Raw genomic sequence first — 72,089 nt, 5'->3', positions numbered from 1 at the left:
GTTGTGACTCAATGGCTAATGAATCCGACTAGGAACTATGAGGTTGTGGGTTCGATCCCTGGCCTTGCTCAGTGGGTTAAGGATCCTGCATTGCCATGAGCTGTGGTGTAGGTTGCAGAGGCGGCCCGGATCCCGTGTTGCTGTGGCTCTGGCGTAGGAGGCTGGCGGCTACAGCTCCGATTAGACGCCTAGCCTGGGAACCTCAATATGCCGCGGGGGCGGCCCTAGAAAAAACAACCAAAAAACCCAAAGTTTGCTTTTGAAAGTTTTCCTAGTTGCCCTCATGTTCAATGTTTTCATGATTTTCCCCAAATGCTTTGTGACTTTATCTGCCATGTAAGGCAGAGAAATTAAAATCTAGCTCGACTTCCCATCAGTCCTTTACTTTCAGATGGTCAACTGACTTCTGCTTGGACAGTTCCAGAGCAAGAACTCAGGACTCCATCAGATTATTGGACAGTTCCCATTTGTAGAATTTTATTTTCTCAATTAATTTGACAACGTTGTTATAGCTAAAAATATGCAAAATTGGAGGTACCCTTGTGGTTCAGTGGTAACAACCCCGACTGGATGTGGGTTTAATCCCTGGCCTTGCTCAGTGGCTTAAGGATCCAGTGGTGTTGCTCTGAGCTGTAGTGTAGGTCACAGACTTGGCTTGGATTCCATGTTGCTGTGGCTCTGGTGTAGGCTGGTAGCTATAGTTCCGATTTCGACCCTTAGCCTGGGAACCTTGATATACTGCAGGGGTGTCTCTAAAAAGACAAAAAAAAAAAAAGGCAAAGTCCATTGCATATTCAACAGCCATTCCCCTTTTCTTCCCTGCTAACAAACTCCAATCTGTTCAGGTAGTTTGTGGACATCCTTTGTACAGAATTTAGACTCTTACCCCAAAATGTATCATGACTGATGCAATCCAGTTATCACTGTATCATTTCCCTTGGCCAGACTCGATGTCCAGTTCTGAAACAACAGGAGAAATCAGGGAACTGGTGACTAAAGATTTTTCTTCCCATATTAAAAAAAAAAAATTATCCTATTAATGTTGCTTAAAGAAATGCAATTTCTTTTAATAATGGAGAAAGTAGGCAGAATCAACTAACAGCTTTAGTGATACTGGTCAGATACAATATACACTGATGCTATACAATTAGCTATACAATTAATTGACTATAGCAGCCAGTTTTAGAACTAGGAACTCAGCTAAGAACCAAGAAATTAGAGTCAGTCCCTGGGAACATGACACAAACCAGCCTAGCTGCATTCAAGGGAGAATTTCTGTACCTAAAAGCACAACGGTCCTAGAGAAAGTGGAGACGGTTAAGAGGTCCAGGAAATTAATGCAGAGACAATATGAAAGGGACAGGTAGGGGAATAAGGGAGACCACCACGTAGACAATTCTCCTGGATGACTCACGAGGAGGCTGAAAGACTGAAGCCATGGGCTTTCTGAAATCCAAAGGTGGAATTCTAATTTGAGAATTATAAATATAACAAGATAAATATAACAAGATCAACACACCAGGGAAGCTGAGGGCGCAAATATACTAGACAGAACCTAAGGGAAGGAGTTGAGATACAGAACTCTTCAGGAGCATGATTTTTGGAGCTCAGGTCCTATACCCTTGAACTTGGGTATAGAGGCAGAACTCTTTGAAGTCTACTTTTCTATACCAGAAAGTACTGGCATGGAAACATCATCCCGTCACTCACCTTTATTCATCTTTTCCTCTCAATTATTCTTACTCTTAGTTAAGATTTTTGGCTGTGCTTGCAGCATGCAGTAGTTCCCAGGCTAGAAACTGAACCCAAAACACAGCAATAACCAGAACCACAACAGTGACAACCCTGAGTCTTTAACTGCTAGGCCACCAGGGAACTATCAGTGACATTTCTTTCTTGATATTTGACTTCATTATTTATTTTGGCTTTGCTGCTGCCTTCTAGGTTCAAGGCTTCACTTGACTCTCAGCACTATACCTCTCATCCTTTTCACCTCTTTGAGGTGTTTTTTGCTTATTTGGCACCTTGCAATTGAATCCCCAGCCTGGCTGTAGTTCTGTGTCATTGGCCCCTTGGCCTGACTTGCCTGAGCACCAGTCTGGGTGGGATTTGATAAAGGCAGATTGCTGTCATCGAGTGCTGTGGTCCTAGCTTTGTGACTTTCCCCGGATTGTGGATGGTATATCAAGATCCAGTTTCAAGGATAGGGAAGATTAAAGCTCCTTGCTTTAGTGGTAGAAAACAATCAGGCGAAGACCAGTTGTTGCCAACCAGTGTTACAATGCATGGCCTTCTGAAGACCCTGGTGACATGCTGAGGAGGAGATGCTTTGTGGAGATGCCCACAAATGAGTTGGACGTTTTTAGCAATAGAGTAGAATGTTTTCTTTCTATGAGTGTATGAGTTGAGACAATACCAGAGGCTGGATACTCCACTTGGCATTCAGTCATATCATTCTGTCTTGTTCTACTTGTCAAACAAGTTTGAAACTGTCACCAGCATCCTGACCAATTCACCCTGTCTTGTTTCTTGGCCCCAGACATCTGGAGAGTTGAGGCCCTGCCATCAGATCTCAAATTTTCATTCCCTCCAAGTCCCAGCAATGGCATGTCCCTGCTTGAAACAAAGAAAGATATTGAATGTATGATGATCCCATCTCTGAACTCCCAATTCTCAGTCACATTTCATTGTCTCCTTCAAAAATGATTAGGTGCTCTGCTCGAGATGGCCCTTGGGCTCTGACCTGGACTTTTCACTATGTCATCTGGCTTAACTCGCTCAGTTTCTCCACATCCCCTTTGACATGAGTAAGTTATTCCTGTTCTCTCCCCTAGTATTCTCAAATCCGTTTTCATTCTTTCTCTCACTCGTCCTCTGCCCTCCTTTGTATGCACTTCCATTCTCTAAAATGCCTTATAGATTCTATATGCCAATTTTTGCCTAGTGGTGGCAGGAAAGAGACAGATAAGTTATTGCAAGCAGTCCTTCCAAGATTCATAATTACATTTCAACAACAAAAAATATTGATTGCTAGGCGTTCTCACAGGTCCTGATGATAAAGTGATCAAAAAGACAATTCCTGTCCCCAGGAGAGTCATAGTCCTGTGCAAAAAAAAAATAAAAAATAAAAAAAAAACCAACCAACCAAACAAACAAAAAACACAGAGAGATGCATAGACAAATAATGACAATACAGTGGGGTAAATACTATGGAAGAGTTATGCATAAAAACTGTGAGAATATTAATGATGGGTCAATATATTTTGTCTGTAGAGTAAGAGAAAGGGGTAGACTAAATCCAATAATTGAATGCTTTTTCTCTGCAATATACTCAAGAAATGCATTGACAACTGTAGAATGCTAGAAATAAGAGAATTCTTTGTTTTATCTGTGAAAAATAATAGACCTCAAGAAGCTGAGTGACTTGCCCAGAGACACTAAACAATGCTCAGATTTTATGTACCAGGAAAATGAACAGTAGATGCTACTATAGACAAAACCTCACAATCCAGCAGTTTGGTACAAAAAAAAAGGGTCTCCTCCTCCTTTATTTGAAACTGATGTGGTCTAGGTGGACTTTGCCCACCTTATGGATATGTCATTTGCAACACATGGCCTCTGAAATTGTCCTAATAGGAGAAGAGGGAGGTAAAGGAGACACACTGACACTTAATTGCCTTGCCCTTGTCATTTTCTCTCCCAATTCATCGACCTGTGCAATCCTTATTTGCCCCAACCTGAGAAATGTATTAGAATGCATGAGATTTACTGGGTCCAACTATCTTTGCCACGGGTGAACTATTATCAACGAGTATTCTTCAATGCATGCTGCTGGTGATTGTGGTGGAACACAAAGAGAATTGGGTGGATGGATGGACAGACAGATGAATAAATGTGAAATATCTTCTACCTCAGGGAATACCATCGTCATTATTTCAGTTGATGATCTTGGAGAGGCTGGTGTTTGTTTTCCACCCTACTTTTTATGCGTGGAGATCGACGCTCTTCAGTTGAAGGGCATGTTCACCCTTTTGTCCACTGGAATTCAAAAGAATTTTGATAGTGCAGCATGGGACATTCTTGTGTTAATCATTTTGCGACCAGTGCCGCAGAATAAAATGCCTGGCATAGTAAATAATAGCATTAGGGCTGTCTTTGAAAGAAAAGGTCAATATTATACCTGCTTGCTGATAGGAGCGATTAATATACTCTTGCTATTATTAATAATAGTAATTAGACTCTATTGCTTTAGCTGATCCGTAGGTCCCATTTATAGGAACAGCCTAATGTTCTTCCTGAACATGACTTGGCATATTTCAGCACATCATTGCAAGCATCGAGAATCAGTGCCAGAATCTTATCATTTTATTAGCTTTTTTGGCACTCAGATTTTGTATTTGTATCGGGCTTACGTTTTCACCACTGGAACAGTTAGCAGGGATTTTTACATGAAAAGCAGACCTTTTCATAACAGCATTTTCTATTGGGGAGTATAACTACAGATCTTTGTATTTTTTGCATCATTTAGCACAGTCACTGTTCAAATTAAGAGGACAGGCATCCTTGTCAAGACAATTAACACTTGCAGCAGAAAACTCTTCTTAGCCGTGGGGGGAAAAAAAAACAAAACTGAAATTGAGGTTGTCATACAAGGAAACCTTTTCGTAGTGGAAGCAGAGACAGGAGAGATGAAAATGGAACACGGGCTGTTGGGTGACCAGATGATCAATGTCCTTTTCTGTTGTCGTTGATTTCTCTATCAAGATCACCTTTGAGCGCTATGCAAAGGGTTGCAGAGATATAAAATGTGCCAGAAGGGACAATCCTTGTTTAAAGGCAAAACACATGCAAGATAACTTAGGGGTTCCTTCATTCAAATAAATCCCCTCCATATTCTTTCCTCTGCTTTGGATTTTCATGAATATTTCCAATTTTGAATTAAGTCACTGAGGGCCTCTATTAAAACAAACCAGTATTACCTAGCAGGGGTAAACCACTTCCTCTTTATCATCAATGTCTTACTGTGAATAATTAAAATAAGATGTCTTCCCTGAGTGAAGCCCTATGAAATGATAGTGGTCATGTCTGAAAACTTAAAATTGGTGGCTTGCCAGAGGATACAACGCCAACCGAGTTATTTCTTTTTCTTTTTCTTTTTTGTCTTTTGAGGACCGCACCCATGGCATATGGACGTTCCCAGGCTAGAGGTCTAATTAGAACTATAGCTGCTGCCACAGCAACGCCAGATCTGAGCCGTGTCTGCAACCTACACCACGGCTCACAGCAATGCTGGGTCCTTAATCCACTGAGCAAGACTTCCTTAGGGTTACCAGTCAGGTTCATTAACCACTGAGCCACAGTGGGAACTCCCCCAGCCGAGTTAGTCATCCATTTGTTTCTTATAGTGACAGTGCGTGATCAGGTATGCAGAGGAGAGGGTCCTTTTCGTTAAATAGATGAAGAAATGGGTGTTCTGATGGGTGAATGAATGCGAGGGCACACTGGATGAAAGAGTGAGCAAGTAGTGAGGAGGGGGAGGAGGATGTGGACACAGCCGAGGGGAGGCTCAGTTCTTACTGGACTGGTAGGGGGCATATTGAATAGCCAAGGTGATGGGAGGGTTTGGAGGGTCTAACAATAGTCACATTATTAGCTTTTCTTGAGCGTCTCTTCCCTGCTAAGCATAAAACCAGACATCTTCCTCACGCTATTCCATTCTAACGGCACATTAATCCTGCAAGGTGGAGTATACTCCACATTTACAGATGAGGAAACAGGGGTTTAAAAACGTAAAACTCTTGCTGGAGGGGACTTAGGGTAAAGTGGCGAAATCTGTTCCTAAACTCCACATTCTCTCTCAGCCACACGCTACTGCTCACAAGAAAGCAAACAAAGAAAAGGTCACGGCTGGGCCTTGAAAACAAATTTCCCTTTCTTCACATCTGTCTCAGGCTTGGCTTCTCTGCCCTTCACCTTTCCGTTCACTCTATAATCCTGCAAAGAACAAAAATTGGATCACGCCCTGACCAAAGAGAGGGTTTAAAAATTTCTACCTGGATATTCTCTTGCAGCATTCAAAGTTTCTCATCTCCCTTCAGAGTCACTATGTGGAGCATTTTGCATGTGTATTTCAGTTGCTTTTCGATCGTTGAAGTAAAATAATGAGCTTGGTTCTTTTTTTTTTTTTATAATAACAAGGCAGGTTTTCCTCCCTTCTTGAGAAATATGGATGTCATATCGTTCCCTCCTATGTCAAAAATTACTCCCAATTACCTTAGGTGCAAAGCAACCAATCAAAAGTTTCTGACCAGATATTTTTCCCAAGCGAGAAGTCATTAAGGGCCGAGAGTGAGTGATATCATAGAAAGCAGGCAGCTCAACTTTCCTTGAGCATTTGCTACCACAGTGGCTGTAAACCAGAATTACTCTCTCCTTGATTGAAAGGTGGCCACCTCTTGGGTGAAATATGGCAGCTGCTTAACAGCATACATTAATAAAACATGACCATCTAAGAAGCCGCGAGTAATGATGAGCTGATCATTTAATTGACAAGGCAGGCAGAGGCTCAGCAGGCTCAGGGGTATTTTTTGAGCTTTCATCGCTCTGTTGAGCGACCTTGAGCCGGCTGCTTAATTTCTCCATTACTCAGTCTCCTCATCTGTAAAATGGGGATAATAACACTTACCTGGCTCACAGAGGCATTGTCAGAATTAATTAGCTCCCGCAAAGTCCTCAGAGATTCCTGGATGAGTGATGCCACACAATTACAAATGATTAGTGTCCTTATTATTCTGACACTTGCCCACAAGCCCCACCGATCAAATACGGTGCTAAGTGAACTGAGCAGAGCCATGTATTCTGCAACTGCACTCGGTGGCGGTTTGCCCTGAAGATAAAGTCTGTCACATACAATGTCTCCCCAGAGCCAGCTTAAGCTGGTAGCAGTATTAATGTAGGTGATCTGCCTGCCAGGAGGCACAGGGGCAGTTTAACTCGAGCTAATTATGGCCAGCAATAACGCCAGAGCTGGAGCTCACCTCTGGTTATGAGGAGATGTTCAAAGAAACTATTTCTAAACCAGATAATCAGGCAGAATCTTCTGCACCGTTGGTATGGGTAGCCTTCTGAAAGATGTCAGGGCGCCTCAAATCTCAGAGGAAGACTTGTAATACTTTCTAGAAGGGAACAGCACCAGAGAGAATTGTTAAACTTGCAAACTGCCCATTATGACACTGATCATTTATTTATCGTGGCCATTTTTTGGCTGTTGCCCAAATGTTAGATGTTTGTTCTTGGGATAGGAATGAAGGAATGGAGGGAGTTGGCAAGCAAGACAGGTAGGACGGAGCTTCGAACCTTAGAGGAAACTTCGAAGTAAGAGGGAGAGCAAAAGAGACATGCACAAACAAAATGCAGAGAGTGGAGGAAGTGGAACTCTGAGACAATGCTGAGTTTAGGTGCTTTGATGAGGTGGTGTTGATATTTTGAATCATATTATAAGTGACAAACCTGTATGATATGTCAGTGTAAATGACCTCAATTCCATGACTACCATCTTAGTGCAAATTACTATCATTTCTCCCCCAGACTATTCGGAAAAACTTTGGCTGGTGTCTCTGTCTCAACCCTTGCCTTCCTATAGTGTATTCAAACTAACCAGGTTACTTAGAGCAAGTTACTCTTGTGCTTAAGTATTTCAAGACTCCCTTCCCCATTGTTCTTAGGATCAAATTTAAGCTCCTGTCATTTCTTCTTGATTTTTATTGCCCACCTCTCAACGAATCTTGTTCCAAAATCCAGCTGTTTTCTAAGTTCCATCCATGTTAATTTCCTTTCAGTTCCCTGAAACCCAAGGGCCTTTGCCTGTGTCCTTCTTGCCTGGACTATTTTTCCCAAGGTGACTTCCACCAGCTGGACCTCAGTCATCAAAATGTTTCAGTGTAAATATCACATATTCAGAAAGCCCATCAAAAGCATCATTTCCCCTACTTTGCCAATATGCTCTTCATTGTTGCTCCTCTTCATTATATTTAAAAAAATCTTTAGGTATCCATTCATTCATTCATGCCCTCATTCATTCATTTACTTGTGGACAGGTCTGTCCCCTACAGAAGGTACCACTCAGAGGGAAATAACTTGTCCTTGCCCCTTATTACCAGTGCTCACCACAATACCTGGCACAAATATATGGTTTCATAATGCTGTTGAATCATCACTACCATTTTTAAGCACCTTTTGCATGTCATGCGCTATACTTTATATACAAATCTCATTTTTCCATGCAACAACCTTGAGAGGTTGGTATCACTTAGCTAAAGTTTTTATACAATTAAATTGAGGTTTAGGGACACTGAGACTTGCTAAAGATCACAGCTTGGATTTGGTGAAAACTGGATTTGAACACAAGTCTCCCTGGTTCTGAAGTCAGGACTGGTCTCATTGTTCCTTGGTCTGGGGGACTGGATGAGCAACCTGCATGAAGAAGTCAGTCATAAATCCTCTCTCAATGGCATTGAACATGAATTGGCCCAAAAGGCATTTTGAAGAAATTGAATCTAAAACAAAATCCCGAATTGTGAGGATATTCGTTAAGTATTGAGAACTCAGTGAGGACTTTCTAGGGCAGAATTAGTAAAAACCTTGAAAGGCATCAGCCCAAACAATCTTTTCCTGTCTTCCTTAAAAAATGTTCCCACTTATTTTCCGATAGCTTCTTACCTAGGGGTACCTCAGTCTTTGGCTTCTGATTACTGTGTTTTGGAGAGAAATTTAGGGAGTGTGAAAATCATTTCACTTTAGCTTCACTTCAGTTAATTTAAGGGCCTTGCACTTTCAAGAATCTAAGTAAATAAATAAATAAATAAAATGCAAGCCCTACTGAACTAAAGTGTAAAAAGATTGTGGCTTTTCTTTTCTCAAGCTTTGACATTTAACATGTGGTATTTTGCTCGTGGGTTGAAGCACTTTCATAATTAATACAAACAAACAAGGTAGCTTTTAAAAATGAGACAAACAGTCAAATAGAAGTGTGGTTCTTTCTCTGCCAAAATTAAATACAGATCATGTGTGCAGAGAGGAGCAAGATTTTCAGGTGAAATATGAATACTTTTCCCAAAAGATAGGTTTTAGTGGGGTCTTTTTTTTTTCAAAATTGTCTTGCTGAAGGTTTCTAGTTGCCTATGATGCTAGTAAAAATATGATAAAATAAAGCAGTATATGCATTTAAGTCATCAAATCTCAACCAGAGTAATCAAAGCAACCATAAAGACACATGAAAATGAAATTTCAAATGTTGTGGCAGAGCTGTGGTCTGCTGGTCAATGAATAACTCAACTAAAAACAGAAGTGCCAATTAAAATAGAATTATAGGGAGTTCTCATTTTGGCTCAGCGGTAACAAACATGACCAGTATCCATGAGGGTGCAGGTTTGATCCCTGGCCCAGCTCAGTGGGTTAGGAATCTGGCAATACCGGGAGCTCTGGTGTGGGTCGCAGACAAGGCTCAGATCCAGTGCTGCTGTGGCTATGGCATAGGCTAGGAGCCACAGATCCAATTTGATCCCTAGCCTGAGAACCTCCATATACTGCAGGTGCAGCCCTAAAAACACACACAAAAACAAAGAAATAAAAATAAAAAATAAAAAGAATTTTATATCTATATCCCAGATAGGATGTATTCAGTACCAAGAGATGTACTGAGTATTAAACAATAAAACAAGTCTTTCTTGACCCTTAGGGACACTGATGATGACAGAGCAATTGATACATCATTTTAAAGTAGTCAGAGTTAGGATAGATGTGGTCACAGGACTGTATGTGAAGGCAGAAAGCAGAGCCCTAAATCCAGCAGGGCAAGATTGCGACAGACTTGCTAGAGGAGGTGACACCTGCACTGAATCTTAAAGGAATGTCTTAATTTTCAAAAGTATCATGGCAAGGTAAGGGTACCTGAAGCTTCCTCTTGCTTGTCAGCAAATTCCTTTCTATTGCAACTGGCTCTCTCCTCAGACAGAGAACATTACAACTTCACGCAATTTCCAAATTCATATTTCTTTATTTTTCAAATTTATTTTTATATTTATCTATCTATTTATTTATTTTTGTCTGATTTTTAATTTTTTTGCTTTTTTAGAGCTGCACCTGTGGCATATGGAGGTTCCCAGGCTTGGGGTCAAATCGGAGCTGCAACTGCCAGCCTACATCACAGCCACAGCAACGTGAGATGTGAGCAGTGCCTGCAACCTACACCATGGCTCATGGCAACACCAGATCCTTAGCCAACTGAGTGAGGCCAGGGATCAAAGCTGCGTCCTCACTGATACTAGTCAGGTTTGTTACCGCTGATCCACAATGGGAACTCCTCATATTTCTTTAGACAGGACATTGTTTCTTTCTTTCCAGCAGCCATTTGAAAAATTCTACTGAAAGATCATGATTTTCCTCAGCTGAATTTCCTTCCTAAACCCAGGCCAATAATTCTGGCCAAGGAAGTGGTGTTCTCTGATTAATCCAGGATGGCTTATCAGATGTACCTAGAACACTGGATATCTAAAATGGAAGATTTTCTTTTTCTTTTTTTCTCTCTCTTTCTTTTTTGTTTTCTTTGGTCTTTTGTCCTTTTAGGGCCACACCTGTGGCACATGGAGGTTCCCAGGCTAGGGGTCTAATCGGAGCTTTAGCTGCCGGTCTACCCCACAGCCACAGCCATACCAGATTCAAGCCGTGTCTTCGATCTACACCAGAGCTCACAGCAACGCAGGATCCTTAACCCAAGGCCAGGAATTGAACACGCAACCTCATGGTTCCTAATCGGATTTATTTCTGCTGCACCACAACGGGAACTCCGGAAGGTTTTCTTTAAAACCTATGACAATATGCTCATGAGAAAGGCCTTAAAAGAATAGAAAGAAAGCTTTCTTTCTTCCTTTCTTTCTTCCTTTCTTTCTTTCTTTTTGCTTTTGAGGGCCACTCCTGTGACATATGTAAATTCCCAGGTTAGAGTTCAAATCTACACCACAGCCATAGTAACTTTGGGTGTATCTTTCAAAAATTGGCCTGTCACATCTAAGTTGATGAATAAGCAAACAATTGTCACAATATTCCATTATTACGTAATAACATCAGTAGGATACATCTCTCTTTTATTTATTTTTTGTTTTTTATTTTTATTTTTGTCGTTTTAGTCTCGCACCTGCGACATATGGAGGTTCCCAGGCTAGGGGTCGAATCAGACTGTCTCCAGCAGCTTGCACCACAGCCACAGCAATGCTAGATCCGAGCTGCGTCTTCAACTTACACCATAGTTCATGGTTAACACCAGACCCTTAATCCACTGAGTGAGGCTGAGTAATGAGCCTCTATTCTCATGGATGCGAGCTGAGTTTGTGACCCACTGAACCCTGACAGGAACCCCCGGAGAAAGAAGATTTTACCAGATGAGAAATAATTGATTGTTGACTGGATGAAGTAGGTGATATTTCTGGAGATTATCTTCCAGCATACCAGTGACTAAAGTAATTAAGCCGCTGTAGCTATATTTTAGGTCTCATTTGCTTATGGAGAGACTATCAGGCAAGAAGAAGCAAACATTTGCCAAGTTATTTTCTGTGCTAAACCCTTTACTGGATGCTTTACTTTCACCGTCTCATAAAAATTCTTACTACAACCTTCCAAGATAAGGATTAATTTAAGTACAAGCAACAGAGAGGTTAAATAACTGTTAGAAGATCACATAGATTAAGAAGTCACAGAGATTTAATTTGTTTTTAATTAGCCATCCCATGTTCCCTACACGACACCACGTGGGATCTTTGGAAAATAATATTTGTAGCATAATGCATAATCTTCCAAATGACCAGAGGTGTGCAAATAGGAGCATTGTTTTGTTTCCTTTTTTGCTGACTATGATAAGACAGCCTTCTCTTTTTTCCAGATTTGAATGTGCTGTGTCAGGAGAAAATACATAATGAGTGCTCTGGATTTTCTGTCTTTTGAGCTGATTCTGTAAGATGTGTCACATGTCTCTTCCTTAGAGAGAGTAATTAATGGGGTGTATTGTTATTTCCATATGATATCATCTCTGGAAGAATTTCTCTCTGGACACACAGCACAGGGGTGTGGGGGGGGGAAGGGGAGAAGAGACACTTGTCAATTTCTGCATTCGTAGTGAATATTTTCTCATTAGTATGGCACAAGAAAACAAAGAATTAAATGGGAAATACCTCCCTTCATTTTTACAGGTTGGCTGACTATTCTTTTGGTAGGGTCACCATTACTGGCTCTCCAGTGGTGGAATGGCAGAAAATAGAGGTGGGATATTCTTGGGTCATTCAGTGATAAATCAATAACTGCTTCTTACATTAGCTTGTTGCTTATTTTATCAACCTTGCATAGGGTTCCCCAGAATTTTTTTCTCTCTCAGGTAAATACTAGGTTGTAGTTATAGAAGCAAAAGTGATGTATAATTAAGAGAAGGAAAAAAAAAAGGTGTACCTCATTACTCTTTTGTGTAATAGTAATAAAAGTTTTGTAGGGAGTATTGTATACAGTAAAACAATCATTTGTCAAAGGGTAAACTTACTGAACACCAATGTTCTGTTTTTAAAAGATCCCTTGTGTGCCATGAACTACACAGTGTTCATATAAAGTTGTACTCCAGGGTTAGATATTCTTGCTTCCTCAATTACTAGAGTTTTCTGAAGTCTCTCAAGGAGGGAGGATTAAGCATTTATTGTCAGGAAGCATGAGGTTGCCCTTTGTCCCATGCTGTGACACATTCATTAGCCAAGATTCTAAATTTTCAATTACTGAATCCGTCAAGTTATAAGTAGCCAAAAAGAGAAAAAAAAGCAACAGCCAGAATATATGCACTGCAGTTTTAAAGCCTCTCTTCTTGCCCCGTCATTCTAGCCTGGAGACGACAATATGCTGTGTGTTCCCTTAATAAATGAGGCCTGGAGTTATATCTGACTCATAAGTTGCTCTAATTGATTATTTACTATTTGATATCACAAAAAATATGAAAGTTTGCTATATCTTAACCTTTAATCTTTAATGGAGAGTTGATATGGCTTGTAGTAGATGAGAAGTATGAAATAAATTAGTGGAAATTCCTCAGGGTAAATTGATGAGGATGGAAGATTTTTAGGTGGCATGAAGCACATAAGAGGAAGGTAAATGACAATTTTGGTGACATGGTCATTTAGAATTTCTAATTTAAAACACTAGCATAAATTATATAAAGTTTAAACAAATTAAATTAAATTGCAAAATTATGTAGAGTTTTAAAAATATGGACTGCTGGCTTCAGTTCTAACATGTAAAGTAATTAAAGTTACCACCCTCACCCTGACATTAAGAAAAGCTGGATAACCTGAAAATCAGTGACTTTTTCTTGGGCCAATCAGAGAATTGAGGTCTTAGGGCAAATCAGCATTCCGAAATCTCTGGAGGTAAGTGCATCTAGAGAGATACAGCCTAGGTCTGCCTGCCTAGATCTGCCTCCCTGAGGCAGAAGTCCTGGAGCTATAATCTGGCAGTAACACTTAAGCGATAATTTTGATGAACTGCTTGTGGCAGAGTGTGGACAAGCAAGATATTGAGAAATACCCAGTGTCCAAAGTCTTGGGAGGAGGGCACGGTTCTCTGAGTTTTACCTCCAGGAACTCCATGAGGTTCATGTAAAGATCCAGAAAAAAATACCTTTATGGCCCTGGCAAAATGTAGTGAAGAGTAATCACTGTAAAATATACCCAGAGCCTTCACTGTAACAAAGGCCTACTCTTCCAGGGGGAATGAAGTTTGCCAGAATCTAATCCCAGCTGAGGGAATGGAATTCCTCCCTTTCCAGCCTCTTTCAGCCTTCTTGTCTCACCTAAAGGGGAAAATACAGTCTATAGGTTCAGGAAATAGTTTGAAAACACTGTAGCATGGAAGGGAATAGAAAACCTTGTAGAAAATTTTGCATAGGAGGAAACATGAAGGTTAAAAAAAAAAGGCTGAATAAAAAGGCTCATTAAAGGGCTGAAAATTAATCAGAAGATTATAGATAACTGCTCCCCTTTCACTTTACCACTGGGGTAAATGGGGCTCTGGGCCAATAGCCATGGTTTTTATCTGGAAAAGCTGTGCATAGAGGTGCTCCCTGAGGAATAACATATAGGAAAGACCAAAACAAGGCATTAGAGAAATTCGAAGTCTCTAGCATTTAGATCTACAATGAACATTAGATTCAGTCCAACTCCTAGCCAGATTAACTTAAATCTGCAAACCAAAGGCCAATTCCTCAAGTTCTTTTAGTCAGCAAAACATGTCTGGTTTTCAAGGAAAAAATTACAAAGTATGTCAAAAGACAAAAACAATTAAACAACAAAAAGTCTGAAGAAGCAAAGCATGAGAATCAGGTTCATATATAACACAGATTTTGGAATTATCAAACAGAGTATCTAAAATGACTATAATCAACACGTTAAGGGCTGTACTAGAAAAAAAAAGAGTGAATGTGAAAGAACAGATGAATAATGTAAGTAGAAAGATGGAAAGACTAAGAAAGAATCAAAAATAGTGTAACATAAATGAAGAGGACTTCTTGATATGTTTATCAGTAGACTTGACATGGCCAAGAAATGATCTGTGAACTTGAAGATAGGTCAACAGAAAATTCCCAAAGCGAAATGCAGTTCTTTTTGCTCAAAGCATTTTAAAAAGGGAACAGACATTCAAGGACTGTCAGACAATACTGAAATGTGTAACATACATATCCTTGGAATAGAAGAAGAAAAGAAAATTGAGCAGAGTAATTACTTGAACTAATAAAAAGCAGGACTTTCTAAAATTAATGAAAGACAGCAAACCACAAATCCAGGAAGATAAAAGAACGCACACACCCATCAAAAAAAAAAAAAAAGAAGGAAAGAAAGAAAAGAAAGAAATAAACACAAAACAGGATAAAATACTATATTTATGCCGCAAACAATTTAAAATGAGAAATCTTGAAAGAAATCAAAGGAAGGGAAAAAAAACACCTCACCTATAAAAGGACAGGATAATAATCACTGCAGATTCCTCATTAAAAACAATGCAAGAAAGAAGATTGCAGAGTGAAATATTTAAAATATTGCAAGAACCTCCCACCCCATACCACCAATCTAGTATTCTATATTCAGCAAAACTATTTTTAAAAGACAAAGGAGAAATGCTTTCTCAGACTAATAAAAATTGAGGGGATTTATCTCCCTGAAAAAATGTTAAAAGTTCTTTAGGTAGAAATAAAATAATATGTTATGAATTGAATGTTTGTGCCTCCCTCCCAAAAAAGAAATTTATATGTTGAAGCTATAAACACTCAGTGTGGCTGTATTAGGAGACAGGTCATTTAAGGAAGTAATTAAGGTTAAATGAGGTCATCAATATGGAACTCTGACCTGATAAAATTAGAGTTGTATATGAAGAGACACCCAAGGGCATTCCCTCTCCCTCTCCTCTCTCTCTCTCTCTCACACATACATACAAACACACTTACACATTGCTTAGAGAAATGGCTGTCTTAAGGAGATGGGAGGAAATACACAGCACAATAGTCCGCCCCTTATCTGCAGTGTCACTTTCTGAAGTTTCCATTACCTGTTGTCAACAGAGTTTCAAAAATATTAAATAAGAAATTCTGTACAGTAGGAAAAAAATTGTATTGGGGAAATAACTATCAAAAAATAATAATAATAATAAAAGGGAAAAAAAAGAAATTCTAGAAATAAACAATTCATTAGTTTTAAATTGCTTGCAACTCTGAGTAGCATGATGAAATTTTGTGCCATTCTGTCCATGTCAATGACACATCATCGGAAGGTCAACAGCAACCCAATGCTATGTCACAAGGCCTATGTCATTTACCCCACTTCGTCTCATCATGTAGATTTTTTTTTTTATCTTCCATCATCACAAGAAAAAAGATGAGTAGAGTACAATAAGATATTTTTGGGGGGACGCATTCACATAACTTTTAGTACAGTATATTGCTATAATTGGTTTTTGTTTTTTTAGGTACTCAACAGATTTTGTGTGTGTGTGTGTGTGTCTTTTAGAGCCACACCCCCAGCATATGGAGGTTCCCAGGCTGGAAGTCCAATAGGAGCTATAGTTGACTGCCTACACCACAGCCACAGCAATGTAGGGTCCAAGCTGCATCTGCAAACTACACCATAGCTCACAGATCCTTAACCCACTGAGCAAGGCCAAGGATTGAACTAATGTCCTCATGGATACTAGTTGGATTCATTAGCCTCTGAGCCATGACAGGAACTCCTCAACAGGTATTCTTTGTTCAATTTAAAATATTTTTATTTTACTGTTAGTTGTTGTTAATCTCTTACTGTATCTAATTTATATGTTAAATTTTATCTTAGGCATGTGTGTATAGGAAAAAACATAGCATATACAGGGTTCAGTACTATTTGAAGTTATAGTCAGCCACTGGCTTTTTTGGAATGTGTCCTTCTGGATAAGAGAAGACTACTGCATATGTCTGAGTTTCTTACAGTGCCAGATGGTAAGGAATTTCCCCCCCAAAAAGAAAAACACACCACAATAATGGGGTATATGTCAAAGGGTCCTCAGAGGCCACTTCCAATGGCCAAATTTGGAACTCTTTGAGCAACAAAGTAATTAAGGCAATGTGACAATAGATTTTACATGTCACCTTGGCTAGGTCATGGTAACCAGCTCACATTTGAAATCATTTCAAATAATATTTGAAATTTTCCTACAGCTATTATTTTTTAGATGAAACTAACACTGAAATTAAAGACTTGATTAAAGCTGATTACTCTCCATAATGTGGCTGGGCCTCATCCAACCAGTTGAAGACCTTAATGGAAAAAAGACTGACTTCTCTCAAGAAAAGAGAAATTCTTCCAGCAGACTGCCTTTGAACTCTAACTGTAAATCTTCTGAGTCTCCAGCCTGCCAGCCTACCGTGCAAATTTTGGACTTTCCAACCTCCACAATTGCATGAATTCCTTAAATCCCCCCCTCCTGGGTCTCTCTGTCTCTTTGTCTCTCTCTCTCTCTGTATGTATATATGCACGTCTCTGGAAAACTCTGATTAATAAGGGTAGTATTGGATTATAATCACACATATAAAAATCTCTCATACAGAAGAATTCCAAATAAGTGATATAGATAATACCCTTTTAAGTAGTTGGAGTTTGACCACTTCACTTCCTTAGTGTTAGATGTCCTTGGTGACCTGCTTCTAACACAGAAAGAGAGAAAAATGTAATTTACAGTAGAGAAATCTAACAAACACTACCTTGACCAAGAGATGAAAATTAACCTCAACACAAGGCACATTGATAACAGGCATTGTTAGTGTGGTTTGATTAAATAATACCTCATTTCTGTGGTCCTCCTTCCCCAACCCCAGTCTAACCCCAGGGCGAACTTAAGATAAACCCCTGTACTCCTCAAAATGCTCAAGGCCACTAAGAACAAGGAAAGCCTGAGAAGCTGTTACAGCCAAGAGGAACCTAAGGAAGCATGAGTATTAAATGGAATGTGGGGTCCTGGATAAGATCCTAGAACAGAAACAGTTCCTTTAGGTAAAAAGTAAGAAAATCTGTATGAAGGATCTGTATGGATTGAATAAAAATGTGTCAATATTGATTCATTAATTCTGACAAATCTATCATACTAATGTAAAGTGCCAATGACAGGAGAAACTGGTTGTGGGCTATACGGCACCCTCTGTACTACCTTCCCGACTTTTCGGTAAATCTAAATTTATTGGGTTTAGTAGATGCAAACTATTACATTTAGAATGGATAAGCAATGAGGTCCTGCTGTATAGCACAGGGAAATATATCTAATAACTTGGGATAGAATGATGGAAGATAATATGAGAAAAAGAATGGGGAAAAAAACAAAAGAATTCGTATTGTGGTTCATCAGGTGAAGAACCTCACTAGTATCCATGAGGATGCAGGTTTGATCCCTGGCCTTGCTCAGTGAGTTAAAAGACCTGGCGTTGCCCCCAGCTGCCCAGCACAGGTCACAGATGCAGCTCAGATCCCGTATTGCTGCGGCTGTGGTGTAGGCCAGCAGCTGCCCCTCTGATTCGACCCCTAGCTTGGGAACTTCCATATGCCACAAGTGCAGCCCTAAAAAGAAAAAAAAAAAAAAAAAAAAAATATATATATGTATATATGTATGACTGGGTCATTTTGGTATAGGAGACAATGACAGAACATTGTAAATGAACTATACTTTAATAAAAAATTTAAAAATTTATTCTAGAATGTTAAAAGTTTATTAGAAATATGTATATATATACAATAAAAGAGTAATATTTGAGTAAATGATGTAACCATCATGGCAAAACGTCAATTGCTTTTTTCTTTTGAGGGAAGAACTGAACTTAACAGGAAATTTAGTAAAGGCAGGCTCTCTCAGGTAAAGGACCCACATTTTCAGGATATAGGAGCTTTAATTGTCTGTCTTGGCAACTAATATTCACTCATGAAATTCAAACTTGAAATAAGTACCTGATTTTTGCTTTACATTTCAAATATAAAGGCTAATAAAAGTATTCAATTGTCATTTCTATTTTGCTTTCTTTCTTTCTTCTTTCTTTTTTTTTTTTTTTTGCTTTTTAGAGTAGCACCCATGGCATATGGAAGTGGCATATGGAAATTCCCAGTTTAGGGGTCGACTCGGAGCTACAGTTGCTGGCCTACCCCACAGCCACAGCAAGGGGGGATCCATCCATGTCTGTGACCTACCCCACAGCTCACAGCAACGCTGGATCCCAGACCACTGAGCAAGGCCAGGGATGGAACCCATGTCCTCATGGATACTAATAGGATTTGTTTCTGCTGTGCCACAAGGGGAACTCCTATTGTCATTTCTTAAAAGGCATACTGAATATACCCATTCATACACTTCCCATGCTTAGTGTTGTTGGAAAATCCATCTTTACCCATAAAGCATTTGAATTTCATAAGCATCTTTTTCATATGTTACTGATCTGTATTCTGTCAGGCTCACTACTACTGGACAGTTTGAGTGTAAATTGCTCTCTCCTTTGCTGGGACTCTGGTTTATTCAAGTGGCCAAAGGACAGAAATAGCTATAGTTTGGGCAGTACCCATTCTCTTTTCCTATAGGGAATACTCACTGTTGAGCAATGAGCATTTTCAAATGCAAACGACCCACCAAATTAGGGCAGTCCTCCTTAGAGCCACTACTAGGCTACCACCTGCGTGTGTTCCTATTCAAAGCTGGTCTACTCAGCCCATATGCGTCTCCTCCAGTGTTTTATTTGACAATCTGTTTCAGCTTCGCAAGGGAGCTAGCAAATTTTGTATTGCTCATTTTGTCAAAGTCATCATTGATGACAATTCCGGCATCAAGAGGCTCATTTTATTCTGCAGATGTTTTTATCAAATAGAAGATAAATCATAGTTCCCCATCTTGTTTTTGTGTTGTACTTCTGGGGATAATGGAGGGCACAAATAAAAACCCTTTCATTAATAAAGAAAGAAAGGAAAGACTCAAGAGGATCACTAAGCATGATTTTCAGATATGCAGTACATACCCTGGTAAGGGATTATATTTAGCACCAGTGTAACAGGATTGGGGTAGGGGGTGGTAGTGTTAGGAGAGGTACTCTTATTTTTTTTTTTTTCTCTTTTTGTCTTTTGTTGTTGTTGTTGTTGTTGTTGCTATTTCTTGGGCCGCTCCCGCAGCATATGGAGGTTCCCTGGCTAGGGGTCCAATCGGAGCTGTAGCCACCGGCCTACGCCAGAGCCACAGCAACGCGGGATCCGAGCCGCGTCTGCAACCTACACCACAGCTCACGGCAATGCCGGATCGTTAACCCACTGAGCAAGGGCAGGGACCGAACCCGCAACCTCATGGTTCCTAGTCGGATTCGTTAATCACTGCGCCAGGACGGGAACTCCAGGAGAGGTACTCTTAATTTTAAGAGATTCATTTCCACTCATTCCTTTGAGAAGAGTGAGCCAGATTCATCTAGAATTTCAATGTGGAGTAATGCTCAACAGAGCATCTTCTAGAAAGAGGTACCTAAAATATTCCTGAAAAAACAAATCCTTAATGTCTTAGGTAAGCCTTTGCAAGAGACTGTCTTGATGTAGCTAGGCTCTCTGTGGTTTTTGACATAAGCATCAAGTCTCTGGATTTGGCCTGTTGAAGTCTAGACTCAAAGTTAAAATTGGGGGGAGGGGATGTGTATGTGTATTTGTCTTCATCTTCTGCCATAAGGTGTAGTTAGCTGATGAAAGTAAAGCAAGACTCAAGTGGAAAGGAATATTTAATATAGGCTCAGTGCGTGCAGGGCGCTAGTATTCTGTTAGGATTTTGTGTGGTTATAATGGTCGAGTAGTCTTTACCAGACTCTCCACTGACACTAGTACAATGTGGAGTTTGATGGGATTGAAACCAAGGACGGGTGTGATAGTTATCAGTGGAGAATGAGCAGATGTTAAGGCGCTCATGGCCCTCCAAAATGCAGGTAACAGAATTGCGAGTGGCATTTAAGGACAGATATGGTTTAAAAAGTTCTCTAGAGGAGTTCCCGTCGTGGCGCAGTGGTTAACGAATCCGACTAGGAACCATGAGGTTGCGGGTTCGGTCCCTGCCCTTGCTCAGTGGGTGGGTTAAGGATCCGGCATTGCCGTGATCTGTGGTGTAGGTTGCAGACGCGGCTCTGATCCAGCGTTGCTGTGGCTCTGGTGTAGGCCGGTGGCTGCAGCTCCGATTCGACCCCTAGCCTGGGAATCGCCATATGCCGCGGGAGCGGCCCAAGAAATAGCAAAAAAAAAAAAAAAAAAAAAGGAGGGGGGGAAGTTCTCTAGAGAATGTTAGGAATAAGAAAGAGAAAATGTTAGACAAGTAGCTGACAATAGCCGGGAAAACACTTAATATAATTCCTTTTCTTCTATCTTCGTCATTCCCAATGATGCACTAGGCATAATGTTAAGCACTTTATATGCATTATTACTCATTGTCTTCACAACTATGTCTTGGGATATTATTTCATTCTATTCCAATTTTAGAAAAGGAGGCTCACAAATGTTACTTGCCCAAGACTACACAGTTAGGACTCTCTAAATCATGTTAGACAGTGACTAAGGGCATATGATTTGTATTCAAGTGGTCCTTGGTTTGGGTGTGGAAACTAACATTTCTGACCATTAGAACCTCAATGGACCAGATTCCTTTTAATCGGATGAGTGTGTACTTACTTAACATCATCAATTTATTTATTCACATATTCCTTTCTCACCTATTTATGGAAGATCTACAATCTGTCAAACACTGCCTTTAGTTCTGGACGACAAAAAGAAATATATTATCATCTCCAAAATAAGACGATATAAGATTAGTGTAGCAACCTCTTGTTCTTCTTGGAGTATCCATGAACAAATTATTTCTTTTCTACATCAGAACTTCTTTCAGACTCTAACCAATCCCTCCAGGAAATCCTTGCATCAGCATTGTAATTTACTATTTAAGAGAGATTCCTTATTTCCCAATTTTTCTCCCATCTAGTCTGAATAAAACAAGCTGATCAATATATAAAATATCCATAAAACCAGGCCACTGCAGTGCCTATTTTGGTGGATTTTTTTTCTCCTTTTTATCTTACTTCTACATGATTTAACATTAAAGTTTAGGCAAGAACAACCATCACAAAAGAACAGGAAAAGCAAATAAGATTTTAACAAGCTTTCAGTAGACTGACAAAAGGAGATGGGAAACTAGAAACATGAAAATAATAAGCAGTAACTGCCAAGAAATACAGCCTCCAAATGGATCCTGAATAAGAAATTTACCTATTTATTTGCATCTTTCCTTCAGTTTTACTTTAGCTAGTTTTTTCCCTCTTGTTTGGAAAACCATTTGGATTTATTGCATCTCAATGTATTCTATTTTTTTTTTTTTTATTTTTTGATATTCGATCTCCTTATTTTAAGATCTCTTTATGTTCAGGTTTTTCAGACAGTGTTTATTCTTTCCCTCCCCAATAAATAGTAGAAATCATGGAATGAACAAAGTTATTGTTAGTGCACAAATAGCTTAAGACAGAGCGTAAGGTCCCTAGTGATCAAGGAACTATATAATGCTGACTAGTTCCAGCAGCGACAGCAAAAATTTTCATAAGCCAGATGCTTAAGCTTTCAGCTCAACCCCGTCAATTTATCCTCACCATGTGAGCGTCCCCCCATTACTTTTCCAAAAAACCTATTGTCTTTCTGACCCTCAGAGAAATTCTGCGGTTTCTGAGATCTTTCCCCAGCTTTTCTTCTTTCTAAAACTTCATCTTACTCAAAATGATGAGGGCACATGGCAGAGGACAAACATGCATTGTGATTTTTTTTTTTTTTTACCATCCATAAGTAAATTCAGATGCAGAATTTAATTAATTAATTTATTTAATTATTTATTTTTTAAGGGCTGGATCCACGGCATATAGAAGTTCCCAGGCTAGGGGTCAAATAAGAGCTATAGCCGCTGGCCCACGCCACAGTCACAGCAACACAGGATCCCAGACACATCTGTGACCTACACCACAGATCATGGAAATGCTGGATCCTTAACCCACTGAGAGAGGCCAGGGCTTGAACCCGAATCCTCACGGATCCTAGTCAAATTTGTTTCTGCTGTACCACAGCAGGAACTCCTAATTTAATTTAATTTAATTTAATTTAATTAATTTTTTTTCTTTTTACAGCTACACCTTCAGCATATAAAAATTCCCAGGCTGGAGGTCAAATTGGAGGTGCAGCTGCAGGCCTGCACCACAGCCATGGCAACATGGGATGGAAGCCAACATCCTCATGGACAATGTGTTGTGTTCTTAATCTGCTGAGCCACCACAGGAACTCTGAGATGTAGAATTTCAAAACAGGGTCTTAAGGATCTTTAGGGTAAGATGCTGCTACTTCAAGTATGAGTGCTTAGACTTTTCTTCAAAGCCTGGGAGATGGATAAGGCAGCCTTCATTTCTAAAGAACAAGAGTAAATGGCTTAATTAGCTAGCATTTTGGATATATCATGACTGGTAATACCTGAACAAGAAAAAAAACTATTTTGTTTTTAATTTACTGATGTCCTTAATCCATGAGACTCTCTTTAGATAGTGTTTCTAAAGAGAAACATGAGGCAAGTTGTTAAATTTGCTTCAAGTTTTTTTTTTTTTTTAACCTTATCTGTATAATTCCAAAATCTGTTATAGGGACACACTGCATTTCTTAGAACTTCCCTCTCATAGACACGAGGAAATTAAATCTCAGAAAAAATTTGTATTGGAGTTCCTGTCATGGCTCAACGGAAATGAATCTGACTAGCATCCATGAGGATGCAGGTTCCATCCCTGGCCTCATTCAGTGGGTTAAGGATCTGGTATTGCCATGAGCTGTGGTGTAGGTCGCAGATGCTGCTTGGATCCCACGTTGCTGTGGCTGTGGTGTAGGCTGGCAGCTACAGTTCTGATTTGACCCCTAGCCTGGAATCTCCATATGCTGTGGGTGTGGCCCTAAAACGCAAAAAAAAAAAAAAATAGAATTCGTGTTGATAACATATCTGCATAAATGCAAGATGGAGAACAAACTACTGCTGGAGAAGTAAAACAACAACAACAGAAAAATAATGTCTTTTCCAACTAGTGGTTGTAGATTGTTAGCTCAATCTTCATTGGGTGTCTGAAGCAGATTCCTGCCTCCCAGAATGAACATGCCCCATTCTTGTAGGAAGAGACTCAGAGAATCTAGAATACAGAAGCTAAAGGTTCTGCAGTGCTGAGAGCCAATCAGACCACAGTAATGCACACAGGTAGATTAGTTTCCTAGGCTGTCATAACAAAGTATTGCAAACTAGGAGCCTTATAACAACATATGTTAATTACCTCATGGGTGTAGGTAGAGGCTAGAGGTCTGAAGTCAAGGTGTGGGCAGGGCCATACTCTCTCTAGTGAAGGACCCTTCCTTGCCTCCTCTGGCTTCTGTTGGCTGCCATCAATCACTAGCATCCTTGGCTTGGAGATACATTACTTCAGTCTTTGCCTCTGTCATCACATTATTTCTCCCCTATGTGCTTGTGTCTCCATACAAATTTCTCTCTTCTTATAAGGATGCTAATCATAGCGCATTTAGGGCCCACCCTAATACAGTATGACCTTATCTTAACCTGATTTCATTTGCAAAAACTCTCTTTCTAAATAAGGCCCCTTTCAATGGTTCCACATGGATATGATTTTTGGGGTAACACTATCCAACTCAAAAATACTAGATTATAACATCATTTCAGGTGAAATGTCTCTAAGAGGCATCTCAAATTTAACACATCCTTGGAATTCTTTTATGGTGCAGCAGGTTAAGGATCTGACATTGTCATTGCAGCAGCTTAGGTTGGACTCTGGTGCAGCTTCCGTCCCAGGCCTGGGAGCTTCCACATGCTGCAAGCATGGCCAGAAACAAAACAAAACAAAACATATCCAATCTGAACTCCTGAAATCATCTTCCAAAATATATGTTCCATCCAGTGTCTCTTCCATCTTAGTTCAACAACAGAATCACTCCAGTTGTTAAGGACTAGACACTAGGAATTATTCCTGTTTAATGTCCTTCTTTCACAGCTCACATCCAATATGCCAGAAAATTCTCTTGTTGATTTCTGGAAATTGCATGTAGAGTCTGGCCACTGCTTACTCCCTCCACTGCAAACGATGTTTATGAGCTGCCATCATTTCTCACCTGTATCATTTCAATAGCCTTCCAACTGGCCTCCTCAGTTCTACCTTTCTTCCCTTACAGTCTAATTTTGAGATACCCGCTGGAGGAATCTTTTGGAAACATAGGCCAGATTATATCATTCCTCTGCTACAATCCCTCCAGTGGCTCCCCATCTCATTCAGAGTAAACATCAAAAACCTAACAAGACCCAACATAAGCCCGTCCCCCAACTTATCATACCTCATCTTTTACCCACTCTTTCTGCTCCATTCGCACTGTCCCCCTTGCAATTTGTCAAACATGCCAATTAACTCCTACCTCAGGGTCTTTACATGGTTATCCCTTCATCCAAAGACAACCTGGAAGTCACTCAAGTGTCTACTTTCCTGGAGAGCTCAAGGTAAGTTGGCCATAATCTTGTTCAAAATGATGTAAAATGAATTCATGTGTCATTCCTAATTCTCTAAACTAGAGCAAAGAAAACTCTTCTAGGAAAAAATAAAGAAACACCTCTTTTAATAATTTGAATGCTTATAACCATAAAAATTAATAAAAATACAGTGTTTTAAAAGTACTTTTATGCATGTACTGGACACTTCGTTAGACTGACATTTTATACTGTAATGGTGTTTATAAACTCTAGTGAGTCTTAGATCCATTAGGATATTGAAAAGATAACCTTTGAGCTATGGCAGGAAGAAACAGTGTGCAATTATGTGATGATAGAAAAAATTTCTTCCTTGTTCTTCTCCAATTTAAGCATATCAACTCTGAGTGCCTAATCCTGGTCCCATAGTCCCATCAGTAGTTTATAGAGAAAGAATAGATTTATAGGAAGTCCCACAGCTCCTCCCAACTTTTTCCAATCCACACTCCTGGATCTGTCATCTAGATTTATTTTCTCACAAAATACAATTTAATAAGAAAAGATTTTTCATAGACTAACAATATTACCCGAGGAAACACTAAGATGGATTCAGACAACTAGTTAACCTCAGACTCAAAAGAATAACATTGTTTATTTAGTAAAACAAATAAACAAGGTGTCAAACAAAAGACACAAGGATTTAAAGAAGAAATTATAAAACAGAGGTCAGAGATAAAAAGCAAGTAAGAGCTTAGAGAGGATATAGGAGAGAACAAAGACAACAAAATAGAGAGAAAAGGCACATTAAAAAAACAACAATAAGGTATAAAGTCAACAGAAAATACTGTCGAGAATATTGCAAAAGCGTCTGATAAAATTGCATAAAAGAGAATAAAATAACATTTAAAATTGATTATAAAAATATACTCAGTGTGGAAGACAGAAAAAGGAAATTGAATATTTGTAAAAAAAAAAATGGTGTTTCTGAAGATGAGAATAGAACTTGTGGAACACAAAATGTTAAAATATACAGTGAAAGTGAAACTATTGGGAAAGCTTGAATTTGCTGATGAAAAAACAAAACAAAACAAAAACAAACAAAAACCACCTGTCCCTAATGCATAAACACCAACATAAACAAAGGAAATAACTGACCTGCAAGAATGAAGAGAAAGTGTCCTGTTTTCAGTCATAGGGATCCAGGTCGTTTGGATACTTTTGCTAAAAATAACAAAAAATTCTAGATAAAATATATAAAAAAAAATTCTTCAAAGTATTGTTTAGCTGAAAACATAGCAAGGAATTACTAAGTTAAAAAAATTTATGGAGTTCCTGTTGTGGTGTAGCGGATAAAAAGCCAGCTAGGAACCATGAGGTTGTGGGTTTGATCCCTGGCCTTGCTCAGTGGGTAGAAGATCTGGTGTTGCTGTGAGCTGTGGTGTAGGTCGAACACATGGAGGTCGCAGACCTGGCTTGGATCTGGCATTGCTGTGGCTGTGGCGTAGGCCAGTATCTGTAGCTCCAAGCGGACCCCTAGCCTAGGAACCTCCATATGCTGCATGTGTGGCCCTAAAAACAAAACAAAACAAAACAAATTGTGGGAATATAGGAACCCAGAGATATAAACAGTGTCCTGCCCTCAAATAAAGGAGCGTTTACTCTGAGGACATTTGTTACTGCCAGCGAACTTGAGTCTGTGGTTTAGCGAGCAAGGCCCATCCAATGTTGAACTGGAGATATCTCCACATTGACCTGGGAAGATACAAGTAAACTGGAAGTTATTCTGTCCTCAGAGGACAGTGAAAGTTGTCTCAAGGCTGAAGAGAAAAAGATGGGAAAAGATAACAAGAGCAAAAACTCTGAGAGCTATGATTATTGCAATGCGGTTACTCAGATTTGTAGTTCGGATTCATGTTACCTGGCACTTCACATAAACTGCAAGCTTTGATTTGGGGTGGTCACGGATTTATAGAATGTGGTAGAAAGCTGCTTCATCCTAGATCATAGAGAACCCATGACCCCAAATATTTTTCGAAGACAGTGAACAATGCACAACCAAAAACTTCCAAACACAAAAGGAAATCACAAAATGATCAATAAAACTAATAATTAAAATGGACTCATAAAGACTTTAAGGACCAAAACTGATATGGTTTATATGGACACTATATGTACCATATGGTTTCCAAGAAGAAGTGGCTCCGACTAAGGAAAACAATGAAGGAAATTCCCAGGAGAACAATTATGTAAGAGGTCCAGTGGACTTAAAATTTAGGGTAGAAGAGAAGGACAAATTGCTCTTAGAGGGACTTATTAAGGAATAAAAGAATGATTTCATGAGCTGTTAGGAGTTCCCTTGGACCCTAAGTGCTTAACAAAAAAATAATGTACTAATAGGAAATAAAAGGCATTTGGAGCTTCTAAAAAGAACAAGTCATATATAAGGAAGAAATGTTACCTAGGGTCAGTGAACAATACATATGTGCTATCAATGACTTAATTTTTAACTCTTAGATCAAACCATGTGGAAAACTAAATCAAGGTCCAAAAACAAAGAAAAAAAAAAAAGACGGCATAAACATGAGCAATTGAAAAAAGATAATTTGCTTTAGACTTACAAAATTCTATCTTTTAAGTGGATAGTTCAGTGCTTCTCACAGATCCATTTAGAATACCTAGGTAGAGGCTAAACACTTTAAAAATTTTCAGCATTTAGAACCAAACTGTAGGGCAAAGCTAGACAGTATAATTATGACTGCTGGATTCAATGAATGTGTTGCAAACTTGAACAATGTAAAAGTAGTCATATTGCTGAGAGAACTTGGCTGAATAGAAAAGAAATAAAGGTGGTATAACTGAAAATTTCCTCATCATTCAAATTGAATGCTAAAAGACACTTATTTAATGTTGATAAATACATATTTTTATACTTCATGGACCCAGTTTGAACTGAAATGAAGGATTCAAAGCAGTTATCTAATGAGAGTGAGAATATGGATAAGTCAGTTGAGTGAGAGAAATTCCTGTTTTATACCTTCTGTTTTTTTAAATGTGATTTTTACATTATTTGCATGCATTATTTATATAACAATCAACTCTAAAGTACAATTTTGCTGGTGGGACTGTCTACTCATTAGTTTTACCCAGTCTGTTTGTTAGGTCGGGGAGAAACTCAAACTTCAAAGCATCCTCCACCCATTTCAGTATTGATGACATCAAGATGGAATGTGTGGATTCTAGAGTCAGACAGACATTGCTTCAAACTCAATATAAATTACCGACACTTTCCTAGTTTGTAAAATTCAGCTCAGTATAATTGTGCAAATAATATGAGAATATATTTTTCTATGGCACTTAGCACAATGATTGGCCCTGAATGTCTCCTTAAATGTGACAAATAACATCAAGGTATTGGGGTACCATTACTTTGCAAACTCACTCTTGTTCAAGCATCCACTCCCCCTGAGAGACAACGTGTGTGTGTGGACATGCATACATGGGTATAGTTGTGTTTTTCAGATACTATATTTGGTTACTTATGAAGAGTATTAAAGTCGAGTACCCAATATTTATCCTGTAAAAATAACAACATAACAAAGACAGTTTGGAGGGTTTGGAATTTTATTGTAAGGAGCTATGACTTGTAAAATAATTTTTTATAATTAAGCTAATTTCCTTAAAGGCCACAGATACTTACCAAGCTGTAGATTTTCCTTTACTTCCTACAATACTATACTCTTACTCTTTCTTCATTCCAGCTTTTTGCTGGTGAGATTTCTGAGGCTCAACGGATGGGATGTGAAAATGCTTAGTATGTTGGAAAAAAACTTGAGTTAGAATTAGGGAACTATATTTTGAGATCCAGCCATGCTCAAAACAGCTTCGGGGCTTTTCACCTAGTGTCCTGCTCTCTCTTTCTGCCTAAGTATCTTGATGTAGCAAGTGGAGTTAATGAATCCTGGTTTACATAGTATTCTCATATGAGTGCACTGAAGCTTTACAGTATAGGGAAAGAAGTATCAAATGTATCATGTATCATTTCCATGGCTCCTGGTTTAAAACATTTAGGTCTTTTTTGTGAGTGACTTATTTTGTGCTGACAAAATTTAGTGTGTTCTGAATCACCTCTTCTTTGTGTATGAATCCTTTCTGTTAATATCAATAAAAACAGTAAACTGGCATTTCCCCCCCTATTTTCATTGAGCATATAGTAGATATTTAATAAAAAAATAATATTAATTAATAACTTACAGGCAGAATTCTAGAGGTGGCAATGGGAAAAGAAACTGGAATCTAAGGTAGTTTATTTTTCCTTTTCAAGATATCAAAAGAATGACAAAACTTACACTATGGAAAAATTTGGTTGAAAAAATACCTTCTCTTTTGTTCACTAGCAAGTTCTGACAAGGACCACCATGTGGGTATATGAAAAATTTAAAAGAAAACCTGATGGAATCTTTTGGGATAAACTGCTAACAGGTTAAAAAGTTCAAACTCTCTGCTCTGACATGCAAAACCGTTTATGATTTGACCACCATCTCCAGCAGATCTTATCCTGCAATTTGCACACTAGGAATATTTAACATCTTTGAGTTCTTCCAGGACAGATAATGCCTAAACTAATTTTATGTAATTTTTATATCATTTGCATTTATTGTTGTCTTTGTGTATGATACAGAATCTCCCAATTCAAATGTATTTTTTTTAAATCCAGGCACAACTATTCATCTGTCAAAACCTAGCTCAGCACTCACCTTACCCAAGAACCTTTCCTTCCCACCACTGACCATCCTGGAACTCTCACATCTCCTTCCTGACACCATCCAGTTTCAGATCTTGAAACCTGTTCTTTTTGTTTCACTTAGTCCCCTTCACTGTTTGGTCGGTGGTGCTTTTGCACCTCTGGTTTTCTTTCTACACTGAAGACAGGGGCTAGGCACTGATTTGTATTCATCTGTATAATTCCAACATTGAACCGAAGGTTTGATGAACAATATTCAATGAACTTATGTGTGGGCTCCAACATTAATCATTGTGATAGTTTTATTAGTATGAATTTGAAACCTAGCAGGATCCGTGGAGCCCTCCTGGGTAAAAAAGTCTTTCCATGTCCCTCCCATGTCTTGGTTGTAAGAAAAAGGCTTCAGCCTCCTAGACCTCCTCTGAGTCCCAAAGGGCAGATTCAAATAGTTACTAATCAGGGAAATGAGGAAATGCAGATGCAAATGAAAAGCAGTCAAGAAAACAATAGCACAGCAACAAAGTAGAGTCCTGGTTCCTCCTCAAAGAATATACATAGCAATATATCTTTGAGTTCTTCTACAGGTACTAATGGCCCCGTCCAGATGGAGAATGGTATCTGTGTACAGAGACCCCAGACTGGTTGGACCCAGAAGGCTGATGATTGTCATTCCTGGCACACCACATTCTTACCTCAATGCAAACCAATCAGAGGGAAGTCACACTCCGTTAAGTCCTTACCACAAATTTCCCTTTAAAAGCTTTTACCGGGAGTTCCCTTCCTGGCTCAGTGGTTAATGAACCCAGATAGCATCCATGAGGAGGCAGGTTCGATCCCTGGCCTCGCTGAGTGGGTTAAGGATCCTGTGTTGCCAGGACCTGTGGTATAGGTTTCGGACATGGCTTGAATCCCGTATTGATGTGGCTGTGGTGTAGGCCGGCAGCTGTAGCTTGGATTCAATCCCTAGCCTGGGAACTTCCCATATGCCTCGGGTACAGCCCTAAAAAGCAAATAATAATAATAATACTACTAATAAAATAAAAATAAAAGTGTTTTCCCCTGAACTATCAGGCAGTTCAAGTATCTTGAGTACAAGTCACCCATTCACCTTGCTTGGCCCTTATGATAAATCTTTCTCTGCCCCAAATCTCTCAAATTAAGGTTTGTTTGGCTTCACTATACATTGGCGACAGGAACTTGCTTCTGATGACAACAAATATTACTAGTTAACCCAGCATTTTTGCTGGTTTTCTAGCAGCTCTACTCAGATCTAACCTGTGTACTACATTGTTCACTCCTTTGAACTGATTTGAGCATTTTTTTATTGTATCTTTCTGGTTTGAACTTCCTGTATTTTGGCAGAGGGCTGTTCTGAAAATCTTGCATGATCCAAATAGTTTTAATTTTAAGGATAAGCAAAAATGAAAAAAGATAAGAAAGGAGGAGGAAAGAATGTGTATAATTATTTCAATGCTTTCTCCAATAATATTAAATGGAAATATATGATATTAATGCCCAGTAATCGAAATGTGGGCTTTTAGATCCAGTTTGTCATCTATATAGAATTTAGGAAAAATTGAATGAATTCTCTTTAAACTTCATTCTTTATTACTTTCATTATAGACATTTCCTAGACTTCCTGATACTTTGTATTTTGTAGGTGTCAGTAGAAAAGTAAAAATTGTGAAACGTGTTCTGTATTTCTCTGCAGGTGTTGTACTATTTTGCACACAGTAGGAGCAAATACACATTCAGAACAGCAAGTAGTAAAACAAAAGAGGAAAATCGAAGAAATGTTGCGTCATCACACAGGAAATATATGATGAGACTTAAAATCACAGCCCCGGAGTTCCCGTTGTGATCTGTCTAGGAACCATGAGGTTAGGGGTTCGATTCCTGGTCTTGCTCTGTGGGTTAAGGATCCAGCGTTGCCTTGAGCTGTGGTGTAGGCCACAGACGCAGCTCGAATCTGATGTTGCTGTGGCTGTGTTGTAGGCCAGCAGCTGCAGCTCCAATTTGACCCCTAGCCTGGGAACCTCTATATATTGTGCATGAGGCCCTAAAAAAACAAACAAACAAACAAACAAACAAAACATAGCCCCATTTTGGCTTTAAAAATCTGAATATTTCAGGAAACAGTGTTTAAATCTTAGTAATTTCACTTCTCCACTTCAGATTACTAGATTTCTCCTTTAGCCACTCATCATTCCAGAGGAAAAATGTGTGAGAATGTAGCCCTCTATTTATAAAGATCAATTCACCTACTATGTCTTGATGAGAGTTTGACAAGCTTTAAATAGTCTCAGGCAAGCTTCCATTACATTTTATAATCTAAAGAGAATAAAGTATTAGGTTGAGTCCTGAGGATGTTTTAAGAAATAATTATCCAAGTGGAGGCACTAAAATAGCACCAGAAAGGTAAGCCCATCCTCAGCCTGTTCCAAACCATCTCCCTACCTTCTCCAAAGGAAAACATAGGGAATAAGAAAGTTAGTGCCTTAGCATAATTGTTCGAATCTTGTGAATCTGCTTCCACACCCTTGGAGTCTAGAGGTCAGTCTAATTTCTTGATTAGCTGAATGTATATTAAATTGGATCTCTTTGAATTTGGGGAGTTGTCCATCAATAATTATTATCTTGTTAATTGTATGTAAATGTCTCTGTCCCTTAACCTGGCAATGCTTTATTTCTCACTCCTTTCATTTAGGGTTTACCCATCCATATTCCAAATTTCTTGACTTTTTTTTTAATTAAGTGCTCATTTATTGGTATTCAAGTATTCACTCTTATGTCACAAGCCATCTTAATATTATTTTATTACACCGCTAACCACGTATCTGTCTGCATTACACTTCTTTGACACCATTGCCAGATATATTCTATTGATTGCAAGCCCATTTCCCTTACAACTGCCTTGCACTGATCTTCTGTGAAAAGTCTCTTGATCTACAGCAAAGTCATTTCCCCTGCAAAACAGCAAATAAGCAGGGTGCTGCAATATGTCCCTTTAAGCAATAATTAGTTGCTTTGCAACTCTTTGGCCTGATGCTTCCTAATTTGTTATGCACAAGGCTCTGTTCAAAAGAATAACATATTCCATTTCTGTTTACAGAACTAACGCTTGATGCAAAAAGAGATAGAAAATAAGATTGGCCCTTTATTGGCGATAATTACACCAACAATACTGAGCAAGATGTGGAAGGGTTAGATAAAAGCAAATGAACTTACTTTTTAAATTGAGTTTACTAGATATAATCATATAGCAAAGTACAAATCTTTTAGCTGTTCAATTACAACTACCTGATTTTTTCCAATAATTTAGGAGTCCATTTTTATGTTTTTTTGCATAAGTATTTCAACCAATTTCCATAAATTTGCATTTTTGTTCAGAAAGCGCTAATGCCAATTATGTAAAATAAATGTAATTAATTAGTGCATTCCACAGCAACTGCATTCCAGCCTAGTTTGCAGTCAGAGACCCCAGAATGGCTGACTATAGGGAACTATAAACCAGGAAAAGTTCATCCCACAGCCCCTGCAGAAACTGAAAGGTGAAGCGGAGGAATGTTCCCAGAGAGATTAAAATATATCAGCTATGGGATGCCTATGAAGTTTTGTTTCAGTAAACCTAATTCAATGTCTAAAAATAAATAAAGTCCTACTTGGGCCAACATCATCATCTGTATATAAGCAGTATCACTATTATATCTAATTCTCAGGCTGATGTGACCAAGTAAATCTGTAAGTTTTTTTTTTTTCTTTTTTTTTAGGGCCACACCCATGGCACATGGAAGTTCCCAAGCTAGGGGTCTAATTGGCAGTGGTACACCACAGCCACAGCCACGCAGGATCCAAGCTGCATCTGTGACCTACACCACAGCTCACAGCAACACTGGTCCCTTAACCCACTGAGCAAGGCCAGGGATCGAACCTGCATCCTTATGGATGCTAGTCAGATTTGTTTCCACTGAGCCACGATGGGAACTCCATAACCTGTAAGTATTAATTCTGCTCTTGCCAACACATCCCTCTGCCAGAGGAGGGGTGGGAGGAAGAACACATTGCTTGAGTTACTCCTGCTGTAATACGAAACTTTGTTTTCCAGTTCAGAGTTAATTCAGGAAGCAACAGAAAAACATGCTATATTCTTTTGAAGCACATTTAAGGGCATGTGTTCATAGCTCCTCATGCTGTGTATTTATGTTTTGCCAGAAAGTTCATGCCACCCACATGGGTGTTGTATGCTTGCTAACAAAGAAAATCTGTTGTGATGGCATTAGCTCTAGTTCAAAAGCCATTTGCTGCCTGTAAGCTTGGGAGGGACCCTCTCCCTATTTTAATCATCAGAACCTCTGATGAAATTAGAAAACTATAATCATTGGCCAAACTGGATATGCCTAAAGGGTAGCTCAAGTTCAAGTCTGTGCATTTAGGAACATTAATACGGCAGAAATTGGAAAAGAACTGAATGGCTGGCCTTCTTATTTAACTTGGAGTTGCATGTGAGGCATATCTTAGTTATTTCTTAAATCGATTCTTGTCTGAATGCTCCCTTAGGGCTTAAAATATATTTTCATATATTATAATTTAATAAATATTCAGGAGGGCATTGCTGTCCCTCTTTTGAAAATTCAGGAAGTCCTCAGTTGTTTGCATTTCAAGTCATACTGGGAAGCACTTTTTTTTTGTCTTAGGCTTTAGTTTCTTTAGCATTTATAACACTCCAACAAGGCATTGGATGTGGGGGGGAGGTTAATGGCTTGTTGGGGGCAGTGTTAGGTCATACCACCCAAAGGAAGGAGTCAGGCTTGTCCTAGTACGACTCCCTGGGATCCTGCACCAACGGTCTTGTTTGGACAGATAATAGATGTGTGGCCACCAGGTTTAAATATACAAAAGACAGAGTTGTTGTATATCCCACAGACCTGCTATGTGGGACTTGCCTGCTATGTGGGGCAAGGTTGAGCCTGTCAGATTGGGACAGAGTAATTGAAAAAAGTTCCCTAGCCGACTTAGGCATGTCTTCTGGTGAGCCCTATGTAGTATTAAGTTTAACCGCAGTGCCTTGTTTTTTTCCCCATTTTGGGGCCAGGTTGCCACAATCATAATTTCTTATAAAACAACTGGTTCTCACGATTTTTATCTTAGAGCTTTATAAAAGCCTCACTTTTCACTGTCTTATGTCAATGCAGATAAGAGGGACTTTGCATATATTTTTGATTCAATTATATACATATATATATGTATGTATATATGTATATATACTCCATTAAGCCCACTCTGGATGAAATTGATTGCTTGGAGGTGATCACTGATACATGCTCCCCATGAGAAGGCAATGTAATGAGCTGTGACTGAAGCCTATGTGTCCATTAGCTGCGGAAGCTCTTACTGCCTGACACCAAATTCAGTGGCAGGGAAACCACAAGGCTTTTGTCCTATACTTAATTTTTGACAGGATCTAATGTCACAGAAATTTAGAAACTTCTAAGAAAGGAAGACTGGCTGCTTATGCAGACATAGAACAATATGCTAAATATGGTGAATCTCCAATTGGATTTTGAGCATTTCTTGTGCTGAGTTTTTATAGGTTCTTGAGAAAGCCAACACTTTTGGGAGGAGAGTGAATCTTCAGAAAGAGCAGAAACAACCCTGTTCATTACAAATTAATCCTGGAAAAAGAGCCCTGAGGGCAGGTATTCTGATATTAAATGGGCATGTGTTAGTATGAGGGGGGGTGTGTGTGTGTGTGTCTGTGTGTGTGTTTGCACGTGTTGTTTGGAGAGTGCCTGTTGTAATGGAGTATTTTCAGTATATAATGTGTTTGCCTCTCTGTCTCTAGTTTCATCCTTCTAGACTTGGCTCCACTGAACACACAGGGAAAGGGGACTGTGGGTAGGAGTGTTTGATTATAACTTAGTGTGTTCCAAGTGATCACCATTGAATGAGAATATCAGGTTACTCAGCAGTGCTGTAAAACTACTGAACTTCACAAGGCAAAGATGATTGCTTTGGAACTTCTGATGATGACAGTTTAGATGCTCTCCTTGTCATTTACGCACCTTCAATTGGGTTTCTTTTATGTAGCGATTCATGCAACTGATGACATCTTGGGATAAGATGCATAAAGGTGATCTTGTCAAACTACCCTAAAGATGACTTTTTATTTTCCTGCGTATCTGTAATATGGAACATTTTACAAAGAACATAGTTTATCTTAGCCAAAGACCCTTGATGGAAATAGATTTGGGTTAGGTGGTGGGAAAAAAAAAAACCCAAAAACCTAGAAAGATATGAGAATTGTATAGACCTATGCTATTTAGCAGATTTTAGGTACATGCTGAAACCCAGACCAGATGTCATCGTATTTACCAAAACCTTCACTGGTACGCTACAATTTCCTATGAAGGATAATGAATCCTGCTACCAGAAGATCCTTGGTTCATTGAGAAGTGCGAAGGGTGGGATAAAGCAAATTTGGAGGAGTAATCATTTGGTAGGAAAAAAAAGAGTGTAAGAGAAAGGGAAGTGTCAAGGAAGATATTTGCTGGCAAGAAAGAGAAAAGGACAAAGTTTCCCTGGGGAAAAGATAAGAAAGGAAACATCTAGCAAATGTGTGAGGCAGATGTTTTGGGTATGCGATAAAAGATCCTCCATATTCCTTCCTCACCCATCTTTGAGAGAAATCTTCATGGGTGACACACATATTGATGTGAGTAGGTTCTATCTAGGAGATGAAATATACTAGGTCAAAGTTGACATTGAGGGGAAATAGTGGTCCATGTGGAAATGCCCTACAGCTGGGTTACAGTATTATTTTGAAAACATTTGTTTATGTGTATTTCTTAGGCTGAACTATGAGCTGCTTGCAAGTGGCTTCTTCATTGTTTTATCTCTCGTACCTATTCTCATAATAAATGTGACCTGTAGTAGGTGCTTACTACCTTGGGTTTGAAATTTTCCTACAGACTGAAACTCCGTATTGTTTGAAACGTTCTTCCCCACAAAGGGATTCCTACAAAGGGATGTCAGAATTAATGACAGCCTAGCACCTGAAGAAATGTCCCAAACCTGCTTTTATACTTATTACATTTGTTTCTATTCTACCTTGTCCTGGAAAGGGTTCGTGATGGATATATCCTTTATTTTTTGTTTGTTTGTTTTTGTTTTTTTCTGTTGTTGTTGCTTTGTTTATTTGCTTTCCTTTTTGTTGAAAGTAATAAAAATATATTATGAGTGATTCCAGCAAAAATAAATTTCCTGGGAAGATACTAGCAGCTTAAAATAACTAGTATATAGATCAGAAAACTAGCTTGTGCATACACAAACACACATACACACACACACATAGAATCAGAACAATCAGGACAGGAAAAACTATTTGGCTAGGCTATCAGATTGCCAGATAGAATAAATCAACACCCGCTCTGTTTTCAATCTTGAAATTCTCTTGCTGAGATTCAGAGTTCCTGGAGAAAGAATCTGATTGGTTGAACTGAATTATTAAGCTAATTATACAGAGTTGAGAGAAAAGAGTTCATTGGGGGAGCCTATCATGTCTCCAGGGACTTCATTGCTTTCTACAGTAAAGGAAATAAGTGATTTACAGCCCCGTCAAGACTGGTATCAATGGTGGAGAGTTAAGCCCGTGAAGGGAATTTCAAAGGCTTTTGGATTGCACCTGTGGATGCTAGGTGGACAAAACCATAAATATGCACAGCATTTGAACACCTTCTCCAGGGGTTCTTTCCATCTTCGGAGATCAAAAACTGTGAAAGCAGCCCAAAGTGAGACCATGAGTAAGAGACAATATGGAGAGTCAAATACCAACCCTGGCCACACAGCAGCATCACAAAGCCACTAGAATTCATAGCTTAAGTTCTACAAAGAGGTGAATAGTACCACTTCAGCAGAGGACTGGATTTCAGAAATGAAACAAAGGAAGATTCTTCTGGATTAGTTCTTGTTTTCTTTTGTAGTTGAATTGTTTTCCCCAGATATCCTGAAGCCAAGCTTTCTTTCATTTATTAGAGAAATTATAGTTTTGGAGTTCCCGTTGTGGCTCAGCAGGTTAAGAATATGACTAGTATCCATGAGGATGTGGGTTCAATCTCTGGCCTTGCTCAGTGGGTTAAGGATCCAGCATTGCCATAGGCTTGGGTGTAGGTGCAGATGTGGTTCAGATCCTGAGTTGCTGTGGCTGTGGCTTAGGCTGACAGCTATAGCTCCAATTTGACCCCTCATCTGGAAACTTCCATATGCTGCAGGCGTGGCTCTAAAAAAGAAAGAAAAAAAGAAAAAGAAATTGTAGATTCCACATAATGGCAATATTCTTTCCCATTTTCCATCAGCTCTCTATCTTAAAGAGCTTATCTAGAGATTTAAGGGTATCCAAGAGGACACTGAATGGTATGAATGGCCAATGAGAAACCAATAATGGGGAGGTGAGAAGACTGGGCTAGTCCAAAAGCCCATCATTTCTGTCACAGACAAGTCACCAGATCACTGTAATTCAAAATCATTAGTCATGTCTTCTTAACGCATAGCGGCAAAGCAGCAGAAAAGCAGCAGGCACTGGTATGTTTTAGGATAGACTCTTTCCACACGCTGGTCATATTCTGTTGACATTACAGGTTTTTTGTTTGTTTTTTAATGACACATGCCAGTAAAACCATACTAGATTCATGCCAACCTATTTTAAGTATGCAGCAAAGCTAAAATTTTTGCTGATTCAGGATTCTCTAGTAGGAAAAGGAATTCTGATAATCCTGTTTTGAGAATACCATTCAAAAGATTACCAAGAAAGACAGCATTTGTTACTCTTTTGTAGGCAAGATGGGAAGACTCCTAAAGAAAAATTTTCTAAATCTTGAAGAGATAAAAATATAATATGCCAAAATATCCAACTGAAGCCAAACCGAATTTGTTAAATAAACAGGTTTTGCAAATGCAAACCATTGCCTGTTATGCCACCTTACATGAATTGCCTGCAAACAGCTTTTAAAATGTGCAGAGCATTTAACAGATCACTGAAAGCCTAAATACCAAAGAGTACACTGAGGTGAGATCAATTTAGCTATCCACGGTGTCTATGCCTGCATTCACAGTTGTTGCCTGCTGCTATGCCAAGGACTTTTAATGCAGCATTTTCAGAAATGCTCCTTTTGCAAGTAAAAGCAAAACCAAATCAACCCCCCCCACACACACAAATCTTGATATAAATCTACATTGGAGGAGGCAAACCTTTTTCCTAAAAATATGCATTTACGCCTGGGCGTTAACCTTAGACTCTTTCAAGAATACATCTGAAATGAGGAAGATGTAGTTTATAGGACTAGAGGAATTTGGAATAGCGCCTTGTGAAAAATTCTCACTCCTTCCCAACCTGGTCAAATTATTATTTTTATTTAAAATGCACAACTCCTATTAAAAAACTTATTCCACAGATGGACTTTTTTTAAGAACGAGAGTAAACATGTGTCTAAGTAAGACAGCAGAAACAACTTCCCAGAAGGGTGACCTTGGAACATTTCAGAAACATGATAGTTCTTACATTGGTTCTGGTTCAGATGTCATTGAGAAACAGAAGGAGGGGGAAGGTCATTGGCAAGATCTCACCTATTTTGCTATCAAATATCTCTGTTCCTTCCAACTAGATGTAGTTTCACCACATCAGTCATATTTCAATGTTGGGTAGACAGATGAACTTGTCCCATTCAATCACTAATATTGATTCCCACTAGCAGAAATGAAACTTTGAGTTCCTTGGCACCCAGTGTGCTATCCATATGCAAAATTAAGGATAGAATTAACAGGTGCTCTAAGAAACGCTTTTAGAATGAATTCAATAATGGACCATGTTCCATTATGTTTCTGCTCTAAATGCTATGGAATAACCTCTATTCTTTTCAAGTTAATGGTTGACAATCACAGTAGTTGAAACAGAGATATCACCTATATATTAGGTGATTATATTTCTACTATGTTAAGTCAAAACTTGTGCTGATCCGAAGGATGCCAATTTTTTTTTTTAAAGAACTCTATTTTTCTAAATGGCCTATGAATGTAATATTAAATAGATAAGGGTCATCTGACATATGTAGTCATCTCTCTGGTTAAAACTCATTGAGAACTGTATCTAAAACCGAATAAGGTGTTTTGGATTTGCATATTAATTTGGACAATTAGGATCAAAATATGTAAAGATGTATATTTTTAATATGTACACATTTAGAATGCAAGATGCTTTTGAAAAATATTTGGAAAAACAGGTGGTTTTATTTCGAGCTATTTTAATATGTGCTTTTATATCAGAAAAGTATCCAGTGGCTGCTAATGTTCTCTGAGCACCCTGGACTACATAGGAATGATCCTTGTCTTAGTGAAAGTGGTAAAATTATCCTTGAAACAGAAAGAATAAGAGAAGGGTCGTGGGAGGCAGGCTTGTTGACCTCTGAGATATTTCCACTGTTGCATGATGAGGTTTACTATAGAAAAAGCTATGGCAATTTCTCAATAATCAAAACTATCTCCTCCCATTATGTTCTGGCCCATGTGCATTGGTATCATGCACATGATCTTAAGCCAATTTAGACACATTAACATTCAGATACTTATTGGTAGAAAACCAGACAACCAAGAAATTCAAAGAGGGTCAGGTCTGTCTAATCCTCCACGAGCAGATTACCTGCTGAAGATACTTCAGCTTAGTATCTTTCATCTAAATATTGAGTTTTTTGTTTGTTTGTTTTAATCATTTATTTGGAAGCAAGCTTTGAAAATCCACACGATTCGTTCTATAAATCTGAGAAGTCCTAGCCTGTTGTCCTGCTAGGTATTCTGACCATCACTTTGAATGAAACATTCACTCAAGGTAAATGTAACACCAGGTCAGAAGTAGGGACGGATGGCCTTTGCGGTCTGTATCTGGAAACTAGAAATCTTCCTAACAAAGGGGCTGGCACAGGAACTTAAGAAATGATTTCTTAAAGTGCAGCCTAGACGTATTCACCCTGTCTAAGCAAGTATTAGACATTCTCTAAAATGTTTTTGCCAATCTAAAATATTTTGAATATTTTACCAATGAGAACTCAAGTCTAATGTTAACCATGATATTTAATAGGATATTGATTTTGACAACATTTTTTCTGGCAATCATCTAGCTACTTAGTAAACATTGTTATTGCGATTGGGATAATGGAAGCACAGGTAGAAACCAATTCAAGAGTAAGAGATTTTTTTAATTAAAAATACTAGCTAGATGCCCTCAGAGTGGAAATTCCTGTTTAGAGCCATCATCTGCAAGTGGTTATAGCTTAACCAATTAACAAACCTCTAACAGCATAACATAGAGGGCTACGTTGAAATATCTTAAAGTAAATTTTAGTCATCTCATCAATAGCAAACAGTTCTTGCCTCTTGGGCCCAATGCACAAGGTGGACAAATTATTTTTTACGTTCTTGTCTTCGTAGATTGCCTAGGTATCAGCAATTCATCAACTATAAATTTTTAATTTCTAAAAACAATGTCCAGTGCTATAAGGCAATGTACAATATCAAAGTTGGACTCCAGTATGGGTAAAATTTCTAGACTTCAAGTTTTTGAAATTAGTCATAGATACAACTTTCATTCCTCAGTACTTATGCACTAATACTAATAAATTATAACTAATAAGAAGTCCTTTGTGAGTATATATCATTATTTCATTTGTCTTTGATAAAGCCAACAACAATGCTTTAAATCTTCAGCCTGAACAGGTTTTAACAGAGGACTTTTCTGTATTGCATAATGAACAGATATTTGTTTATGAAGACTAAAACATGATGTAACCTAATGCCTTGTTTCTTAGAGTAGAGATGTTGAGACTAAAGGAAATTGACCTCCTAGTTTGCTTAAGAGTTAAACTGACAAAGGCTAAGTTCAAATACTGCTATTAAACAGCCGTGTGTCCTGGACAACACTCTTAGTCTCTATAAATCTCCATTTTGACATTTGCAAAAAAAAAGAAATGAGCACCTTCTGCCCCAGACTTATTTTAAAGTTTAAGTAAAAAGATGCAACATCCCTAATGATGTATTTCACTCATCTCCCCAGAGTTATTTTAAAGTTTAAGTAAAAAGATGCAACATCCCTAATGACATATTTCACTCATATGTAACATTCCTATGACATGTTTCACTCATAAAATTTGCTAAAACTATGAACACAATGAATTAATTACTTAATAAATTGTAACTTGTCTTAAACAGTTTTTTCTTCCTGGCAAGATGCTATAATAAACATCATTGTAATTTGGATTGCAGTACAGAATTGATTTATGAATATAATCTGATTACATTATATCAGTCTTTAATGCATTCATATAATTTTGTTCTCAGGGCATTATTTTATCCCACAGAATATTGAAGTAATGGAAATTGTTATTTATTTTTGATAGTATTTTAGCATGTATTATTTAGATTAATTTTATCAATTCCATGTGCTCAAAAACATTGTCTTGTGTCCTAATCATTAATAAATGTTGATGAAGATGACTTACTATCTTTTATTAATTAATGGAGCCTTTGTTTTTAACCCACAGAAGTTGAACTAAATTTTACTGAATTAATATGGAATCCCTCATCTTGTATTGATAATGTTGAACAAAAACCATTTCTTCGAAATATTTTTAAGTAGCTATTATGTTCTAAATAGTGTGTTAGAAGATTTTGATCTCATGTACGCTTCCCATCAGCCCAAGGAAAGTGTTACTGTATCCATTTCATAGTTGAGAAACTGAATATCACAGACATCTGCATCTTTATTTCACACATATAACAACTTACTGTAATCAGACTACTATTGCTGTTTATCGAAAGTTCACTAGCAAATGTCATTAGTGATCTCCTTATTCATAAATGCAATGAGCATTTTTATTTCTAGTCTTATTTAACCTTGGCAAAACTTAATAATGTGATCGCTTTTGAAAATCCTTTCTGATTTTTTCCCTTAACATCATTTACCCCTGGATTTCCTCCTCCGTCATTGGTCATTTAGCTAACTTTAAAGATTATTCTCCCTCTGCCTGTCCTTTAAATATTAGACTTTCATGAGAGTCTATTCTCATCTTTCTCTCTCTTCCCTAAGTACTGTCACTCCTCCCCCTCATTTACTCTAATGACTTCAATCACCAAATCCATATTGACCATTCTCTTATCTTATATGAGATTATTATTAAAATAGGAGTTATTATTTCACAAAAACCTCCAGTGGGGGAAACTGATGGATACCAAGACCCGTACACAGTGATGATGTAAAGTGACAGATATTCCTTGAAAATAAAATTTCTCAAATCATAGAGAGATAGATAATTTTACAAGTGGCTCGTTAAGAATTTACAAAAAGAAATTCTCTTCAAATTAAGGCGTTTTGACTAAGGCATCAGTGCTCATATTTTTCAGAATTGGAGACAAACTTCGTTCTGAGTGGTCATGATTTTTGCAGTGAAAGGAAAAGCCCAGCCTTTGTGAGTATGCCTTAATACTCTGTGTAAGAAAGAGAATAGGTTCGAGATCCTTTATCCCTGAGTGAGGCCAGGGATTGAAACCTCATCTTTGTGGATACTAGTCAGGTTCATAACCCACTGAGCCACAATAGGAAGTCCCAAGGAAGTTACATTTTCATAGGTAAATTTTACATCAAGATAGACGGGCAATTTGTATTCACAAACATTCTAATATAATTAATTCATTTTAAGACACTGACACATCAATGTAATTTGTAGATGTGGACTCTCAGCCACCTTGATGGAAAAAAAAATCATCTATTACAGAGACCTTTGTTTTTATATCTGCAACAACCTATGAAATATGAGAACATCTGAGAAGAATTTGAAAAAAAATCTTTGAGGTTCTTTTCTTGTTTAATTAGGAAAATCCATGAAGCAATTTTTAGAGTCAATTTTTCTTTGGAACCTTAATATTAGAGAAGAATTATTTAATTCACCAAAAGAAAAGAAAAAGGAATCAATCAACAAGGCTTATTTTATACCATATATATATAGAATGTTGAGTGTTGGGCTGGATGTTGTGGAAAAAAGAGGATGTGTAATAGTGTATCGCTGTCTTTAAGAAAATTACAGTTTATTCAGGGGATTGTACAGTTTGACAGAAATAATTATGAATTAATGCATTGTGGAGTGAAGATAAACAGTTTAATAAAAGCAATAAGAAAGGTTGGGTCATAAGAAACAAACAGGAGTGTGAAAGGCTTGAGAATTAAAGGAAAAGAAGAGTAACAGGTCTTGAGCCCTCATAAATTCTGGACACAGAAATGCTTCTGACACTGTTTTTCCTTTTAATTCTCAGAGCAGCCCTGTGAGATGGGTACAGTTTTTTTTTTTTTTTTTCCAGTTGGAAGTGGGGGATGCTAAAGCTTATACAAGTGGGCTAATCTGCCATAGTCCACAGATTGAACATGGTAGTCATGGGGTTTAAATGCAGACCTGTCTTGCTCCAGAGACTGCGACACTCTCCCAATCATAGGATTCCAGACCCATCACAGGATTCCTGAAGGTGAGAAATGCTGGGATAAAAGACAGAAGTAAGGAAGACCATTCGTGCAGGAGGGAGGAGGGAACAAATCAGTGGGTACCCAGAGAGATATGACATGACCCCCCTCAAGTACTTCTGATTTCGAAGGTTTTCTTAGGGCTGTTTTACCTTAGTGGAATAATGTCCATAAACTAGTCTCCTCTAACTCAGTCCGTAGCATTTCTCTGCATCCAGGTGCTGCAGTCATCTTTGAATTCTTTTTTTAAAAATCTTTCTTACCTAATTCACTGGCAAATTCTATCGAGTCCACCTACATCTATGTTTGTGTCTCTATCTCTAAATTCATATCTACTGCTACGTTGATATCTCTATTTGTATCTAAATGTATCTATACTTCTTTGTCTCTATATCTTATCTTTATTATCTATTTCTATTTCTCTATGTATATTTCTATCTCTATCTCAATCTATAGCTAGAACTATTTCCATATTGATTTCTATGTGCATATGTATATCTAAATCTCTATCTCTATTTAAATATATACCTATATAGGTCTACCTCTAAATCTATCTCTATGTCTATGTCTATATTCATACCTATACTTATACCTATCCCTAAACCTATTCCTATATCTGTATTCATCTTAAATCTATCTCCACTGGAATCAAGGGAGTCTAAGTCATCATTATTTCATACTTGAATTACTGTGTGATAGTCTCCTAACTGTTCTTCCAACTGCTATTCTTACACTTCTTTAATCCTTTAAATATGTAAATTACTTCATGCTAATTTCAAAAGCTTCCAATGCCTTCTCTTACACTAAGAATAGTATCCAAATCCTTGCCTGTGGCCAACCACCTCTACTTTCACTGTCTCATCTCCTTAAAGTCTCTCCCTCAATCTTCAAGCTCCAGCCACACTAGACTTCCCTCTTTTCTCAACTACATCACTCAGTTATGCATCAGCATTTTTGTACTTGCAATTCCTTCTGCCTAGTATGGTCTGCTTTTAGAAGTTAGCATTTTAGTTCCTTCTTGTCATTTAGGACTCCGTTCAAATATAGCCTCCTGAGGAAGGCTATCTTAATCACTCAACACTTTCCCAAAGATGCTATGATAGATTAAAGATGGCTGTGCATGCTTTGGCATTCTCCATTGAGCTAGGGGCCTTTGTAGCATCTCCTTAAATCTAGGTAAATTCTGTGACTGCTCATAAGTCATGCTCTGGGCTCTGGCCATAAGATACTGGCAACTTAGAAGCAAGTCCCCATGTAATTACTGTGACCGCTCTCTGACCACCACACTGTAAGGAGCCTCAGCCACACAGAGAGATAGAGAATGAAATCTTATGTGGAAAAATAAAGGGAGGGAAAGAAAAGAGAGAGAGAGATGCCCTGAGTATAAGACATGTGCATGAAAAAGCTGTTTTTGGAAGTGGATTCTCCTGTCCCAGCTGCCACTGTCACAGACAAACCACCCAGTTGAATCCTTCCAGAATTCTCAACTCACAAAACTCTAAACAAAGCACAATGTAGTTTTCAAGTCACTAAGTATTTGAGTAGTGGACACAGGCCAAGTGTGGTTTATCACATTACCCTTTTAATTTTCCTACTTAGTTAACACTGCCAGAAATGTCCTTTCTTCTTCCTTCACTTCCTCCTTCTCTCCTTCCCTTCCTTCCTTTTACTTTTCTCCCTCCCCCTCTCTCCTTCTTTCCTTTTTTTTTGTCTTTTTGTCTTTTTAGGGCTGCACCTGCAGCACATGGAGGTTCCCAGGCTAGGGGTCTAATCGGAGCTATAGCTTCCAGCCTACGCCAGAGCCACGGCAACCGGGATCCAAGCCACGTCTTCGACCTACACCACAGCTCATGGCAACGCTGGATCCTTAACCCACTGAGCAAGGTCAGGGACCGAACCCACAACCTCATGGTTCCTAGTCAGATTCGCTTCCACTGCACCATGAGAGGAGCTCCCTTTCCTTCTTTTTGATTTGTTACCTGACTAGTGCTTCAGCTCTTTAGATTACAAACTCCACATGAATAAGAACTTTTTGCATCTCGTTCCGCATTGATCTCTGGTATGTATGCTTCACAGATATTTGGAATCAGTGAATATTTATTGAATAAATCACATAAGCCTATGCATTTAGTTATTCTATTTACATTGGCTTGGCAGTTACTCTATCAAAATTATGACAACCATACTTTATGTACATAGAGAAACAAACACAAAAAAATCTTGCCAAAATAATTCCAAATACAAATGAGGAAGAATTACATGATAGACATTATTTTGTAGTTATAGGATGAGATGGGTTTTAGCAGAGCAGGATGATTGAACTGGTTGGAAAATAGTCCTCTTGACTGATGTTTGTTATGAGACTTCACTGGCATTCTGAATAGTTAGCCCAGTCCTTAGTGATCTTCAAAGGAGGGAAAAGATCCACAGATTTTGAAACAGTTATGGTGCATCATTTGGCTCCTCAGTACTAGAGGAGTGCTTTCCTCTTTTACTTCAGTAGGTCATACCCCCAAAAATCCAGCTGAAAGTGAAGTTTAGTATTGTCGAGAATTGCCTAGGGGTTCCTGTGGTGGTGCAGTGGAAATGAATACAACTTGGAACCATGAGGTTGCAGGTTCAATCCCTGGCCTCACTCAGTGGGTTAAGGATCTTGCATTGCTGTGAGCTGTGGTGTAGGTTGCAGATGCAACTTGGATCTGGCATTGCTGTGACTGTGGTGTAGGCCTTTAGCCTTGGAACATCCATATGCCACAGGTGCAGTCCTAAAAAAGCAAAAAAAAAAAAAAAAACCTAACGTAATACAAAAAGTACTAGACTTCAATAAAAATCATTTATTGGAGTTTCCTTCATGGCACAGTGGTTAACGAATCCAACTAGGAACCATGAGGTTGCGGGTTCAGTCCCTGACCTTGCTCAGTGGGTTAAGGATCTGGCGTTGCCATGAGCTGTGGTATAGGTTGCAGACGTGGCTCGGATCCCAAGTTGCTGTGGCTCTGGTGTAGGACAGCGACTACCGCTCTGATTAGACCACTAGCCTGGGAACCTCCATGTGCTGCAGGTGCAGTCCTAAAAAGACAAAAAGACAAATAAATAAATAAATAAATAAATAAATAAAAAATAAAAATCATTTATCATATGAAGAATCAGGAAATTTCAAACTAAATAAAATATAATCGAGATTCCAATACTGACATAACAAAGTGTTAAAATTATCAAACATTTTAAAGCAACAACAACAGTAAAAATGCTTTAATAACCAATTACCAATGTGTTTGTAACAAATGACAAAATAAGTCTCAGCAAAGAAATAGTCTCAGCAAGAAATGGACAATATAAAGATGAATTAAGCAGAAATTTTAGAACCTAAAAATAAAATTACTGAAATAAAAAACTCAGTTAACAGGTTCAATCACAGAATGGAAGGTACAGGGGAAATCACAAATGAATGGAAGATAGAAAAATATAAATCATGTGATATGAATAGCAAAGAGAAAATGGATTGAAAAAATCAACAGAATCTTTGGATCTGTGAAGCTATAATCAAACACCTAACCTTCTTGCCACTGGAGTTTAAGAAAAAGAGGAAGAAGAGAACAGGGATAAAGAAGTTACACATAGAAATAATGAACAACAACTTTCCCAATTTGTCAAGATATAAATCTCCAGATTCAAAAAGCTGTGTAAACTCCAAGCAGTAATAACCAAGATGAATACATGCAAATTAATATTATAATTAAATTTTTGAAAACTAAAAACAAGGAAAAAATATTGAAAGTGGTCAGAGAAAAATAGCACCTTATAGTAAGTGAGAAACAAGTAAAATAATAGCTGAGGTCTTATAAAAAGTGATGTAGAACAGAAATAAGTGGTGAAAGAAAAAACCTTCAGAGTTCCCATTGTGGCTTAGCGGCTAACAAACCCAACTAGGATCCATGATGATGCAGGTTCTATCCCTGGCCTCATTCAGTGGGTTAAGGATCTAGCATTGCCATGATCTGTGGTGTAGGTTGCAGATGCAGCTCAGATCTGGTGTTGCTGTGGGTGTGGTGTAGGCCAGGAAGTGTAGCTCTGATTTGACCACTAGCTTGGAAACTTCCATGTGCCATGGGTGTGGCCCTAAAAAAACAAAAAAGGAACTATCAACCTCGAAAACTATACCCATCAAAACAACTTTCAGGAATGAAAGAGAAACCAAGATATTCTTAAATGAAAAAAATTTAAGATGATCTCTTGCTCTCAGACCTATTCTATAAGAATGGCTAAAGGAAGTTCTCTAAACAAAAAGGAAACAAAAATAAGAAATGCAGGATCTCTGTAAGGAAGGAAAGAATAAAATAAATAAAATATGAAAAAATATAATCTTTTCCCCTTTCTCTTGAGTTTTCTAATTTTTTTTTGATAATTGAAGCAAAATTTTTGACATTATATGATATGGCTGTAAACATACCCTGAGAAAATATTTAAGAAAATTATATTATAAATAGGGAAGTTAAAAGGAACTTAAAGAGAGGGAAGGTTTAAATTTATACTAGTTTAAGTAACATATATATTTGGATAGATAGATGATGGATAGATGATTTGAGATGATTTATCTATATATCTCACATACATACACATATATAATGTAATACCTAGAAGAGCCCCTAGAAAAGCTACACAAAAATATATACACAAAAAACACTCTAGTTAAGTCAAAATAGTCTTAAAAAATTTAGATAACCCATAGAAAGTCAGAAAAAAAAAGAAATAAAAACTTGAGAGAACAAACAAAATGAAAATGGCAGACTCAATCCTAAAAGTATTAATAATTATATTAAATGTAAATAACATAAATAAACCAATTAAAAGAGACTGGCAGAGTGATTTATAAACACGAGCCATTTATTTTAAAATAAGATATATAGGTAAGACCATATAATGGAGAAAAGACAGCCCATTCAATAAGTGGTGCTGGGAAAACTGGACAGTCACATGGAAAAGAATGAAATTAGTACACTTCCTAACACCATGCACAAATAAACTCAAAATGGATTAAAGACCTAGATATAACACCAGACACTATAAAACTCTTAGAGGGAAACACAGGCCAAACACTCTCTGACATAAATATTAGCAACATCTTCTCAGATCCACCTCTTAAAATAATGACAATAAAAACAAAAATAAACAAATGGGACCTAATTAAAGTTAAAAGTTTCTGCACAGCAAAGGAAACCCTAAACAAAACAAAAAGACAACCCACAGAATGGGAGAAAATCTTTGCAAATGAATCAACTGACAAGGGTTTAATCTTCAAAATTTATAAGCACCTTCTGCTGCTCAATACCAAAAAAACAAACAACCCCATCCAAAAATGGGCAGAAGATCTAAACAGACAATTCTCCAAAGAAGACATACAGGTGGCCAAAAAACACATGAAAAGATGTTCAACATCACTCATTATTAGAGAAATGGAAATCAAAACCACTGTGAGGTACCGCCTTACACCAGCCAGAATGACCATCATCAAAAAGTCTAAAACAATAAGTGCTGGAGAGGGTGTGGGGAAAAAAGAACCCTATTACACTGTTGGTGGGAATGTAAATTGGTACAAACACTGTGGAAAACAGTATGGAAATTCCTCAGAAAAGTAAAAATAAAACTACCATTTGATCCAGCAATCCCACTCCTGGGCATTTATCCAGAGAAAACCATGACTCGCAAAGACTCATGTACTCTGATGTTCATTGAAGCGCTATTTGCAACAGCCAAGACATGGAAACAACCTAAATGTCCATCGACAGAGGAGTGGATCAAGAAGATGCGGTACATACACACAATGGAATCTTACTCAGCCATTAAATGAAAGAAATAATGGCATTTTTAGCACCACGAATGGACCTAGAAATTACTGTGCTAAGTGAAGTCAGTCAGACAATGAAACACCAACATCAAATGCTATCACTGACATGTGGAACCTAAAAAAAAGGACACAATGAACTTCTTTCAGAGCAGATACTGACTCACAGACTTTTAAAATCTTATGGTTTCCAAATGAGACAGGTTGGGGGGTGGGGATGCACTGAGGGTTTGGGATGGAAATGCTATAAAATTTGGTTGTGATTGTTTTACAACCATAAATGTAATAAAAGTCATTGAGTAATTAAAAAATAAAATAAGATATATATAAGGCAAACCCTAATCAAAGGAAAGTAGGAATGGATATATTAATATCAGATAAAGAAGGCTTTAGAACAAAAAAAATTACAAGAAAGATTAACATACAATGATAAAAGGGTAAACCTGCAATGGACAGAATTTCTAGACATGTATACACTAAACAACAGATTTGCAAAATGTGTAAGGCAGAAACTGATAAAACTGAAACAAAAAATATACACTCACTATTATACTTGGAGATCTTAACCCTTCTCTCAGCAATTTATAGAAAAACTGGACAGATGGTGTTCCTGTTGTGACTCAGTGGGACTCAGTGTCCATAGCGATGTGGGTTCAATCCCTGGCCTCACTCAGTGGGTTAAGGATCCGGTGCTGCCATGAACTGTGTGGCATAGGTCACAGATGTGGCTTGGTTCTGGTGGTGCTGTGGCTGTGGTGTAGGCCAACAGCTGCAACTCCAATTTGACCCCTAGCCTGGGAACTTCCCTATGCTGCACCTGCAGCCATAAAAAAAAAAAAAAGAAAATCAAACAAACAAAAAAAAACTGGACTGAAAATCAACAAGGATATAGAAGAACAGCACCATTTAGCCAACAGTATATACTCAATATTTTTAGAACATCCAACGACAGCAGAACACACTTTATTTTCAAATGCCATGAATCACATCCTGAGGTAGAAAACCTTATATTTCAGGGTTTTTTAAAACCTCACGTATTTAAACTAGTTGAAATCATACAGTTTGTGTTCTGACCACAATGGAATCAAACTAGACTTCAATAAGGGAATTTACAGAAAAATTTCCAAACATCTGGAAACTAAGCAGCATATTTGTAAATAATCCATGGTATAGTTTCAGGAGAAATTTTAAAAAGTTCATTTAACTGAATGAAAATGGAAATAAAATTATTATAACCCATGGAAATGCTATAAAATTGGGTTGTGGTGATTGTTGCACAACTATAAATGTAATAAAATTCATTGAGTTAAAAAATTTATGGGACACAAATTAAGCACTGCTAAACAGCATATTTGTACAACTAAATTCACATATTAGGAAAAACTCCTCAGATCAATAATCTAAGCTTCCATTTCAATCCATCAAAAGGATAACAAAAGAAACTCAAAGCAAACAGAAGGAAGGAAGTATTAAGAGCAGAAGTTGGTGAACTTCAAAACAGAAACACAATAGAGAAAATCAATGAAACCAAGAGATTATTCTTTAAAAAGATCAATAAAATTAAATTGACAAACAGCTAGCAAGACTGAGGAAGGAAAAGAAAAGAATTACAATATTTGAAATGAAGCAAGGGATACCACTGTAGACTCTGCAGAGATACCAAAAATAATATGGAAAAATTATGACCAACTCTTCACACATAAATTTGACAACATAGACGAAATAAATCAGTTTATTGAAAAACACAAACTGCCACTACTTTGATATATTTGATATAAAATAGATTATAAAATAGACGACCACAATTGCCCTAAGAATTTGAATTCAACTATTAAGTAATTGAGTTTGAAGTTCTTATAAAACTAGTAATACTGCTTATTTCATATAGATTTAAGAATATGAGAAATCATACCATCATTTTATGTATTTTAGTAATATGATATATCTCTTCTTTTTCTCCTAAATGTTTTATAGTTTTATATTTACATTTAAATCTGTGGTCCAGAGTTCCCATTGCTGCTCATTGGGTTAAGGACCCATTGTCTCTGTAAGTATGTGGGTTCCATCCCTGGTTTTGCTCAGTGGTGGCTGTGGCATAGGCCATGCTGCAAGTCTGATTCAACCCCTGGCCTAACTTCCATGCCACAGATATGGCCATAAAAAAATAAACAAAGAAAAAAATATATATGTATATAAATCTATAGTGCATTTGGGGTTAATTTTGTATAGGAGTGAAGTTGTTCTGTTTTGACCAGTGATTTAAGTATTTATCATTACCAGATAACAAATCTAAAAAACCAAATATCCAAGGCCAGATAAAAGTGTATTTGCAATTCAATAGAACTTGAGATTCAGCTTTTATCATTTTAATGACACCATGGCCATGACCTGTAAAACCGAAGCCCAATAAAATGAATCATCCTGCTGCTGTGATTCAGTGAAAAGTGCTCAGGATAGACTCCTAGTCTAATTTTGGTATACTTATATCCAATTACCTGTCTTACCTTGGGCAATTACTTAAATTCCTTGAATTGGCAATTGGAAAAAAGTTGCATGAGGTTATTTTATGGTCTTTTCCTTCTAACTGTAACAGTTTTTGATTCAAATCCAATGTATCTCATCAGAACTAGATTAAGGGGCAAGGAAGCCAGGGTATTTTTGGCAAATTGGATTTTCCAATGATGATCACACCAATATTAATCTCATCCCACATACTCTTCTTACAAAGTGAAGTTGACAATCCTCTATTGAGAGATGAGGTCTCTGGTCCATTGGCTCACCCTAAGCATACTTGTGTTACTGCTTCAACTATGAGAACGTGGCAAAATTGACACTTTCTTGACTTTTGAGGCTAGTTATAAAGCATCATGTAGTTTCACCTGGAGCCCTCTTCTCTTTTTCTTTATGTACTTGTACCTTGGAGGTCCGATGAGCCATGTTAAGTAGTTTTGAAGGTGCTATGCTGGAGATCACATAGAAAACCACATATTCCAGGAAGATACCTGAGGATCCTGTCTGCTCCCAGATATTCAAGTCTTCCCAGCTGGAATTCCATATGCATGAGCAAGGAAGCCTTCATGACACTGGCCCTGGCCACAATCAGTCTAAACTTCAGAACCAAAGAATGGAGCTGCTCTTAAATTTCTGATTCAGGGAGTTCCCCTTGTGGCTCAGCAGTAACAAATCCAACTAGTATCCATGAGGATGAGGGTTCCATCCCTGGCCCTGCGTAATGGGTTAAAGTTCTGTTGCTGCAGCGAGCTGTGGTGTAGGTCACAGAAACAGCTCGGATCTGGCGTTGCTGTGGCTATGGCATAGGCCAGCAGCTACAGCTCAAATTCGACCCCTAGCCTGGGAACTTCCATATTCCGTGGGTGTAACCCTAAAAAAAAAAAAAAAAAAAAAAGAGAGAGAGAGGCAAATAAATAAATAAATAAATAGATAAATTTTGATTCGTATAAATCATGACATATAATAAAAAATTTTCATTGTTTTAAGTTGATAAGCTTTGGGGTAGTTTGTTAAATAGCCACTTACTGGAATCATGCCCACCTAAGGATTCCTAAAACATCAGTTGAAATATAGCAAAATGGAGAAAACTGCATTTACTAGAATGTCTTAGAATTTGTAAGTGTGCGAATACATTTATTGAATGAAATTTCCACTGATAATCACATCTTAATAGCATCAACATTGGAGGGGGTGCATATTTCATGTATGTAAAAAAACAAAAACGCAGAAACAAAAGACATAGAGGAATTGGATGGCAGAGACAAAATATTTGCTAATCATATCTAAGACCAATACATTAGAGTTAATTTATTTTCATATAGCTTTCTTAGCAAGCCTGTGCAAAGCAGTGACCATAGGGGAACCCACCATAGAAAGTGAATTACTCCTCCTTCCTCCAAACTGTAAGAACCTTAAACTTTCATACCTCTAAGGCATGTCTCCCCACTGCAGGGGTGCATGGTTTTTCTCTGTGCTAAGTCTTGAAGGTAAATTTTCTCATGGGAGGCTCTAGAAAGCTAATGAGTGCCTGAGTTCTGGATTGAGGTCATAGTGGTGCCCTAGAGAGCAGTCAGGTAAAGAGAGTAACATAATCCGACACAAACCTATTGTGTCGGATTATATCTATCATGTCAGATTATATCATTGTTCAAAACAACTCACTCTTACCTTTCCGAGGAGTTTATACATCCTTGTCTTTGTTGTGTAACTTGCCATGCCACTGTTTGGGTGGCATATCTTTTCCTGTCCTGTTGGTGGACTTGGCCAGCGCAATCTAAGGGAACATAGTGTGTGCCATGTCAGAGCAGAAGCTTTAACTAGGATGCCATGGTTCAGCTTAGTCTCTTGCTTGTGCTTTCTGGCTCTGAGAATGGCATATTCCAGATAGAAGTTGCTCCCATAGTATGGAGGTCTAATTGAGAAGACAGATGAAACAGAGCCATTGCAGGAGCAGAACTTTATTGGACTAAAGCCTCCACGTAATGTGAGCAAGAAATAAGCCTTTGTGTTATATGACACAGAGATATTGGAGTTATTTGTCACTCTAGCAAAGCTACCAAATACACACACATATGGGGGCACTAGTTAGATATGTACCCACCTAGGGAATTGAATACTCTGGCCTTTTACCCTTAGTCAAAAAGTATATGTGAGTGTGTATTTTAACAGGAAAGTTTTGCCTAGATAGATTAATTTTTTTTTTTTGTCTTTTTGCCATTTCTTGGGCTGCCCCCGAGGCATATGGAGGTTCCCAGGCAAGGGGTCTAATCGGAGCTGTAGCTACCGGCCTATGCCAGAGTCACAGCAACACAGGATCCAAGCCGAGTCTGCAACCTACACCACAGCTCAGGGCAACGCCAGATCGTTAACCCACTGAACAAGGGCAGGGATCGAACCCATAACCTCATGGTTCCTAGTCGGATTCGTTAACCACTGCACCATGATGGGAACTCCAAATTAAATAATTTTTTATTGGATAATTTAGTTAGCGATGTTAAATAATCCCATAAAAGATATATGTAATTTGGAAAGGCTATATTTAGTGGGTTTGCACTTATTATATAAAAGCCAGTGTTGTGAATTTAACGTCTGAGTTGAAATTTGACAGTGCTTTGGAAGGGCAGTACTATAAATAATTGGAGAAAAGACTCGGTTCTTGGTTAGCAAGGGATTATATTGTTGTTTCTGTCTATTTTTTTTTTTTTTTTTTTTTTTTTTTAGGGCTGCACCCAAGGCATATGAAAGTACCAAGGCTAGGGGTCAAATTGGAGATACAGCTGCTGGCCTGCACCACAGCCAGAGCAATGAGGGATCCGAGCCTCCTCTGCGACCTACATCATAGCTCACGGCAACACTGGATCCTTAACCCACTGAGCGGGGGCAGGGATCGAACACGCATCCTCATGAACCCACGTCAGGTTTGTTAACCGCTGAGCCACTAGGGAACTCCCTTGTTGCTGTCTTTTTAGGGCTTCACAGGAGCACATGGAATTTCCTAGGCTAGAGGTCAGATCAGAGCTATAGCTGCTGGCCTACACAGCCATAGCAATGCAGGATCTGAGTCTGCAACCTATACCACAGTTCATAGCAACGCCAGATCCTTAACCCACTGAGGCCAGGACTGACCCCATATCCTCATGGATACTAGTCAGATTCATTACTACTGAGCCACAATGTCAACTCCAAGGGACTGAATTCATAAAGCCTGATTTCAAGTGGCGGAAATCCGAATCATACCAGCTTAAGCAACTACTATCTTTTATTATGTAAACAGCTATTATTTTAATTATATAAATTAATAAAATGTTTCTGTGTATGCATGCATGTGCCTGTATGTGTCAGAGAAGGCAGATTAATTGGCTTGTATAACTTGAAAATATAGTCTAGACATGGTTGGATTCAAGATTTCAAACAATATCATCAGTATTTTCTGTCTTTCTTCTTCTTCTTTTTTTTTTTTGTCTTTTTGCCTTTTCTAGGGCCGCTCCTGTGGCATATGGAGATTCCCACGCTAGGGGTTGAATTGGAGCTGCAGCCGCAGGCCTACGCCAGAGCCACAGCAACTCGCGGCCCGAGTCACGTCAGCAGCTTACACCACAGCTCATGGCAACGCCAGATCCTTAACCCACTGAGCAAGGCCAGGGATCGAATCCACAACCTCATGGTTCCTAGTCAGATTAGTTAACCACTGAGCCACGACAGGAACTCCCCTGTCTTTCTTCTTTTTTAAAAAAATTTATTTTGCTTTTTTTTTATGGGCTGCACTCATGGCATATGGAAGTTCCCAGGCTAGGGGTCGAATCAGACCTGTAGCTGCTGGCCTACACCATAGACACAGCAGCTCAGGATCTGAGCCACTTCTGTGACCTACGCTACAGCTCATGTCAATGCTGGATCCTTAACCACTAAGTGAGGCTAGGGATCAAACCCACACCCTCATGGATACTAGACAGATACGTTTCCGCTGAGCCGCGATGGGAAGTACCTGTCTTTCTTCTTCCTTGGGTCTTTCTCCCTGTTCTTTTCTTGTGTTCACATTACCCTAGTCCATCTCTGTGTCTGAACTGTACCTTCCCTTGTTTTGAATCTGAAAGCTGAGGGTAGAATTTGGTTAAGAAGCCACAGAAACTGAGATTATGGGAGAAAGTTTGTGTAAAGAAAACTTAGCATTCTATTGTCAGAAAAGGGAATAGATGCAAGGCAGGCAACATTTTTATAAGCTCTATTACAATGATTGTGCTTAAGATAGCACATGTGTTTGCTAAACTGCTTTTGAAATAGGGTGAAAAGGGGTCAAGGCCAAGTGCTTAGTTTTACTGAGTGAAGTAAGCTAGTTTGGGGACAGAGCAGAATTGCTCAGGATGACAAAAGGGAACAAGGAAGGCCACCTAGTCCCAAGTGTTGCTGAAACTCACTCAGTTCTCTGTCTACTGGTGCTGAATAGAAATGCAGAAAGGGAGTTTGAAGGCAAAGGAGAAAAAAAAGGAGCTTTATATTTTGCCAGGCAAAGGAGGCCACATTTGCTAATGCCCAAATGTGCTCTATTTTGGGAGAGACTAGGAGGGGGTCTTACAGATTTGAGGTGGAAAATAGGGCCACAGATAATCATCAGGGTAGATGCCAGTTTCCATTCTTCTTCAAAGTCGGTGTTTGGTGATCCCTGGCCTGGGGCTGGTGGTCCTCATTCTTTCTGGAATCAAGGATGCTTCATCAAGTAGTAAAGATCTTTATTTGTGGGGGGTTTCAGTTCTGTAGAAGTGCTCCAAGATATTGTTAGGTGTATCCCTTGAGGAGAAACCAGGACCCTGCCCGAAGGTGCACTATTACTTCCTGATTCCTCGGTAGTCTCTACATCCCTTCCCTTCCTTGATTAGCAACTGTTTGAACCTGCCCTTTAGAACTCAGCGAATGTCATGGAGAAGGAATGAGACCTGTTTTCTAAAAAAAGAAGAAATGGGGGATACAGAAATGCTCTGGTGCAGAAGAGCCCTATAGGGTCCTGCTCAGTTTCACAAGCATAGTAAACAAACTCTCTGCTAAAGAAACATTAAACGACTATTTCAAAATATCATTTTGAAGAAGTATAGTGCAAATTTAGGAGTGTGGCAGGGGGAGCTCAGAACTTGGGTTCCAAACAGATTACAGTGCCTTCATATTCAAGACTGAAGGGGGAAGAATTTGAGTTCTTGCTACCAAAAAATGGTATCAGTAGATCACGAACTTTTTCCCACTTTGATTCTTTTGGTAGCTCTTTGTGTGCAGGATTCAGTGCCTTTGTCTTTATTGAAAAAAATTCAAATATTTAAAAAGCATTTTCAATACAGTCTCCCAGGTGTCTGTTGCAGCCTCAAGTCCCTTTTCTTTCTGCTATTGTTCTTTTAATTGTTACTTCACAACAATTAGTTAGGTATTCATATGCAAATATAGGCAAATGAAAAGGGACTCAATATAGGAGATTTTTACTACTAGTTAATTTCTACTTGGGGTCTACTGATAAGATCTGCAAACTAATTTTTTTGTACCCTTACTCCTTGGAGCATAAAAGAGAAAGGATTGCATAAAAGCCATCTAAATATCTCCAAAGCTCTACCATTGTTAAGATTCTTCTTTAGCTTGGAAAATGTTTTTAAATTATTTTTTTCCCTTGTCTGCCTTATTTTCACAGATAATATTGTGTTGAAGCTTCTGTTTTTTTGTTGCTGACTAGTTATTTAGGATCCAGAATGGCATTTGGAGTATTATAATCAATATGGAAATGGGCTGGAAAGGAAAGGAAAAAAATCATGAGAAAAATAAATGGAATTTGATTGAGTGATTAAAATCATTGTTTTAAAACATTGCAAAATATTTATTAAATTAAATATTAAATAAGTGAATTAACTATTAAATAAATACATAATTGAATATTTAATTTATTACATGAAATATTAAATATCATGAGTGGAGGGAGATTTGATGAATAAATTAAAAATACTTTCAAGCTTCTGAGAAATATCAGATGATTTGTGGGGTGGAAGGAGGTAATTAAATTCTATTCATTATGATTTTCCTTGATAGGATAAAGATGTCTGCAAAATCTTTGCCTTTCTACCCTTAAGAGAGGGAGTATATTTTTCCATCCAAATGGAATATGAGCTCACCTTAAGTGATTTGCTTGACCAATGAATACAGCAAAAGTGGCCATCTGGGACTCTGAGGCTAGGTCAAAATGTGTTTAACAGATGTCACTGGACGGAAAGAAAACTGATATTAGGAACTCAGCTGCTCTTGCTACAAGGAAGCCCAACCAGATTGCAAATAGGCCCCCATGGATCACAACCAAGTCACCCCGAGGAGACACTGGGCTAACCTCTCAACCAACACCAGCACCGATTTGTTAGCCCTGTGAGTGAGCCATGGTGGACCCGTCAAACCATTCCAGTTACCACCTCACAGAGCAGAGATGAGAAACCCAGTAAAGCTCTTCCCAAATTCCTGATCCACAAAATCATGATCCATATAAACTGTGGTTTTCAGCCACTCCGTGTCGGGATAGTTTGTTACACATCAACAGGTAAACAGGAACGCCAGATCTAGATTAAAAAGGATAAAGAAACAAGAAAAGGAAATCCAACAGCTGTCTCTGTAAAAGCAGTCCTGCTGCATGTACAACTTCCTTTGCCAAGCTAAATAGGTGATCTCCTCACAGATGGTTTACAAAAGGGAAGCAATTAAATCCAGTTTACAAATGCTAAAAAGAGCTTTTAATTGGTGAGGTTTCCTTCCCTACATTTAACCTTGGCTCTTTCAGTCTCTATTCACCAGTGGAAGCCCGGGAGGAGAGGGAGGAGCACTGTTGGTGAGGATAAATGTGCTGGCCAAGACGCCAGTGTCCTCTGTACAACCTACAGATGCCTCAGTGACTAATCTTCATCTGCAGATAATTCAGAAACAGGGCAGATCCCTCGGATTTGAAAATGGGAACTAAAACTCATCCATCTTCTCCTGATGGCTAAACAGGCTATTATTAGCAGGCCAGATGATTTAATAGGCCGGGGATGGAAAGGCACATGTTGATAATTAAACACTCCAGAGTTCCATTCCAAAGCAAGTGTCCTTTAATAACATGACTCAGGTTTGTTTGCTATTTAAACACTTCTCCTCTGCTTCCAAGACTCTGGCATGTTCAGGCATCCACATACATTTTTTGATGGTTCCAAATAATGTGTGTCAAACTGAATGCTCACTTGTTTTGGGGACATGTTACCTGGAATTGCCTGTCCTGAATCAGCTTTATACATGTATACACCTATAAATTCTAAAAAGAAACTGATCCACTCCTTTAGCAAATATGAATTGAGGTGTAACAGACTGTGGTAGAAAGATAGCACTGGGTTTTAGTGCTGCCTCTGCCAGGTGGCTGTTTGGCCTTGAACAAGTCAGAGCATCTTTGGTACCTTAGTTTTATCATCCGAAAGTGAAGGATACTTGATCCTAATATTCCTTCAAGCACTAAAGTTTGTTCATTCTGTAGAATTCATTGTGCACCCAGACTACTTATCTCAATTAGAAATTGGTTGAGGGGGTGTTTGAATTAATAAGAAATGGATTATGTTTTGTTTTTGTTTTTTATTTTTTGTTTTCTTTTGGCCGTCCTGCAGCATAAGGAGGTCCTGGGCCAGGGAGCAGATCTGAGCTGCAGTTGTGACCTATGTCTCAGCTATGGCCACACTGGATCCTTAACCCACTGTGTCGGGCCAGGGATTGAACCTGCAGCCCAGAGCTCCAGAGATGCTGCTGATCCCACTGCGCCACAGCAGGAACTCCAATATAGTTATTATTATAATAGCAAATATTTATTTTACAGATAACTGTGTGCTAAGTACTGAGCTGAAAGCCTTACAAAGGGAATCTGATGCCTGTCTTACAACAGCTAATTGGGATAAGGCATAATTAGCCTTATTGTACAGATGAGATGATTGGGTCTCAGGGAGGGTTAGTATTGTAGCAAGAGTGGTGGAGCTAGGACTCAAATCCAGGTCTGTGTGATGCCAGAGCCCATCCCTAATGTATTTGTTCTACAACCACTTGGTTTAATACTTATAGTCAGCCTGAAGATGAACAGAGCTCTCTCTCTCTCTTTTTTTTTGTCTTTTTGCCTTTTCTAGGGCCGCTCCCGCAGCATGTGGAGGTTCCCAGGCTAGGGGTCTAATCAGAGCTGTAGCCACTGGCCTACACCAGAGCCACGGCAACATGTGATCCAAGCCATGTCTGCAACCTACACCACAGCTCACGCCAATGCCGGATCGTTAACCCACTGAGCAAGGCCAGGGATCGAACCTGCAACCTCATGGTTCCTAGTCAGATTTGTTAACCACCGCGCCTCGAAGGGAACTCCAAACAGAGTTCTTAAAGAAAATTTTTTTGGAACACATATACGCTTACATATACACACACACACACATATACATGTATGTGTATATGTGTGTGTGTGTGTATGTATATATATACCAGAAACAAATGTAAAATTGAAGACCAAAAAGTCAGCAAGCTTGGTGAGAGAGACCTTCTACAAGGGACGATGTTTGCATTGACCTCTTGGGTGATACTTTTCCATTCTCAGCTTGGAATGGGCTTCAGGGAGGAATTGAACTACAGTGCAAAATACTTTTCCAAAAACATATCCTTCCTGCTCTTTTGAAGTAAGACAGCTTGATGTTATTTTTGATGCACTGCAATACTTCCAGGGAAGGGACTTTATTTTTTTTAAGCAGGGAGAATTGGCATCTGGACATTGCTGTATGTTTCCTCTTTCTGGAGTAACACTCTCAGATGCTTCCTCAACAACAGACTTCCATTGTTCTGAGAGAGTGACCTCTATGATATTTCCGTTAAATAAATGCAGAACTAATCTAAACCTAATCTCTGAAAGGTGTGCCTCTGACGCGTGACTTTGTGACTCAGTTAGAGTAAGCTCAGGGTAAGGCTTTGGGGCACACAAACCCTATAGTTTTGGGCAAACAGGAAAATTTACAGAAATTAAAGAGTCTTCTAAACCAGTGCAGGAGTTTCCAAACTTTGAGAACGTATTGAATGGATTGACGTGATCCTGCCTGAAGCCAGCATCAGGAAAGACTAGAAGTAGACAAGGGAAGACATAATAAATGTGTTATTGTCCGCATTTCAACCATGTCCACTATTATGGATATGGGACTTCTGTTATGGACTGAATGTTTGCGTCCCCCCATCCTCCCCACCCCAACTGATTTGTTAAAGTTCTAACATACAATGTAGTGGTATTTGGACCTTTTGGGGAGATAATGGGATTAGGTCGTGGCAGAGGGGGGGTGCCCTTGGGATGGAATTAGCGCCCTTATAAGAAGAGGACATCTTTCCCTCTGCCAACATCCACAGGCACTGGGAACATGGTGAGAAGCCAATTATCTGCAGCCCAAGGAAAGAGACTTCACAGAAACTTAATTGGATGATACAAGTTAATCAACTTCTCCGCACCTAGAGCCGTGATAAAATGAATTTGTTTCATTGAAGTCACTCAATCTATTTGGTTATGGCAGCGCAGGTAGCTTCTCTTTACCATTTCTTTACATTCTTCCCCTAGTTTTGGTATGTTTTGGCTTCCAATGGCTATCAGGAAGCTCTCATCTTAGAGGAAAGCCCTTGGGAGTTCTTCTGACCCCACTCGGACCAAGACAACCCTACGATGTGATTTATGCACTAGAATTCTTCAGCATCAGGAGAGCACCCTATTTTAACTTCTTCTTCCCTATTTTTCCTCGACTTCTTGACTCTTTTTCCTAGGAGCAGTTCCTTGATAAGGTGCATTCACATGAATCTTTTTTCAGGACCTGCTTCAGGAGAACCTGACCTGAGATGCTTTCTATATAAAATGGAACGCCTGCCTTCTTGACCTGGCTACCAGCTGGCCCATAGAGGTTGGACTTGGAAGATTCAGCAAATTCATGAAGAGCCTCTATCATGTCTTTACCTTTGAGCTCAGTACAAATGTGGAAGATCCAGCAGAGTTAGAGGTTTCTTCCACCTTTATTTATTTATTTTTATTTTTAATTTTTTTTGTCTTTTTGCTATTTCTTGGGCCGCTCCCTCGGCATATGGAGGTTCCCAGGCTAGGGGTTGAATTGGAGCTGCAGCCACCGGCCTACGCCAGAGCCACAGCAACGCGGGATCCGAACCGCGTCTGCAACCTACACCACAGCTCACGGCAACGCCGGATCGTTAACCCACTGAGCAAGGGCAGGGACCGAACCCGCAACCTCATGGTTCCTAGTCAGATTCGTTAACCACTGCGCCACGATGGGAACTCCTCTTCCACCTTTAAAACAACAAAACCGAGTTAACTGCTTTAACAGGCTTCCTCTAGTGTGCCCACCTATTTTGTAATCTGCAGCCTCATCTCTGTTAAATGTTCTCCCACCTCTGTCTAGGGTCACAGAAGTGAGCTGCCACAGTATCCACATTCCAACCACTCTGGCCTTCTTTCACCTTGAACGTGTGCTGTGTTTTTCAGTCACAGGATTTTGCACCTTCTATTTACTCTTTCACTCTGCCTGAAACTTTCTTTCTGATTAGCCTTCTAACTCACCTCTAGTAATCCAGCTCTTCCAGAATTGTATGTTCTGCAAAACATGGCCAAATATACGAAAATATCTGAACTACGAAATCCGTGCAATTCCCGATCACTTATATTGACCCTCTTTTAGAAAACCACAGATTAAGCCGCCTCATTCTACACATTTCAGTACCAGCTCTGTATCCCAGTTGGCATGGCTTCTGTGTTTACTCATTGATTCTTTCCTCTACCAACTGCTCCAACTCTCACCACCATTTGGTTATTAAAAGGTCTCCTTTGTCAGCCAACATTCTTCTCTGTCCTCAAACCAGCATCATTAGTATCATCTAATAGCTTATTAGAAAAGTAAATACTCAGGCCTCATCTCAGGCCTATTGATTTAGAAACTCTGAGGATGAGCCCATCAATCTGTATTCTAGCAAATGCTTCCCGCTGCTTTGATGCACATGAAATGTTGAGAGCAACCAGTTTAAGTACTATAGGATTTGAGTTTATTTTTTATTTTTTTACGGCTGCACCTGTAGCATATGGAAGTTCACTGGTGGCAGGGGGTCGAATGGGAGCTGTAGCTGCCGGCCTACGCCCCAGCCACAGCAACGTGGGATCTAGCCACATCTATGACCTACAGCACAGCTCATAGCAATGCTGGCTCCTTAACTCACTGAGGACGGCCAGGGATCAAACCTGTGTCCTCCTGGATACTATTTGGGTTTGTTCCACTGAGCCACAACAGGAAATATCAGGATTTTGAATCTTGATATATAATGGCAAATTTTAGAAAACAAAATAAAACAACACAAAGTCCACTTCAAACCAACAAGCAAGCAATCTTTCCTCAAGATCGTGGCTCTTGGAAGCCATAAGTGCTTTAGCTTTTAGATGATTTATATTAATCTCCTTGAGTTGCCACTAAAAAGTGCAGCGAATTGGGTAGCCTAAAGAACAGAAATGCATTGTCTCACAGCTCTGGAGGCTGGAAGTCCTACACTGAGATGTCAGGACGGTGGGATCCCTCTGAGGGCATGGGACATCTGTTCCATGCCTCTCTCATAGCTTCTGGTTGTTTACTGGTCCTCTTTGTCATTCTTTGGCCTGGGATAGCATAATTCAGTCTTCATATAGGGTTCTCCATATCTATGTGTCCAATTTTCCCATTTTTAGAAGAAGATAATTTATATTATATTAAAGCCTACCCTAATAAAGTCATTTGAACTTCATTAGCTATGTAAAGACCCTGTCTCCAAATCGTGTGACATTTTGAAGTGCTGGAGGCTAAAGTTCAACAGACTTTTTCTTTTCCTTTGTAGGTCATAATTTAAACTATGGCATGACTAAATCTGTTTTATTCTTGGGTTATAGCCATTTTCCTACTGAGGCAATGGTGACTATAGCTGAATGGTTGGAAGGCAATGAAACCATGAAGAACATTTTGAAAAAAAAATTAGTTACTTTCTTGTAAAAATCGTATATGTAGAGGCAGAAACACCAGGAGCTCAGTTCATCACAAACTCTTAGGCTCACTGGATTAGTCTCCTCTGGCTGCCATAACAAAATACCACAGATGAGGTGGCTTAAACCACAGAAATGTATTTTCTTACAGTGTTGGAGGTTGTAAGTTCAAGCTCAGCATGCTGTTATGGTTGGGTTCTGGGGAGAACCCTCCCCTAGATTTGTAGACAGCCTCCTTCTTGCTGTGGTCTCACAGGACCTCTTCTTTATGAGAGCACGGAGTGAGAGCAAGCTTTCTCATGTCTCTTCTTATAGGGGTGCTCATTCCATAATGGGGTCCCCACCTTCATTACTTCATCTACTTCCAAAGGCCTTGTGTCCAGATACCAGCACCCTAGGAGCTGGGGCTTCTATATATAAATTTGGGGGGGACACAAACATTTAATCTGTGACAATTATCCAGAGAGATTCTGATTTTTTTTCATCCAGGGTGAAGCCAGTTGATCTGAGCTTTTAGGATTTCACAGATAATTGTGAGGCACAGCTAGTTATTCAACTCTTTGTCCTAGAACTTAATTTCTATGGGGAAGTCCAGTAATTATGGGCTGCTGGTTAACACAGAAGAGGAAATGAAGGGAGTTCCCATTAGAGCTCAGTGGTAAGGAATCCAGCCAGTATCCATGAGGATGTAGGTTCCATCCCTGGCCTGACTCATTGGGTTGGGGATCCGGCATTGCCCTGAGCTGTGGTGTAGGACACAGATGTGGCTCGGATCCCACATTGCTATGGCTGTGGCATAGGCTTGCAGCTGTAGCTCTGATTGAACCCCAAGCCTGGGAAATTCCATATCATATGCCACAGGCACAGCCCTAAATAGCAAAAAAAAAAAAAAAAAAAAGGAAATGAAACGAGTCAAAGCTATAGCATCTTACTCTACCACCCTGACTACTGTATGGATATCTTGTCAGTTCACCTCTTCTGTAAGCACCCAAAGGAAAGTCATTTCATTTCTGATAGCCCTATTCCAAATTCCCACAGAGACGGCCACTTATTAAGTTCTTAACAAATATAAACTGATTGGTCAAATAGAATCTTGGATTCTCTACTTCAACCCCTTTGCTTCAACAACTATACAAATAAAAAATCAATACATGCACATTATTAATTCTCTTCTGTGGTAGAGAAATGCAAGGAACACATGTTAGAAGTTTTACTGTGTCTAGCTAGGTTACAGAGACAATGAAAAGCAAACTTTCCCTCAATTTAGTAATTAGTCTCTCTAGACTCTATCTCTTTTTTATACTCTGGCTGCTTAGTAAAACTACTCAGATATAACTGGCCAAAACTTATCCAAGTGCTGCTGTGAGATGTTGCTGAAGAGGTCTACAGAGATTTCTTTGCTATACATCTACATGGTGGAAGGAGAATCAGGGAAGAAATTCCTAAACTCCTTTCCCTCCCTTCGCTTTTGTCCCTTGTTGAAAAATAAAAGTATTTAGGATGTCAGGATCTTTGAAAATATGTTATACAAATAGTGATCTGAAAATCGCAGTCTCCCCTCCCCAACTCTCTGCTACAAAATCAGACTAAAACCACTCACATGCAACTAAGTTCTGGAAAATAACAGGTTCCTATCTGTCCACCTATTATAGGATTTTTCTATTAAGCCCAGAACATGCTGATTTGCTTGGAGAGATAAATTCCACCCCCAGCATTTCTTTAATAATCCTTTTATACTTTCTCCTTATCTCTCCTCTTGCTGCTATTGTTTGATAGGGCCACTTAAACAGGTCTTTCCACAAGGTTACTCAAATTAAACATTAGCCAGCTCAATAAGCAGCTACTGACGGTATCTAGCAAGATAAACATCCACAGGCCAAACTTTGGAGGTTTTTTTTATTTCTACCTTGATTGTCTCAAGGAAATGTTTTTCAGGAGCATCTGACTTACTTTCTCTTGCATTTTCAGATATTAGGTCTTCTGGTGCCAAATGGACCATAGGGTATGGATAATTGGCTAGATTTCACTTCATTTGGATGATAGTATATATGTGTGTGTGTGTGTGTGTGTGTGTGTGTATTTAATTCAATGAATGTAATTATATTTACAGTTGTACAACCGTCATCACATCCTAATTTTAGAATGTTTCCTTGCCCAATCCTCAGTCAATCCCTCCCTCCCAAACTCTCCCCTTTGGCAACCATACGTTTTTCAAAGTCTCTGAGTCTGTTTCCGTTCTGTGCACACGTTCATTGGTATCCTTTTCTTTAGATTCCACTATAAGTGATAGCATATGGTGTTTGTCTCCCACTGTCTGACTAAGATGATAGTATATTTGGTGTTTACATGGTGTGTTCTTGGGTTCAAGGGAATGAAACTCTTTGAATTAAACAATAGCAAATAGGAAAGAAACAAGGTTTTCTTTATTTATGGTTCTCTAGGGAAGGCCAAAAAATCAAAGCAAAAACACTCTAAGCCACAAAGAAGCAAAAAACCCCAACAACAACGAAGAACAACCTTTGGGCTAACACCTAAGAGAGAATTCGTTTATCAGAGATGGTCCGGCTGGAAGAACTCAGACAGGCTAAGGGCTCTGGATGCCTAAGTGGTGGGGGGCTGGGTACTACAAGGGGAACATAAGGTCTAGAGCAGACAAGTTACAGGTGGGAGAATTCTTAAGCTGCTCCATATTTAATCAAGGGAAGGAATCCTCTTTGTGCTCTTGTGTGAGAGTAGACTGAGTACAAAATTTAGGTTCAGACATACTTCTGGAGAAATCTGCTCTCCCCATTATTACTTGTGAAACTGGAATGTTATTGAATGCCATTAAGCTCGGGCTCATCAACTGTAGAAGTTCATAATAGCAAACTCCTAACAGTGTTGTTGGGAAAATAACATGAAATAATGTTTATAAAGTACCTGGCTTGTACAGAAACCACATAAATACCAACCTTCATCCAAAGCAGTCATCTCCCCTTGGCCTCTCCTGTGATTTAGTATTTGTACCTTTTTTCCTGCTCCAGCAACACAGGAAAGAAAGAATGTATCTTTCTGGCAGAGCATAATAAAAACTATGTAAGAGGCACCTGGCAACTGGTAGCTGATTTTTGTTTTAGTAGTGCAATATATATATTTTTTCCTTTAATTCTTTCAACAAATATTTATTGTTTTCTAGGTACTATTCTAAGTGCTGAGAATACTGCAATGAACAAGAGAGAAAAACCATCTTGGCCTATGAGGCTGGTATTTGTACATTAGTCATGGTTTCCTATTTTGTTTTTAGAATGTTACACACACACACACACACACACACACACATACACACATTTGCTTTTTAGGGTGATACTGCAGCATATGGAGGTTCCCAGGCTAGAGGTCAAATAGGAACCGCAGCTGCCAGCCGACGTCACAGCCACAGCAACGCCAGATCCTAGCCGTGTTTGCGACCTACACCACAGCTCATGGCATCACTGGATCCTTAATCCACTGAGCGAGACCAGGGATCGAACTCACAACCTCATGGTTCCTAGTTGGATTCATTTCTGCTGCGCCCCAATGGGAACTCCTGTTATATTTTTATATAATTTAAAAAATGTATGGGAGTGTAGTTGTGTCAGTTTCAGGTGTACAGCAAAGGGATTCGGTTATACATATACGCTCATCCATTCTTTTTTAGATTCTTTTCCCATATAGGTCATTACAGAATCTTGAGTAGAGTTTCCTGTGCTGTATAGTAGGTCCTTCTTGGTTATTTATTTTATGCATAGTACTGTGTATATGTTAATCTCGACTTCCTAATTCATCCTTCTCCCCATGTTTCCCCTTTGATAACTGTAAATTTGTCTTTGAAATCTAGGAGTCTCTTTCCCTTTTGTAAATAAGTGTATTTGTATCTTTTTAAATTAGGGTTTTGTAAAAAAGTTTATTAGTTCTTTTTTAAAATTAGGTTCCACATGTAAGTGAGATCATACGACATTTTTCTCTGACTTATTTCACTTAGTATGATAATCTCTAAGTACATCCGTGTTGCTGCAAATGGCAATATCATGTTCTTTTTTGTAGCCTATCTGGTTTTATCAACACATTTGCTCTGAGTAACTCATCTCTGTTTCTGATGGACAGGTAGGACACTGATAAAGATTCCAGGAAGGTCAGCCAGCCACAAATTTGGGAATCTTCAGGAGATATTGAGTAGTATGGAGTTCTGCTTTTTTTCTCCCCTTCTGTGTTTCCCATACCCCTCAAAGGACATAAGAAATGCTAGGGTTGAACTTTGAATATGTGGGACTGGTAATTTTCAACAAAAGCACTTTTAACAGTGGAAATCTACTGGGAATATCCCATTTTATTTTCCTATAACGTGAATGTACAGATTCCCAAAGACAACCAGAAAATGCATCAGAAGGAAAACAGGTACCCCTAGATGTTACTATACTACATGGTGCCAAGTAATAATTGTTCTCATAATGAATAATATGCTAGCATATTATACACAGGCATATATAATATATAATTTATTGTAATGTAGCATTATATGTTAAATGTTTTACTATTATTTAGTATTTTACTATTACATAGTGTATTTTATGCTTTGTTTGCAGTATATTCTTCTGGAATGCAGAGAGATGCACCTCACAGTAGAGGGCAGAAAGTGTGGGAGAAAACGCAAAATTGCTAGTGGCAGCTTGCTCATGGGTAATCAGTTTCCAAGTCATGTGGAATTCGGGGAGAGAGAAAGAAGGACTCTGCGTGTGTGTGTGTGTGTACGTATGTAAACAAGCGCAAGTGGAAGAAAGAAGAGAGCAAATTCTAAAGGCTTCCAATGGCTAAGGATCCATCTGTGTGCCTCCTGACACTCTCCAGTGTGACAACCTAGGTGAGAGCAGAGAATATTTTCTTTTTATCTTTCAGTCACAGCCTTTGTAGGTATAAAATAAGAATATTGATCCCTGGGAGGTGATAATGGTTTCTCAGTCAACATGCAATTTATTCTTGGAATTCATTTCCCTGTTGCTTGACTTTTATGTCACTCTGTCCAGGTCTTCAATCTTCTTCAGTCGTGGTCAATGTACTGGCAGGTCTCAAGAACATGTGATGATTGGGACATTCTTGGAAGAGACCCAGCATGGCCAAGGGGATATCCTGCTAGGATTCATACCTGACTTCTCAAAACTCTCCTGCTTTCCACTGTGGATATAAAAGACAAATCTTGGCTTTCAGCTTCTGTCAAGAATGAGAATGAGTATAGGATGCGTCCTTCCCCTGAAAAGCACCCTGGTAACACTACCTAGGGGAGAGAAAAACATTGACATACACAGAGCAACTTTTAAAATGTGACCAATCTTGGGGTGATGGGAAGCATTTTTAACTGATGGTAAACCAAGGTGGGGACAACCCCAGTGCCATCCACATACAGCTTAAAAAAAAAATGTGAATTAAGAGTAAAAACTCCATCAAGGTGGGTCTATCCAGAATGGACTGCTGACGTAGAATATGGAGTTTGGGGATGTCAGCACAAAACAGCAGAAAGGAACTGAAATATTAAAAAAAAAAAAGTGTTGGAGGATATGGAGAATAGAATTAGCGTTTTAACTTTTTATGATTCCTAAAAGGTAAGAAACCCATAAATAGATGAGAAAACAGAGTTTAAGAAATGGGGGGTGAGAATTTATTACAATTAGTGGATAATGAAAGACGTCAATTTGAAAAGGATTATAGAGTGACAAATAGTTCGATTAAAAAAAAAAAAAAACACCTACACATAGACAACTTGAGGAGAATACCAAAAATTAAAAAGTGGAAAAATAAAATATGCTAAAATTTCCTAAATAAAAAAAAATCACTGAACATTTTGTTTTTAATAGCAAAACAAGGAAAAAATAATAGTTTCTTTCAAACTATTGAAGAACGTCAAACAAAGATTTAATAAGCTAAAATTATTTCAATATAAGCAAATAAAGCTTATATTCAATCTTCATAAGATTTACTTCATATAATCCTCTTTAAGAATATTTTTTTGAGGAGTTCCCGTCGTGGCGCAGTGGTTAACGAAGCCGACTAGGAACCATGAGATTGTGGGTTTGATCCCTGCCCTTGCTCAGTGGGTTAATGATCCGGCGTTGCCCTGAGCTGTGGTATAGGTCGCAGATGCGGCTCGGATCCTGCGTTGCTGTGGCTCTGGTGTAGGGCCAGTGGCTACAGCTCCGATTCGACCCCTAGCCTGGGAACCTCCATATGCCGCGGGAGCGGCCCAAGAAATGGCAAAAAAAAAAAAAAAGAATATTTTTTGAGAAAGTACTTAGATAAGAAGAAAAGTGATGGAGTTCCTGTCATGGCTTAGCAGTAATGAATCTGACTGGTATCCATGAGGACACAGGCCTCACTCCGGGGGTTAAGGATCTGGTGTTGCTGTGAGTTGTGGAATGGGTGGCAGACATGGCTTGGATCTGGTGTTGCTGTGGCTATGGTGTAGGCCAGTGGCTACAGCTCCGATCGGACCTCTAGCCTGAGAATTTCTATATGCCATGGGTCAGTTCCCCCACCCCCCAAAAAAAAGAGAAAGAAAGAAAGTCCTAAAGGAGACTGATAGATAGATAGATAGATAGATAGATAGATAGATAGATAGATAGATAGATAGATGTAACATGCACATGACATTAGGGACGAGTAAGTAGTTTATCACTCAAAGAAACAAGAACTCTATCTGCAGGGAGATAGAGCTATTAAAAGTTGAAAACAATGTATTGATGGATATTTATGTTAGGCATAATTAAATGGAGATTAAAAATAAAATACATATAAAGAAAAATCATAAAGGAAATTAAAACATACCATTTTTAGCACGTAATGTGGATGCATTTCTAAGGGTGAAATTCAGATGCATCCAATGTAAAAAGTTGGAAAAGACAAACAAAAGAATATTTAATGAAGCAAGAGGACCCGATCAAAATCTTAGCTAAATTTAGAAAATAGCATGGGCATGGGGTGCTAGTCTGCTTTATTCACTGCTATATCAAAGTGCCTGTAACAAAGACTAGCACGTGATAGATGCTCAATACATATGCAGTAAATGAACAAATAAATAAATCCCATCAACATGGAGAGAATATTTCCAAAAAAATGTTTTTTTCTCTTTTTTTTTTTTGTCTTTGTTGTTGTTGTTGTTGTTGTTGTTGTTGCTATTTCTTGGGCCGCTCCCGCGGCATATGGAGGTTCCCAGGTGGAGCTGCAGCCACCAGCCTACACCAGAGCCACAGCAACGTGGGATCTGAGCTGCGTCTGCAACCTACGCCAC

This window comes from Phacochoerus africanus, chromosome 10 (genome assembly GCF_016906955.1).
Source record: "Phacochoerus africanus isolate WHEZ1 chromosome 10, ROS_Pafr_v1, whole genome shotgun sequence".
Lineage (NCBI taxonomy): Eukaryota > Metazoa > Chordata > Mammalia > Artiodactyla > Suidae > Phacochoerus > Phacochoerus africanus.
Note: the sequence above shows the minus strand (reverse complement) of the source record.